We start from the raw sequence: 72,089 nt of genomic DNA, 5'->3' as shown, positions 1-72,089 counted from the left end.
CACATGACATGTAGTATTTTAATATTTTAGTATACGCTTTTCATATTCATTCGAAATCCCTGTTCTTTTTTTGAAGATTTCTCACAAGAACAAGGGTATCTCTGTCAAGTATCAACTGAGCACTGAGCGTATACCAAGCGTTTTATTTGCAAAGACTTTTACATTTTCAGCTCGTGTCATGCAAATTTAGATTTTTGCGACCCAGGGGAAAGAACTTTGAAGACAACGACCACATAATGTAAAACGGTGGGGGCGTGCCAAGATGGAGGTGCGGTGGCTTCAATACAGCGCTCCGTGTCAGTCATCTAGTGTATATACAAATCATTGGGATGGAAATACCTTTGCCTGTAAAATGTCCATATCTTTTTGAGTGAATATTAGACAATTCACTCAAATCTATCTATTGTCTTCATATAGTGAACATTTCAACAACAAAAAGAATCTGAAAATGTGCTTGATCTAGTGCAAACTTGTTACAGGTAGACATTGTTTTTTGGTCAATGATACAACAGTCAGTCATAATGACTGTTTTATAAATATATGAAGTAAAAAATAAACAACTACAATTATTGAGTTTGTTTATTGGACAAATACACATATTGCTAGCATTCCATCTAGCAAGTTTCTTCAAGGGGTAAATGTTTAAACAGGCTTTAAAACACTATCATACAAAAAACTAAGAAAACAAATAATCATCATTATAAGTTATTTCCAAATATCACTCAAAATCACAAGTACACTTCCAAATCAGGACAATAACTTTATAAACCTTGTTAAAGGCCCTGTCCAGTTAAACTCATGATTTTCATGTTCTTTAACAACCTCAGACGAAATCAACCAGGTGTAAGAAATATGGTCAATGTTTTCAGGAAAGAAATATGACCTACAAATGCAGAAGTTCTGCAAATTGCAACAAATATTGCATTCAGAAGGTAGACTCAAAAGCAGCTGAGAGAAATTGCAAAGCAATTATACTGAACAAAAATATAAACACAACATGCAACAATTTCATAGGTTTTACTGAGTTACAGTTAATATAAGGAAATCAGTCAATTGAAATAAAATCCTTATGCCCTAATCTATGGATTTCACATGACTGGGAATACAGATATGCATCTGTTGGTCACAGATACTGTACCTTAAAAAAAGGTAGGGGCGTGGATCAGAAAACCAGTCAATATCTAGTGTGACCACCATTTGCCTCATGCAGCGCGACACATCTTTTTCGCATAGAGTTGATCAGGCTGTTGATTGTGGCCTGTGGAATGTTGTCCCACTCCTCTTCAATGACTGTGCGAAGTTGCTGGATATTGGCGGGATCTGGAACGCACTGTCGTACACATCAATCCAGAGCATCCCAAACATGCTCTATGGGTGACATGTCTGGTGAGTATGTAGGCAATGGAAGAGCTGGGACATTTTCAGCTTCCAGGAATTGTGTACAGATCCTTGCGACATGGGGCTGTGCATTATCATGCTTAAACATGAGGTGATGGCGGTGGAGGAATGGCACGACAATGGGCCTCAGGATCTCGTCACGGTATCTTTTTGCATTCAAATTGTGAGGCCGGTTGGACATACGAACAAATTCTCTAAAATGAAGTTGGAGAGGTTTTATGATAGAGAAATTAACATTAACTTCTCTCGCAACCGCTCTGATGGACATTCCTTAAGTCAGCATGCCAATTGCACGCTCCATCAAAATTTGAGACATCTGTGGCATTGTGTTGTGTGACAAAACGGCATATTTTAGTGGCCTTTTATTATCCCCAGCACAAGGTGCACCTGTGTAATTATCATGATGTTTAATCAGCTTCTTGATATGCCACACCTGTCAGGTGGATGGATTATTTTAGCAAAGGAGAAATGCTCACTAACAGGGATGTAAACAAATTTGTTTACAAAAGTTGAGAAATAAGATTTTTGTGCATATGGAACATTTCCGGGATCTTTTATTTCAGCTCATGAAACATGGGAACAACACTTTACATGTTGTGTTTATATTTTTGTTCAGTGTACATTTTCATAATAAAATAAGATGCTTTCTTCCATGTGACTAATCTAGATACAGTGCCTTTAGAAAGTATTCACACCCCTTGACTTCTCCCACATTTTTTTTTGTTACAGCTTGAATTTAAAATGAACTAAATGTAGATTTTATTTTGTCACTGGCCCACACACAATACCCTATAATATCAAAGTGGAATTGTCTTTTTTGAAATGTTTACAAATTAATAAAAAATGAAAAGCTGAAATGTCTTGAGTCAATCAGTATTCAACCCCTTTGTTATAGCAAGGCTAAATAACTTCAGGAGTAAAAATGTGCTTAACAAGTCACATAATAAATAGCATGGACTCACTGTGTGCAATAGTAGTGAGAAGATATGTGAGAAAAAAAATCTATTGAATTCAGGATGTAACAACAAAATCTGGAATAAGTCAAAGGGTATGAATACTTTCTGAAGGCACTGTATCATGATTTTGTTGTCTGGTTCATTAAAATATGCAGTATTTATTATTGTCCATGACACCATCTACACTTGGTATTAATAAGATTTAAAATCAAAAATACAGTCAATATGATCACTTAGCATCTATTAAAATGTTTATAGTATATTATGAGATTATGATCTATTTCAAAATGTGTCCAGCATGCCTGCAGGATTTCACACTCACTGAAATGACTAATAGACAATACTTGTACACACCAATTCAACCCATTCTCTAGCCTGTCTTCCCTACACCTACAGCTAAATGTACTACTTCACCTGTTGAAGGCATTTTGTGCTGGGTATTGGTATTTCAAAAGATTTTAACCCACATCCTCATTGCCCTTGTACAATACATAGCACTTACAGTACCCTTTAAAAATGTTTCACAAGGACTCTGTGGTTTTGGTAGGTCCCACAAAGAAATCCATCAACCGTAATGGCTACACACAAGCTGTTCAATATGAAGATAATTAAGCCTTGTTGGTGGAGTAAATAAAGATGAGTATCAAGCTCACAAAAAAACTAACATAAATCAAGGCTACATGTACACAATTACTTCTGGTGATGAGGCACTTCTCTGCAAAGAGGTTCCATTTAGACTTACTCTGTACAACATAATGAAGTAATGGCCTCTTCTTGTTACATGGTGTATCAGGACTACATTTCCAACGATACTGCACATGATACCAACGTTCAGTAGGCAAACGTTGCAGAACATTGCAGATAGAAATGTCATGAAGAGTTGACATAACTCCCAAGAATTGGAAAGAGATCTCCAAAAATAAAAATAAATTCATGAAGTGTACTTTTTGGAGGATTTTCCATGATGCCTACCTTATTTTACATGTCAGAGGCATGTTTGTTCTACATAATATACACTGAACAAAAATATAAACGCAACTTGCAACAGTTTCAAAGATTTTACTGAGTTACAGTTCATATAAGGAAATCAGTCATTTGAAAGGAATTCATTAGGCCCTAAATCTATGGATTTCACATGACTGGGAATACAGATACGCATCTGTTGGTCACAAATACCTTTTTAAAAAAAGGTAGGGGCGTGGATCAGTAAACCAGTCAGTATCTGGTGTGACCACCATTTTCCTCATGCAGTACATCTTCTTCGCATAGAGTTGATCAAGCTGTTGATTGTGGCCTGTGGAATGTTGTCCCACTCCTGTTCAATGGCTGTGCGACGTGGCGGGACCTGGAACACGATGTCATACACATCGATCCAGAGCATCCCAAACATGCTCAATGGGTGACATGTCTGGTGAGTATGCAGGCCATGGGAGAACTGGGACATTTTCAGCTTCCAGAAATTGTGTACAGATCCTTGCGACATGCATTTTCATGCTGAAACATGAGGGGATGGCGACGGATGAATGGCACGACAATGGGTCTCAAGATCTCACCACGGTATCTCTGTGCATTCAAATTGCTTATGCCTGTCCATACCATAATCCTAATACCACCATGGGGCACTCTGTTCACAACGATGACCCACACGACGCCATATGTCTGAGGTTGTTAGGCCGGTTGGACATACAGCCAAATTCTCTAAAACAATGTTGGAGGCGACTTATGGTAGAGAAATTCAAATTAAATTATCTGGCAACAGATCTGGTGGACATTCCTGCAGTCAGCATGCCAATTGGAGGCTCCCTTCAAAACTTGAGACATCTGTGGCATTGTGTTGTAACAAAAGTGCGCATTTTTGAGTGGCCTTTTATTTTCCCCAGCACAAGGTGTACCTTTGTAATGATCATACTGTTTAATCAGCTTCTTGATATGCCACACCTGTCAGGTGGATGGATTATCTTTGCAAAGTTGAAATGCTCATTAACAGGGATGTAAACAAATTTGTGCACAACATTTGAGAGAAATAAGCTTTTTGTGCATACATACAATTTCTGGAATCTTTTATTTCAGCTCATGAAACATGTGACCAACAGTTTACATGTTGCGTTTATATTTTTGTTGAGTATATTTCTACCTGGATGTTCCACAACGTTCTGTCCTGCTGAAAGTGGCCCATATAATTCACAGTGGAATGTTTTGCTTCAGAGTAAAACCTTGACCAATCAATCGAATATCTTACAGGAAAAGAGAATTCTCCAGACATACAGTTCGACAAATATATTGGCACTCTTGCACTTTTCTTTAAATCCCTATTTCTTCTAAAATAAGTTGAAATTGAAAAAAAAGCTTTAGGTCTCCACACCTGGTTATTGGATTGCCAACATTGCAGAACCAATTGATTTTTGTAAACTTTATTTTCTAAATTAAAATTGTAAACTTAAGACAAATGGCATGGACAACATTATTGTCACCCCGGAGCTATAGTACTTGGTTGCACAGACTTTTGTAAGACACAGTGCCTTTGGAAAGTATTCAGACCCCTTGACGTTTCCACATTTTGTTATTCTAAAATTGATTCAATTGTTCCCCCCCCCAAATCTACACACAATCCCCCATAATGACAAAGCATTTTCACAAATCTATACAAAAAAAAATAATATTACATTTACATAAGTATTCAGACTCTACTCAGTAATTTGTTGAAGCACCTTTGGCAATGATTACAGCCTCAAGTCTTTTTAGGTATGACGCAACAAGCTTGGCACACCTGTATTTGGGGAGTTTCTCCCATTCCTCTCTGCAGATCCTCTCAAGCTATGTCAGGTTGGATGGGGAGCGTCGCTGCACAGCTATTTTCAGGTCTCTCCAGAGATATTCGATCGGGTTCAAGTCCGGGCTCTGGCTGGGCCACTCAAGGACATTCACAGACTTGTCCCGAAGCCACTCCTGCGTTGTTTTTGCTGTGTGCTTAGGGTCGTTGTCCTGTTGGAAGGTGAACCTTCACCCCAGTCTGAGGTCCTGAGCGCTCTGGAGCAGGTTTTCATCAAGGGTCTCTCTGTACTTTGCTCCGTTCATCTTTCCCTCGATCCTGACTAGTCTCTCAGTCCCTCCCGCTGAAAAACAACCCCACAGCATGATGCTGCCACCACCATGCTTCATCGTAGGGAGGGTGCCAGGTTTCCTCCAGGTGTGATGCTTGGCATTCAGGCCAAAGAGTTCAATCTTGGTTTCATCAGATCAGAGAATTGTGTTTCTCATGGTCTGAGAGCCCTTTAGGTGCCTTTTGGAAAACTCCAAGCGGGCTGTCATGTGCCTTTTAATGAGGAGTGGCTTCCCCCTGATTGGTGGAGTGCTGCAGAGATGCGAGAACCTTACAGAAGGACAACCATCTCCACAGAGGAACACTGGAGGTCTGTCAGAGTGACCATCGACTTCTTGGTCACCACTCTGACCAAGGCCCTTCTCCCCCGATTGCTCAGTTTGGCCTGGCGTACAGCTCTAGGAAGAGTCTTGGTGGTTCCAAACTTGTTCCCTTTAAGAATGATGGAGGACACTGTGTTTTTGGGGACCTTCAATGAAAGCAGAAATGCTTTGGTAACCTTCCCCAGATCTGTGACGACACAATCCTGTCTTGGAGCTCTACGGACAATTCCTTCGACCTCATGGCTTGGTTTTTGCTATGACATCCACTGTCAACCTTTGGACCTTGTGTAGACAGGTGTGTGCCTTTCAAAATCATATCCAATCAATTGAATTTACCACAGGTGGACTCCAATCAAGTTTTAGAATTGTCTCAAGGACGATCAATGGAAACAGGATGCACCTGAGCTCAATTTTGAGTCTCATAGCAAAGGGTCTGAATAGTTATGTAAATAAGGCATTTATGTTTTACATTTTAAAGTTTTCGCTCTGTGTGTAGAATAAGTTAATCCGTTTTAGAATAAGGCTGTAACATAAAATGTGGAAAAAGTGAAGGGGTCTGAATATTTTCAGAATGCACTGTAACTGCCAACAAATGCTTCTTGTAGCCATCAATGAGCTTGCTGCTCCTTTCTACTGTCAATTTGTCCCACTCTTCAGCAGCAAACTGCTCTAATTTTTCAATATTTGAGTGGTGCCAACTGCTGTTTTCAGCTCTCGCCATTGGTTATAGATGTGATTCAGATCTGGACTCTTTGCTGGCCACTCCAGAGTTTCTTCTTGAACCATTCCAGCGTGCTTCTGATGTGTGTTTGGGGTTGTTGACCTGCTGGAAGACCCACAACATTTAACATAGACAATTTTTGTACACTGGGTTGAACATTGCACTCCAAACCACCTTGATAATCTGCTGAGTTCATTATGTATTGTACACATTCAAGCCCAGTACCAGTGGTAGCAAACCTCCCCCATGTTTTATTGTGGAGAGGGTGTTATTTTCTTTGAATGCTTAATTTGTCCGTTGGTTGAAAATCCAATAAGGTGTGGTGACCAAAAGTACATTTTTTTATTCAACTTATTAGAGAAGAAATAGGGAATTATTTAAGAAAAGTTCAGGGGTGACCATATATGGCCAGAACTGTGCAATATAACATTAATTTACACATTTATAACCATTCTCATAAAGCCATGATGAATCCTATACCTTATGAAATCTTTTAGCACCATATAGTAGCTATGTGCACATTGTGCAATGTACCCGTCACCTACGGCCATACATGATCTAGGGCAAATGCATAATTTGTGCATCCATTTTTTGTTATCGATTGAATGATCCATTGAACCCCCGAATAGCAAAACATTCCCATTTAATACAGTATATTGTTCAGATCATAGTGGGTATGTGCGATTCAAAAGCAAACAATAGTCAATTGTGAGCGCAAATGCAGAAACTGGCCATGAAACTGCAGTACTGAAACCCATTCATTTCTTATAAGGCCTCTCCCAATATACTGTAACTTTTCTTTGCTGTTCAGATTCCTATGGGGCACACCATGCTTCATAGTATTTCTAAAGAAAATAACTTCATCTCACCTTGATATTTAAAATGTGACCTTGCAACACCAAAATGATACAGTATTGAAATGATTTTGATAGAAAATGTAATAATACACAATGCAAATACTGAGTCATGAATATAACCTTTACAAAGCTCAGTTGCTGTTGTTAGTGTCCTCATAATCACTATGCTGGCATGTGTGCAGTCAAATACAGGCATATTTGATATATTCTCAACAGGGCATTTTTAAGGGGAATCGCATGACTCATTCATACTGTTCATATTTCTCCATAGTTCCAATGGTCAGCGCCCACTGCTCACTCCAACTGTAGCCAAGTCAGGGAACAGAGGGGGCAGAACCAGCAACCATACACACTGCCGTTATGCTAAAGAGTCCAGACTAGCAATGTGCCAGTGTTGGTTCTTAGCAGTGTGATCACACAACTAGAGCTCTTTGGTCAAGAAGACACAGTTGTGGCTTATCCAATGAGGTTCTTATCTATGTTAACCGTGGCCAACACAATGTGTCCAGCCCTGGGCCTTCATATAAAGGTAAAAGGTATTTGAAACATTATTATTATCCCTGTAACTAAAAGTTTGAAACAGTAAAAACTCAATGGATGAGTGCATAGCAAGGCAAGAGTAAGCATGAGGACTTGTCAATTAGAGGAAATGGAGAGAAGAGCAATACTGACAGCATAGACATGAAAAAGTAACAGTAGTAACCTAGTCAAGTCTGGTATGGGTGGAGAGCTAAATAAGATGAGCAACGATAAAGGGACAAACAGCTGGACTAGGCAACCATTAGTCATTGTACTGTAAATGTGTTGGGGATGGGGATATAGTGACAGAAGTCAAGAGGAGGGAGAGAGGGAGACAGGTGAAGAAGGGGAAGGTATAGTGTCAGCCAGGTTATAGGTGGAGTTTGGAGAGGATGACAAAGGGGTAAAAAGAGGCCTGGTGGCAGAGGGGGGCGGGGAGTGGAAAGCAGCAGTGACTGTGGTGGGTGAGTCCGAGCTGACCTCATCTCCTTCCTCCGAATCCCACACCTCACTCTGCAGGTAGTCTGCAAACAAGGCCTTGGCGCGCTGCAGCACCCTGCCCAGATTGTGTCGCCGAACAAGGCGGTCAAAGTGCATGGCCAGCTCGTTGTAATCAAAGCTGTTCTTTATAATGTGGTCTCGATGCTCCAACAGGATTGACAGGCACAGGAACAACATGAAAGGATTCCCTTTGCCAAACTCTTGAGGCGGTGGCAGGGAACAAGGTTTGATGGTGGTATTCTCTGGTTTGGTTGAATTTGGAGTGTTGGGCGCAGTGCTGGAGGCTTTGCTGCAAGGAGAAGGGAGGTTACTGGGAAAGGACTTGTTCACTGTGCTGACCGGCAGCGAAGGAAGAGCTCTCCCGAAGGACAAAATAGGGGAGGAGAGCAATGATCTAGTCAGTAGGGGAGAGGAAACCAAGGACCTCCCTGTGGGGGTAGCGGGAGAGTTAGCTCCGGTTCCGTTCGGCACCGAGGCAAAGGAAGCAAATCCTCTTGTGGCTTTCTCTGGCGACTCAACCCTTCCGTTGGGTAAAATGGGGGAGGTGTACCTTGGTGATGGGGTGTCCGGGGAGGCACCTCTCCAACTTGAGGGGGAGGGAGTGGAGCCTGGAGACAGAGAGGAACCATTCTTCCAGCTTGGTAGACCATGAGGAAATGGGGAGACCGGAGAGGCTGTTTGTCCATTAGGGGAGCTCCTCTCCTCCGTCTCTGGACTGGAGGACTTGTCATCATCCGTTATAAGAGGTGCTCTCTCCCCTGGATCCTCCTCGCTGTCCTCGGTGCCCTGCCGGGCTGGTGGATTTGATACAGGGTGCAAGGAGGCTTCCATCTCAACAGGACGCTCTAGTGGGTCTCTCTCCACGAAATCAAAGCTGTCCTTGTTCCGTGCATTGTAGTATTTGAACTCACCAAAACTATTCTGCTTCTCGAAGGGAGGAACAGGCGCATTGTTGTGCACCTTCTCCTTTCCTACGTAAGGCATGTCGAAGTTCCCCTCACCCTCTCTTCTGGCTCCTCTGTCCTCCCGCTCTCCTTCCTCCATGTCGATCTTTCTCCCGCCGTCTGCCTCCTCTCTTGAAGGCCTCAACATGTGTCGTCTCCGCTGCTTCTCTTTCTGCTCCCCTTCTTCTTCACCTGCGAAAGCAGGCCTCTTTTCAACACCACTCTCAGATGTCATTCTGGTCTGGTCTGTCTCTAGGGGCGGCCCAAAAAGCTCCACTTCCGTTTCGGGAGGATCAGGAGGCAGGGAACTCCAGGTGACCTCCAGCATCCTCAGAGCATCGTCGAAGGCAAACTCCCGTTTGAGTTCCAAGAGCAGCCAGCGGTAACAGAAGAACAGGTCATCAGCTCCGCGGGACACCAAATAACAGTAGAACTCGGGGTCTGAGTACTGCAGTAGCAGCTTCAGATGCTGGAACTTGACGGACATGAGTTGGCCATCCTGGCGGAAATTTCCCTCTAGGCGTTTCATGATGCCACAGAAACAGATGAATGCATGTGCCTCATTGTCCATGACGGCAAGTATCGGAGAAGCGATGTCACTCATGCCTTGGCAGTACGACACCTACAAAACAGAGTTGAAATGAATTAAAACACAGCAAAAACTAGGATTACATACACTACATGACCAAAAGTATGTGGACAACTGCTTGTCAAACATTTCATTCCAAAATCTTGGGCATTAATATGGAATTGGTTCCATTCAGCCACAAGAGCATTAGTGAGGTTGGGCACTGATGTTGGGCGTTTAGGCATGGCTCGCAGTCAGTGTTTCAATTCATCTCAAAGTTGTTTGATGGGGTTGAGGTCAGGCCTCTGTGCAGGCCAGTGAAGTTCTTCCACACCAATCTCGAACAAACCATTTCTGTATGGACCTCGCTGTGTGCACAGGGGCATTGTCATGCTGAAACAGGAAAGGCTCTTTCCTCAAACTGTTGCCACAGAGTTGGAAGCACTTAATCGTCTGGAATGTCATTGTTAACTGTAACGTTAAGATTTCCCTAGCCCGAAACATGAAAAACAGCCCCAGACCATTATTCCTCCTCCACCAAACTTTACAGTTGGCACTATGCATTCGGGAAGGTAGCGTTCTCCTGGCATCCGCCAAACCCAAAATCGTCAGTCGGACTGTCAGATGGTAAAGCGTGATTCATCACTCCAGAGAACGTGTTTCCACTGATCCAGAGTCCAATGGCGGCGACCTTTACGCCACTCCAGCCAACGCTTGGCATTGCAATCTTAGGCTTGTGTGCGGCTGCTCGGCCATGGAAACCCATTTCATAAAGCTTGCGACAAACTGTTATTGTGCAGATGTTGCTTCCAGAGGCAGTTTGGAACTTGGTAGTGAGTGTTGCAACCGAAGACGGACAATTATTTTATGAGCTGCGCGCTTCAGCACTCGGCTATCCCGTTCTGTGAGCTTGTGTGATCTACCACTTCGTGGCTGAGCCATTGTTGCTCCTAGATGTTTCCACTTCACAATAACAGCCCTTACAGTTGACCAGGGCAGAAATTTGAGAAACTGACTTGTTGGAAAGGTGGCATCCTATGACGGAGCCATATTGAAAGTTACTGAGTTCTTCAGTCAGGCCATTCTACTGCCAATGTTTGTCTATGGAGCACACACATGGCTGTGTGCTCCATTTTATACACCTGTCAGCAATGGGTGTGGCTGAAATAGACAAATCCACTAATTTGAAGGGGTGTCCATATATGTTTGTCTATATACTGTATCACTGCAAGCAGACAGAGTTTACTAATCATAACTCAAAAGCAAATAGACAGAATTGAAGATGCCAAACACCAGCGTTGAGCATATATTTGTTCTCACTGAGCTAATAACACCACACCCCTTAGCATGTCTGCATGTCAAGGAATGTAAAAGGAATGCAAACATGTCCGTATAACGCCACCATCAGGCTACCAAAGAGGACAGAGAAGAAAATTGATTCCAACACCTGTGGATGTGTAATGGCAAAGGTGGTAAGCAGGTCGGTGAGAGCGGTGAGATGGGGGCTGTCCTCGGAGCCGGCGTAATAGGGATGGGCCCGGTCGGTCCTCAGGACGTCCTTCAGTACGTTGCCCCTGATGAACTCCAGGTCCTCTGGACTGACCCTAGCTGACCACTCCCCCTTCAGCTGGTCGTACTCCCTAGTCTTTCTCTTCATGTAGTCCATCCTCTCCTGACCGGTCAGCCCATCGGGGTACACGTTCAGGAGGTAACGCCACACAACCTGGACACAGAGGAAATGACAAACCTGAAATTATTTTTACCACAACATGTCCGTTGGAGAAGGGGTTTTGACATGTAGGATATACACCAGCATTTTGTAGGCTCTATACTCCAGTATTTTGGCTTTTAGATCAAATGTTTCATATGAGGCGAAGGTAAAGAACACTTCTACATTAATGTGGATGCTACCATGATTACAGATAATCATGAATTAATTGTGAATAATGATGAGTGAGAAAGTTAAAGGCACAAAGATCATACCCCCAAGAGATGCTAACCTATCACCATTACCAATAACAGTGGAGGGTAGCATTTTTTTCATCATTATCCACGATTCATTCATGATTATCCGTAATCATGGTAGCATCCACATTAATGTAAAGTGTTCAAAAACATATTCTATTCTTATTTACAATGACAATACATTATTTACCATTCCCTTCAATTGGGCACAACATCATCTGAAAAACAATCAAAACAAATGTTGCAAGGTTGTTGTAGTCTTGGCATGCTACAAATATGGGACCAAATAATAAACTTTTGACTACTTTAATACACATAAGAGAATTTGTCCAAATACTTATGATACCTTCAAAATGGGGGGACAAGATACATAAAGTGCTTTCATTTCTAAATGTTAAAACAGATATGTATGGAAATACCCTCAAATAAAAGGTAACATTCTGTACTGCCACATCACAGCCAAATTAAATGTTTTAGCTTCACTATCTAAAATATCTATGTTCATACAATACAGTGAGTGTATAGTCATTTAACAATATAGCTCTTCTACATCCAAATGGCATTTCTTTATGCTCATTTTCTCATACATTCATGTTCCACATTGAATGACCTACATAGATACTCTGTTTACACTCCGAAGTGAAACATGCATACACCCAAATGCTTTAGTCCTACATCTAATTCACACTTCGGGAAATTATTAATATCCAAAGACCATAAGTATACAATTCCCGTCAAAGTTTTGGAGACCATGGGCCCTTCTCAAACTCAAATGTCTGCGTAAATCTCCCATTGACACCAATGCATGGTTACGAGAAAGTCTAAGTTAAACACAGAAGTTAAGGTTCGGCCCTATGGGATTTTATTTGATATTCTAGTACTTTCAATTATGTTTGTGAAATGCTTTGGTATCGAGGGTTAAAAGAGCTGTCTGTTAGCACACTTATTGTTGGAATCTCTGTGAATGCGCTGTTACCTTGCGTAGTGAAGGCTCTACCCCGCCATGATAGATGCGTAGCCTCAGTTCCTCTGGTCGGGAAAGCTGGCCCTGGCCGTTGAGGTAACTGTGGAACTCTGCATCGCTCAAAGGGGGCTTGAAAGGCTTCACTTCCTCCCCGTAAGACCAGCTCAAGGCCTGTTGTACTCTGGACAGTGTTCGACCCATCATCTGAACAGAGACAGACAGCAAGAGATTAAACCGCAGGTGGGTCATTGGGAGCAACACTAACCTAAGAACTGGAGTTATTTAGCATTAGCAGAAGGACCTGACTCAAGGCAGCAGTGACTGGCTGGTAAAAAAGATGGCTGACAGGGTGAAGAGCGAGAGCGTTGTCAGTAACCTGGGACAGTAGGGACTGGGTGAAGGGGAGGGCCGCAGCCGCCAAGGACCTTCTATCCCCGGGAAGCTGGTCAGAACAAATCACTTCTTTGGGGCTTATTATGTCCCAGTCCTCCATAACGGGACCTAAAAGGAAGAAAGTGGAAACACGAGATGGTCGATAAAATAGGACTGTATGAAGGAGGCCAACAAATACATTACAAAAAAAAAGTTTCAATAGGAAAGAGATACTTGACAAAGTAATTTAACACATATCCCAAAAACATATACTGAATGAAAGCGTGCACACACACACAAGCTCTTCAGGTGGTGACCCATAGGAACACATCATTAGAACGTTTGACAGGTCTGCTTACTGTCTTCGGCAGGCTTAATGTCCATCTTGAGCTGTAGATAAGGTTTAGCTGCACTGACAAATGCAGCATCTAAATCCCAGTCAGACAGGAGCGAAAGATACACTTCCAAACCTCCACGGTCCCGGGATAGGTAACTTATTCCAAAGTTGCGTTTGCTAATTAAGAAACAAGAAAATAGCTGATAGCAATATTTAAAAGGCTGATATCAATTCTAGAAAGCATGGCAATCCAAGTCATTTCATATCCATAATCTTTTCAAACTTTATTGTAGGCAAAGCTTTCTCCCAAAACAATACTTTCTAATATTGTCTGCAGAATGGTGAAAGTGCAAAATAATGGTGGAATTCAGATATGCTGTCAATGTTTAGCACTATCCATGGAGTTCTTAAACTATGGCGCACGACATGGTTGAATGCGCCAACAAATCAGCACAATCTACTTTTTCAAACTGCAGCCATCTTGGAGCTAAGATTGGGATCATGTATACTGTGCTAATGCCAATACCAAAAAAGAGTAACGAAGAGCAATGTACAAAAGGGCAAACTTAGTAAAGTGCATGGAGGCTGCCATTTTTATGCACCTCCACAATTCTGCTTGCCATGTCAATCAACAGCACTGTAGACATTATTATGTTGATGCTCCTCCTCACCCATTTAACTCAAAGGCTCGGATGAGGATGTGCTGTAGCACCTCAAGTGATGTTATCTGAGGATCCACAGCAAATGAGCGAAACTCCACTGGCAGCAGCCCCTCACACTTCTGAGGAAGGTGAGAAACAATAATGTAAACATTCATTGAGGTACATTGAAGGCCTATTTCATATCATCACTGTAAATCATGTGTGACTGAATCAATGTCATTCTTCAGTTCCAATAAAAAGGCTAGCCCGGGTTCAAGAATTACGTTTTGAAATTCAGTTAACCCAGGCTACCAAAAGCCAACAACAAAGGTGAATGTCATAAATAGCAGACTGACCTTCTACAATGGAAGACTAAACTTTTTTTTGTAATGATTGGGTCGTACATCAAAAATGGTGTAGGCTATATTTGTCACAAGAGAGCAGAAATGCTTACTTTTATATCACTAAATGACGTGTCACCTGTTCTCAGTCAAGAGCTCAGAGCTGATCTGGTGTTGACGGCGATGTTAACTAAATGACTCACTACTATTACTAAAGCGTCAAGACAACGTTATAACAACCTGCCACGTCACTGTGGGGTTCTGTCTGTGAATAACTGAGTTCATTACTTGGTATAACACAATAAACCAATCTAACTAGCTGTCAAGATTCGCGGGTTTAGTTGACTCTCAATATTGCTTTAAAATTGTTTCCCCGGTGCACGATCACATATCAACACCAGCAGCAGGTAGCTAGTTAGACCTATTGTCAATAATCGAATGTTCCTAATCCGTTATTTTTCATAGTTACATTATTTACTTTTTGTAGTCAGAAGATCCAAGAGGGTTACGTTCTGAATAACTGTCCACTATTGCTCATTAGATGTTAGCAGGATCAATGCTAAAAAAAACAACAAAGCACTGTTCTGGGTAGAAGAAAAGGATAGCACTTCAAACTGCTACTAGCTAACGCAAAAGTCACCAAAATGTAACGAAAAATGGCCAAAATACGTCAACCACTGTGATAACAATAAAGCTAGCTACCTGGAAATGTGATACATGTCAAAGGGTACCCCAAGCTAGCTGCAGCTATTCCATCGTTCACATATTCCTCACCTTGACTTTGACACGCACTACGCCCCTCTCCTCATCAGTTGCCATGTTGATGAGGAGTCCACTGGACCCACGATGGTTGTATTCAATTAGATTTTTCTTACATAGGCATTTCTCAAATTGGAAGAGAACGGTTGCGGCGACTCATGTTTTTCAGTCACCGCTTTGTCCAGACTTGTACATCAGCGACAATAAGAGAAATCTGTTTCCTGTTTGACGGGAATTTGTTTTAAAATAAAAGCTTATTCACACATTTGCAGTACTTCACTGAAGCTAATTTGTCAAAGGTTATTTACGTGATTATGTTCTGTAACAAGAAAAATAAAATATAATTTACTACAGAATTTGAGAATAATCCGATGTTAACATTCCAGCTCAAAATGAGAAAAATACCCAAAATGCCTTTCTTGCTAACAAATGAGGACTTTTAATATCTCCAAAAAATATTGAAGTTTCAGCTTTCACGACTGGAACTCAGGATATGACGCCCGTATACATTACATCATTTAGTGCTGCTGATGGTGCGTTTAAGAAACCTCGGAACTCGGTAATTTCCAACATGGAAACTCTTCGTAGAAAGATCACGCCCTAGTTTTTATATGGAGGTCAATGAGAGAGTGTTGAATATGGTCAACAAATTGAATTGCAAAATGTGCTACTTGAGGCTTATTTGATCGAAATAGAAGTTTGGTAATGTTTAGCTTGTTATGAATGTACTGATATAAGTAACCAATACACACAGTCAGGTGGGAAAATAAAGGCTAGCATTTTCAAACAGAAATTTACATCCTGCAGCACTAATTCCAAACATTTTGGGACAGTGTAAAGTCCATGGAGAATAAGAGCACCTCCTCCCAGCTGCCCACTGCACCCCCCGCTTCTCCTTCACCCAAATCCAGACAGCTGATGTTCTGAAAAAGCTGCAAAATATGGATCCCTACAAATCAGCTGGGCTAGACAATCTGGACCCTCTCTTCCTAACATTATCCGCCGCCATTGTTGCAACCCCTATTACTAGTCTATTCAACCTATCGTTCATATCGTCTGAGATTCCTAAAGATTGGAAAGCTGCCGCGGTCATCCCCCTCTTCAAAGGGGGAGACACTCTAGACCCAAACTGTTACAGACTTATATCCATCCTGCCCTGCCTTTCTAAAGTCTTCAAAAACCAAGTTAACAAAGATCACCAACCATTTCGAATCCCACCGCACCTTCTCCGCTATGCAATCTGGTTTCAGAGCTGGTCACGGGTGCACCTCAGCCACGCTCAAGGTCCTAAACGATATCATAACCGCCATCAATAAAAGACAGGAATGTGCAGCCGTCTTCATCGACCTGGCCAAGGCTTTCGACTCTGTCAATCACCGTATTCTTATCGGCAGACTCAATAGCCTTGGTTTCTCTAATGACTGCCTCGCCTGGTTCACTAACTACTTCTCAGATAGAGATCAGTGTGTCAAATCGGAGGGCCTGTTGTCTGGACCTCTGGCAATCTCTATGGGGGTGCCACAGGGTTCAATTCCCAGGGCGACTCTTTTATCTGTATATATCAATGATGTAGCTTTTGCTGCGGGTGATTTTTTAATCCACCTCTACGCAGACGACACCATTCTGTATACATCTGGGCCTTCTTTGGACACTGTGTTGTTAAACCTCCAAACAAGCTTCAACGCCATAAATCACTCCTTCAGTGGCCTCCAACTGCTCTTAAATGCTAGTAAAACTAAATGCATGCTCTTCAACCGATCGCTGCCCGCACCCGCCCGCCCGACTAGCATCACTACTCTGGACGGTTCTGACCTAGAATATGGACAACTATAAATACCTAGGTGTCTGGCTAGACTGTAAACTCTCCTTCCAGACTCACATTAAGCATCTCCAATCCAAAGTTAAATCTAGAATCGGCTTCCTATTTCACAACAAAGCCTCCTTCACTCATGCTGCCAAACTTACCCTTGTAAAACTGACCATCCTACCGATCCTCGACTTCGGCGATGTCATTTACAAAATAGCCTCCAACACTCTACTCAGCAAATTGGATGCAGTCTATCACAGTGCCATCTGTTTTGTCACCAAAGCCCCATATACTACCCATCACTGCGACCCGTATGCTCTCGTTGGCTGGTCCTCGCTACATATTCGTCGCCAAACCCACTGGCTCCAGGTCATCTATAAGTCTTTGCTAGGTAAAGCTCCACCTTATCTCAGCTCACTGGTCAACATAGCAACACCCACCCGTAGCACGAGCTCCAGCAGGTATATTTCACTGGTCATCCCCAAAGCCAACACCTCCTTTGGCCGCCTTTCCTTCCAATTCTCTGCTGCCAATGACTGGAACGAATTGCAAAAATCACTGAAGTTGGAGACTTATATCTCCCTCACTAGCTTTAAGCGTCAGCTGTCAGAGCAGCTTACCGATCGCTGCAGCTGTACACAGCCCGTCTGTAAATAGCCAGTCCAACCAACTACCTATTTCATCCCCATATTGATATTTATCTTCTTGATCTTTGCACCCCAGTATCTCTACTTGCACATCATCTGCACATCTATCACTCCAGTGTTAATGCTAAATTGTAATTATTTCACCTCTATGGCCTATTTATTCCCTTACCTCCCTAAGCTTACTACATTTGCACACACTGTACATAGATTTTTCTATTGTGTTATTGACTGTACATTTCTTTATCTCATGTGTAACTCTGTGTTGTTGTTTTTGTCGCACTGCTTGCTTTATCTTGGCCAGGTCGCAGTTGTAAATGAGAACTTGTTCTCAACTGGCCTACCTGGTTAAATAAAGGTGAAATAAAATAAATAAAAATAAATAGCGTGGCATTCTGGCAAATTTGAGAAAACCAATTTTGTATTGGAGTTGTGCCTGTTGTTTTTGTTTACATGTGTATCTGCCCTCTCATTGGCTAGAATGTTCTCACCTGATCCCACCTCCTCCTGTCTGCCTTCTGCTTTTGCGGACATTCATTCCCATTTTTCAGCGTTCACTCCACTATCTTGTCAGTTTACAATCTTTTTTTATGATAATTTTGACGTGGAGGTTCCGAGTTTCTGACTTGTCCTGAATGCACCATCAATCCCTCTTTTTACATGCAGAGGAAAACCATATCCCAGGTATTTTACACTGAACAAAAATATAAACGCAGCATGCAACAATTTCAAAGATTTTACTGAGTTACAGTTCATATAAGTAAATCCGTTAATTGAAATAGATAAATTAAGCCCTTACCTATGGATGACTAGGAATACAGACATGCATCTGTTGGTCACAGATACCTTTAAAAAATGGTAGGGGCGTGGATCAGAAAACCAGTCAGTATCTGGTGTGACCACCATTTGCCTCATGCAGCACAACACATCTTCGCATAGAGTTGATCAGGCTGTTGATTTTGGCCTGTGGAATGTTGTCCCACTCCTCTTCAATGGCTGTGCGAAGTTGCAGGATATTGGCTAGAACTGGAATGCGCTGTCCTACATGTTGATCCAGAGCATCCCAAACATGCTCAATTGGTGACATGTCTGGTGAGTATGCAGGCAATGGAAGAACTGTGACATTTTCATCTTCCAGGAATTATCATGCTGAAACATGAGGTGATGGCGGCAGATGAATGGCACGTCAGTGGGCCTCAGAATCTCGTCACAGTAGCTCTGTGCATTCAAATTGCAAAATGTTCGTAGCTTATACCTGCCCGTACCATAACCCCACCGCCACCACGGGGCACTCTGTTCAGCAAACCACTCACCCACACGACGCCATACACACTGTCTGCCATTTGCCCGGTACAGTTGAAACTGAGATTAATCTGTGAAGAGCACACTTCTCCAGCATGTCAGTGGCCATTGAAGGTGAGCATTTACCCACAGAAGTCGGTTATGATGCCAAACTTGTAGTCAGCTTAAAACCCTGGTGAGGACGACGAGCATGCAGATGAGCTTCCCTGAGAGGGTTTCTGGCAGTTTGTGCAGAAATTCTTCGGTTGTGCAAACCCAGCTTCGTCAGCTGTCCGGGTGGCTGGTCTCAGATGATCCCGCAGGTGAAGAAGCACGATGTGGAGGTCCTGGGCAGGCGTGGTTACATGTGGTCTGCGGTTGTGAGGCCGATTTGGACATACTGCCAAATTCTCTAAAACGACATTGGAAGCGACTTATGGTAGAGAAATTAACATTCAATTCTCTGGCAACAGCTCTGGTGGAAATTCCTGCAGTCAGCATGCCAACTGCACGCTCCCTCAAAACGTGAGACGTCTGTGGCATTGTGCAATAAAACTGCACATTTTAGAGTGACCTTTATTGTCCCCAGCACAAGGCGCTCCTGTGTAATGATCATGCTGTTTAATCAGTTTTTGATACGTCACACATGTCAAGTGGATGGATTATCCTGGAAATGCTCACCAACAGTGATGTAAACAAATGTGTGCACAACATTATTGAGAAATAAGCTTTTTGTGCGTATAGAATATTTCTGGTATCTTTTATTTCAACTCATGAAACATGGGCCTTACATGTTACAACCTTACATGTTGTGTTTATATTTTTGTTCAGTGTACAATGTATATGATATACAGCTGGAACCCACAAATAATCATTAATATATGGTCACAGTTAGGGTGACATGGTTGGGGCCAATTCCATTTTAATTTAGTAGGCAAAACAAAAATCTCATTCAAGAATTAAAAAGTGCCATTTCTTTTTCAAGAGGATTTTCCAATTCTTGAATTCACCTTCCGACCATACTTCCCTCCCTTGGTGGAGTGTACTGTTCAGAAACTGACATGAAAGCTCAGTCACTACAAAAACAACACATTTTGTTAAAAAGGTAATTCTTTGATTTGGGGTGGCATTTAAGTATTGCATTTTGTAACAAATTAACTTAATTTTTGTAGATTTGTATTTCATTGATATGTATTTGGGTACATCTTCCCATTATAAAGAAACTAATATGGTAGCTTAATAACTTTTTAATACATTTGGACTATTATGATAACATTGTGCCACCAGTAGGAGCAGTAACACCAATGCCAACTTTTAGGTAATTGAGGATTTTCATAAAATGGAGGCCACAGAAACGCAAATCTATGGTCAATAACCCTTTAACAATAATTTACAAAAGTGATATGATTAATAATTTTTCACAATGCAACACCAATGACACTTTATTTAAACACAAAATTCTCAATCCTCACATTTATGACATAGTAAAAGGGTTTGATTAACTAATCCTTTCCTTTAATATAGGCCCCTCCCCAATAACAGTTTTTCACTGAAGAGAATTCTCAAGGTCCTTTGTAATGAGTGATTTTCAAGGCGGTAACACCAATGACTTAAAACATACTTGTAAAAAATTCTAATAATCAAGATCCATTACTCAAAACTCAAACTGATGCAGTCATAAGATACTGTATGTCATTATATGACATCAGTCCATTACAGGCTAAATGGTTAAAATGAGATTAAAAAAGTCATGTGACAGATATCAAAAGCATACGTTTGTACATGGTGTGGATAACAAGTTACAACCTTAACTAACCTAAAAAGTAAAACTAATGGCTAAACCCATCAAATGTCCTGGTCAACCAAGTGATATTGGGTGAGTTGAATAGGCAGATATTTTGATATGCTACTACTGTAGGCCTACTGGCATACAATAACCCAGCAGGTGGCACTCATGATCCGTGCAGACCTTTAACCTGTTCTGTGTTGTCCACCATGCCTCCTTACTCTCAGCTTAGCCTCAGTTCCTGCATCTTCATATTCAGTTTGCGGTTTGTGAGATCTTGGATTGCCCCTCTCAGCGGATGTGAGCCATCTCCTCCAGAAAGGGAGTCTTCATGCAGCCAGTGCAAAGCTGGTCCATCCACAGGGGCGCCTCGTGCTGCAGGGGGGTGCGACGAGGGTAAAAGGTGTAGGAGAGGTCATAGTTCAGCAGACAGCTGATGGATGCCATGTAGACGTCAGAGAAGCGGCACAGGCGACGGGAGAAGTAGGTGGGGTTATGGCAGGTGCGGAAAATGCTACCAAAGTGAGGGTTGAACAGGTTCTTGGTCACAGCTCTGTGAGGGGGAAAATGAAAGAAAGGGTCGAAGGAAGTTCATAGGTCTGTACGAAGCTTGTTAAGTCACAATTACACTGAATCCTTTAGGTCTGACTTGCTGTCCGACGGTCTTGAAAAATTAAATATTTATTTAGAATATTATGACATACACTACATGACCAAAAGTATGTGGACACCTGCTCGTCGAATATCTCATTCCAAAATCATGGGCATTAATATGGAGTTGGTCCCCCCTTTGTTGCTATAACAATGGTGACGAGTTTTACACCACTCCAGCTGACGCTTGGCATTGCGCATGGTGATCTTAGGCTTGTGTGCGGCTGCTCGGCCATGGAGTCCAATTTATGAAGCTCTCGATGAACAGTTCTTGTGCTGATGTTGCTTCCAGAGGCAGTTTGGAACTCGGTAGTGAGTGTTGCAACCGAGGACAGACAATTTTCTTGCGCGCTACAGCACTCGGTGTTCCCGTTCTGTGAGCTTGTGTGGCCTACCACTTCACAGCTGAGCCGTTGTCGCTCCTAGACGTTTCCACTTCACAATAACAGCACTTACAGTTGACCAGGGCAGCTCTAGCAGGGCAGAAATTTGATGAACTGACTTGTTGAAAGGTGGCATCCTGTGATGGTGTGCCACATTGAAAGTCACTGAGATCTTCAGTAAGGCCATTCTACTGCCACTGTTCTATGGAGTTTGCATGGCTGTGTGCTCGATTTTAATACACCTGTCAGCAACAGGTGTGGCTGAAATAGCCGAAAGCACTAATTTCAAGGGGTGTCCACATACTTTTGTATATTTAGTGTATAATATCTACTAACACTAGACTCACCGAAGCTCTTCTCTCTCCTTCAGCCAATCCTGCAGAACTTTCTTTGACTCTGGATCTCGATGCATCTGCACAAGTGCAATAAAAATGTTTTTACTTGAACACTTTCATCTTAACATAAAAAACATGGCATGGCTGATGGGTAAAAAAAATATCATAATAATAGCTTGTAAAAGTAGTGCTTATTGTGGGGGTACAATTGATTGGGACCAGAGTATGTGCAGCGGAGCTTGAGCGGAGCATGACCAATTTGACTGGAGCACTGAGCGAGATTCCCAAAGGCTGGAGCCCGCTCCAATTTCGCTCCAGTAGCGCTCACTTCACAAGCTCAGGGCATGCCTGGCCCAGCATGCATTTGTAGTCTACTTGAGTGCTACTATAGCCCCTTTCTTTAACTACTGTTATGGAGTTCACAAAATATTTGAATAAAGAAACTGATAAAACACAGTTGCAAAATCAAAATGACTTACAAAGATGAGGACCAAGAGAGGGAGTGCGGTGATGTAGTGTCCACAACTAAAGAATCATTGTGGAATCTGAAAAGAGGCGTATCCATGATGGTATACTTCATGTACATGCTAAAAGAAAGGAACGAGGTGGGTAGATAACTAAGTGTGTCACTGTAGCAAAAGTATTTATAAAAAAGTTAAAAATCAGACCTCTTAAAAGTTTAGTTCATTTTTGTTCTATTATCTATACAATAGGCCATAATTGATTTTGGCCAATAGGCCTGGCATATTCCCACTTTTAAGGAGCTTTCTGGTTATTTTGCCTAAAAACCTTTAGGCCTACATATCTTACCTATAGAAAAAAACAACTCTGCATCTCTGCCCAGCCTGACCAGAGTGGCCAAAAGGGTGTTTAGCATCCCCAGTGGCTCTGCAAGCTCAGAGAGGATATTCTCCACTGCTGGCCTGTTTCTAAAAATGAATTCAAAAGGCACAGTAGACTGAGCCTAATAAGGCATTTTTCATTTAATTCTAAGTCACAGCCTATATGCTCAATTTATAGACTATAATGATACAATGAAATGTTGTTTAAATGCTGAGCGCTTTATGTCCCTACCAGCCTATTCTGTCACACTTGCAAATGCTTCACAATGTATTCCTTTGTAGGCTATAGCCTTGAAATAATACAGCATAAATAATTCATGTTCGTTCCTTCTTAGGCTCCCTGTCTGGCTCCTGACCTATTTAGAGTGTTTAAATGTTGTATAATATTTCATGTAGCCTATTTGAAATGAGCGCTTCTTACATTACCCTTTTCATGTTTATTAAAATACTTTTCATTCATATCATATGGTTTGGTTTTAATACTTCAAAACCATATGGTAGGTCTAGGCAGTCACAAAAATAGATGGGTGTTGGTTAAATTGTGATTTTAATGAATGGAGCGAATTTTGAGCAGCATTTTTTCCCCCACTGTGAGTGTGGAGCGGTGCTGCTCCATGAGCGATGAGTGGGATTTCCGACCGCTCAACTCCACTCACATACTCTGATTGGCACTACATTCCATATAGGCAAGAGACCCATCATGGTAAATGCAACATTGCTTTGACCTCACAGTTTGCCGATTTCTATGTTGTAGAACACCCTATAGCTCTATAAGTGTACCTGCATGCGTTCCAGTAGACCGGTGAGTGCCTGCAGCCAGGTGAGGCCCTGGGCATACTGCTCCGTGTTCACAACCCTGGTCTCCACCTCCAGCTCCGGTACTATGGCTCCCGTCCGCCAGCCGTGACGCAGCATCAGGTCCTGCAGAAGAGCATGAGTAGTCAGCCCAGTACAATGACTAGCCACAACATTACACAGGTTATTACAGTAAGCACAATGTGAGACACACAGTCCTTAAAACAAAGTAAATGTCTGTTCGCAATTTCCTGTGTTGAGAAATCACATCCACACTGCCTGCATCAGTCACCAAAATATTTAGACATGCAGTACCAGTCAAAAGTTTAGACACACCTACTCATTCAAAGGTTTTTTCTTAATTTTTTATCATTTTCTAAATTGTACATTTTACTTTTTTTTATTATTTTTTTTATTTTTAACATTTTAGTCATTTAGCAGACACTCTTATCCAGAGCGACTTACAGTAGTGAATGCATACATTTCATACTTTTTTTTGTGTGTGTACTGGTCCCCCGTGGGAATCGAACCCACAAACCTGGCGTTGCATACACCATGCTGGCGTTGCAAACACCATGCTCTACCAACTGAGCCACAGGGAAGTAGAATAGTGAAGACATCAAAACTATGAAATATCACATATGGAATCATGTAGTAATCAAAAAAGTGTTACATTTTTCTATTTCAGATTCTTCAAAGCAGCCACCCTTTGCCTTGATGACAGCTTTGAAAACTCTTGGCATTCTTTCAATCACCTAGAATGCTTTCCCAACCGTCTTGAAGGAGTTCCCACATATGCTGAGCACTTGTTGGCTGCTTTTCCTTCACTCTGCAGTCCAACTCATCCCAAACCATCTCAATTGGGTTGAGGTCAGAGGATTGTGGAGGCCAGGTCATCTGATGCAGCACTCCACTTTCCTTCTTGGTCAAATAGCCGTTACACAGCCTGGAGGTGTGTTGGGTCATTGTCCTGTTGAAAACAAATGATAGGCCAAAACCAGATGGGATGAAGTATCGCTGCAGAATGCTGTGGTAGCCATGCTGGTTGTGTGCCTTGAATTCTAAATAAATCACAGTGTCACCAGCAAAGCACCACCACACCTCCATGCTTGACGGTGGGAACCACACATGCAGAGATCATCCGTTCATCTACTCTGTATCTCACAAAGACACGGTGGTTGGAACCAAAAATCTCAAATTTGGACTCATCAGACCAAACCAGACAAATTTCCACTGGTCGAATGTCCATTGCTCGTGTTTCTTGGCCCAAGCAAGTCTCTTCTTCTTATTGGTGTCCTTTAGTAGTAGTTTCTTTGCAGCAATTCGACCATGAAGGCCTGATTCACTTAGTCCCCTCTGAACAGTTGATGTTGAGATGTGTCTGTTACTTGAACTCTGTGAAGTATTTATTTGGGCTAACATTTCTGAGACTGGTAACTCTAATGAACTACCTCTCTGCAGCAGAGGTAACTCTGGGTCTTCCTTTCCTGTGGCGGTCCTCATGAGAGCCAGTTTCATCATAGCGCTTGATGGTTTTTGCGCCTGCACTTGAAGAAACCTTACAAGTTCTTGAAATGTTCCGGATTGACTGACCTTCATGTCTTAAAGTAATGATTGACTGTCGTTTCTCTTTGCTTATTTGAGCTGTTCTTGCCATAATATGGACTTGGTCTTTTACCAAATAGGGCCATCTTCTGTATACCACCCCTACCTTGTAAAAACACAACTGATTGGCTCAAAGGCATTAAGGAAAGAAATTCCACAAACTAACTTTTAACAAGGCACATCAGGTGACTACCTCATGAAGCTGGTTGAGAGAATGCCAAGAGTGTGCAAAGCTGTCAAGGCAAAGGGTGGCTACTTATAATTAATATATTAACATATTTTAATTTGTTTAACACTTTTTTGGTTAATACATGATTCTATATGTGTTATTTCATAGTTTTGATGTCTTCAATATTATTCTACAATGTAGAAAATAGCAAAAATAAAGAAAAACCCTGGAATGAGTCGATGTGTCCAAACTTGTGACTGGTACTGTAAATATAGTATGACTCACTGCCAAGTCACTGTACAGATGATCTCCAAAGTACAGCACCTTGGATCCTCTCCATCCTGTGAGCCTGAGAAAGTCAAACAGGTTGCCCTACAACAAGGAGACAGCGTAATGAATGTCACAAGGAATTATTATTAAGTTAAATCAGGCAATGGTTGAAGTTAACAGAGGAGGAAATATGGCAAACAAAGGACCGTGGATTGGTAAAACTACAACATGACTAATGACAGTAATTATGTGGTCATGGATGTGGTCTTCCATCAAATTCTGCTGAGGCCTTAGCAACAGACAATTATTGGCCTTGAGGGTCAGTCTGGCAATGATATTGGCAGTGTTCTTAGAGGAAAAGTACTGCATGGTTAACATGTCCAACTGTGAGGCAACAATACATGTCATTTCATCAAAATAGTATCCATTTATCACCAAGCCTGATCGATTGTCCCCAAATCTTATCCAGATAACAGAGAACGAGGTGGCCTCATGCTTGTCACATATTAAGCCACAGAAAGCACCGGGCCCAGATGGACTACGGGGCAAAGTACTGAAGGTCTGCGCCGACCAGCTCAAGGGAGTCTTCACACGACTGTTTCAACTCCTTCTGAGCACCTCTACAGTGCAAAACTCCTGGAAGGTGTCGAACATTGTACCAGAGGCCAAATCACAAATGACTTTCGCCTCTTCTGGCCCAATGCATGGAAAGGGTTGTTAGTAAACACCTTACCCTGTCCATAGCAGATCAACTGGACCCATTACAGTTTGCCTATTAGTCACAGAGGGGACTGAGGATGCTATCCTGACCTTGGTGAACATGGTGGCTTGTCACCTTCAACATGTTATTTATTGATTTTAGTTCAGCTTTCAATACAATGCAAATACACATACTGCTGAAACGACTACTGGACCTGAATGTCAACGGAGGTCTCGCAGGTTGGATCAAGGACTTTTAACTGACCGCCCACAGAGGGTCCACATGAATGGGGCCCTTTCTGATGAACTGACACTGAACACAGGGGCACCCCAGGGGTGTGTCCTTTCACTGTTGTTGTTCTCGATCTACACTAACGACATGAAGATCCAACGAAACAATGTGAGCCAATGTGAGCCTTTCAAGTATGCGGATGACATGGCTCTAGTAGGACTCTCTTTTTTAAAGATGCTACGTCAGATGGGTAAAACTATTTTAAACAGACCAACAACCTTCAAGAATGGTGCCGGTCAAGTGCCCTCCACATCAATGTGAAACAGACAAATGAGCTGATCATCAATGGCAACAACTTGCCAATGTCCCAACCACTCTCTCTGAACGACCAACCAGTGGAGGTGGATGAGTGTTTTAAATACCTAGGGACACAAATTGATAACAAGCTGAGTTTTACAGAGAACGCAGACTACTTGTTTTAAAGCAAGCCAGCGCCTGTTTTTAATCATGAAATTGAAGGGGTTTGGGGTCAGCCAAGATGCTCTGGAGAGGGCGTATAGCAGCTTGGTGGAGAGCATCCTCACGTTCAATATGACAGTCTGGTATGGTAATCTGAGAGTGAGGAGCAAAAGCAAACTGACCAGAATAGTAAACACAGCCAGCAAAGTAATTGGTCGACCACAGGCACATTTGAGCAGTCAACCATAAAGAAGGCACTGGCTGTCGTTGGCAACCCCTCCCACCCTCAGTTCGAGAGACATCCCTCTGGCCGTCGCTTCAGAATGCCCATGGCCAAGAAGAACGTGTTCAAACATGAATTCATTCCTTGTGCTGTTGGACTACTAAATGCAACATAAATGTGATCCGTATATGTACTTACCTATCCAGTGCAGTTGGGACAGCAGTCAGTTGTGAACGTATCAATGTCCTATGTTTTTAGTATGATCAACTGACTGGTTTAAGTGTGTATGATGTGAGAATGTATGTGATCCTTTTAATGGAAGGTGATGTCCATCCTGGATGGACAATAAAGTTTTAGTCTATTCTATTCTGACCTAAATTCAAGAACAAGACTAACATCTTTGCACAGGCTTCAAAGGCCAACTTTGTAATACCAGCCTAACTTAGACTTTGGACATTTGATTCAGGTTGATTAAAGAGTTAACTTAACATGCCAGTCCAATCATGCGACATTCACTTCCCACAATAAAAGGAGCAAATGCGGTTTTGACATTGTGGTAATTTGTGAGATTCACAATCTGTTACGCAAGTAGTCAATGCTGGTAAATCCTGCAACTGAGTTGGTCATATATTTTCCAAGTTGGAAAAGACAGTACCAGCCAACGTGCCACTTTAGCTCCATATACTGTATACAGTAATACTGCTGGTTAATGTCTACGCTCTTACCTGTTTGTAGACCTGGCCCTTATCCAAGCTCTTGATCTTGTCCCACTGAAGGTCCCCGTTGCTATCCAAACGTCTGAAAGGTCTGCAAGTGGCAAATATGGTCACAGAATGACCTGAACAGTATGCATTTTCTGTGAATTTATGTGAAGACCAAAGTTGCGGAATTTGGACACGTCTTGATTGGGAATATAAAGATATGCAGAGTACCAGACTTACTTGCCACAGCTGTTGAAGAAGTGTGGTTTGTCAGCTTGAACAATGACAATGTCAAACAAGTCCCTCCAGTCCTTTCCTACCATGTATTTCATCCCTTTGTCTCTAAATAATGAAGAAAAAAAGCTGGTTAGTCAACAACCACGAAAGGTACAGATAATGTGCAGAGCTGAAAGTGCCCAGAGACCAAATCAATAACCTGCATGTATATCTCTGATTAACTCAGTTAGTTTGGTGGATGGTGGCACTCACACAAAGCTAAATGGGCTGTTGGTTATAAGGAAGAGCTTCTTGCCATGGCTTGCCAGACGGTGTAGAACTGCATATGTCTCATCTCCTCTGAGGATATATTTCTCTGTGGGAGGGAGATGAGAAGAGGGGGGTCAATTCTGACTGGAATATCCCCTGACTTCAAGCAGACTGAGCTTCCCTAGAGCATTTCGAAAGTATGTAAATATTCCACTTCCATCAGAATGTATTGTTCCTTGGAAGAAACTGGCAGATTTTCCCATTTGGAAACAGTCCTGTAGCATTTAAGCAAAAGATGAAGGCATTTAAAGTAATTTTCTCGAGACTGTGAGAGAGCAGAGTATAAAGAGATAGATATGTCCTAAAATGTTCTTCTCTCAATTCCTGCCAAACCTGAACTCCGTAAACACATATTTAAACAAAAACTAGGGATTAAGATTATAAATTGTTAAGTGTACTGTCATTTTTATATTCACTTAAAAGTATGGTAATATTTTTGCAATTTAATGTATGTTAGTAACATTTTATAAATGATCTTGACTTCCACTTAGCCATGGTTTTCTGGCCTAAATAAAATATGCTTTTTTACCTAAATCATAACCCGAAAACTATTATCTTCAGGGCTGTTAAATTGCTACACTGTTTAGGTTTTCAAATACAGAGAATGAAGAGTGAATCAAGACCACAATGCTTTTTATATAGGGGATTTTTGCACTGTTCAGTTTGAGAGAACCTGCAAACTGGGTGTGGGTGACATAGGAAGCATCCGATACAAACATATTTGAGATTTATGTCTAGAAGCAAATATTTTAAAAACATAATAGTATATCTCACCCAAGTCTTGCATTATCCACTTGTACATGTAGCCTTTGATATGCACCATTCCAATGGCATCCTGTGGAAAATAAACACAGTGGATAAGCAGTTGAGCTGACTGTTTTCTTTCACTGAGTATTCTTATATACAGTCGTCTTGCTCAAGGTTTAAATACATCCTTGTCTCGACTTCTGTATTTACACTTCTGATGGCTTTCTACACCTATCTAACAGGAAATTTAACCAGACACGTTTTTTCAACATGGTTCTCTTCTCTCTCTTGGGAGAGAACATTCATTGAATGTTGCATAGTGTGCTATAAACAGCTAGCATCCCTAGAATCTTGCCACTCACATACTGTACTTCTGTAACTGGTAAGTACAGTTTGTTCAGAACCAATCATAGACATTCTGAATCAGCAATTTTACAAAACAAGGCATGCATAGCCTTCTCAAACAAACCACAAAAAAGGAACCAAAGGGAGTGACATATATAGGGCAGGTAATCAAGGAGGTGATGGAGTCCAGGTGAGTGTCATAATGTGAGTAACGATGGTGACAGGTGTGCGCCATAACAAGCAACCTGGTGACCTAGACGCCGGAGAGCGAGCATACTTGACAGTACCCCCTCCCTGGTGCGTTCGGCTCCAGCCGCAGGACGCCAACCACAGGGACAATCCCGGGGATCAGGAGCGGACTGGTCACCTCCACCGAGGCGCAGAAACCTGACGAACCGGCTGAGGCGTGAGAGCCTGGCGATCCGGTCGAGGCGTGAGAGCCTGGCGATCCGGTCGAGGCGTGAGAGCCTGGCGATCCGGTCGAGGCGTGAGAGCCTGGCGATCCGGTCGAGGCGTGAGAGCCTGGCGATCCGGTCGAGGCGTGAGAGCCTGGCGATCCGGTCGAGGCGTGAGAGCCTGGCGATCCGGTCGAGGCGTGAGAGCCTGGCGATCCGGTCGAGGCGTGAGAGCCTGGCGATCCGGTCGAGGCGTGAGAGCCTGGCAAGCCGGTGGAGGCAGCGAAGCCTGGCGATCTGGCTGAGGCATGAAAGCCACTCTTATCCAGAGCAACTTACAAGAGCAAATACCGTAATTTCTGGACTATAAGCCGCAACTTTTTTCCCACGCTTTGAACCTTGACGCTTAAACAATGACGCGGCTAATATATGGATTTTTCCCGCTTTCAATTTTTTTTCCTCCAAAAAACACATTCTGTGACGTGCTCAGTTTTTTGGCGGCATGAAGCTTTCACTAGACCAATGAAATTGCCGAACGGGTTAAGGTCAAACAACTTTTTTGTTTACTGTTTAGATTAAATCGAGCGCTCTCAAACTTCCCATCATTCTGATTACGGTAGTCATTTTGTCACCCTCATCATGGCAAAGACACGGAGAAATGCATATGATGCAGCTTTCAAGTTGAAGGCGATTGATCTGGCTGTTGGAAAAGGAAATAGAGCTGCTGCACGGGAGCTTGGTCTTAATGAGTCGATGATAAGACGTTGCAAACAGCAGCGTGAGGAATTGACTCAGTGCAAAAAGACAAAGCTTACTGCTAATTTTTCATTTTTTTGTTACAAGCCGTGTTTCGTTAAAGCCTATTTTTTTTTGTTACAAGCCGTGTTTCGTTAAAGCCTATTTATTTTTGTTACAAGTCGTGTTTCGTTAAAGCCTGTGTAAAGTTCATTTGTTTCAATGTACCGGTAGGCACCTGCGGCTTATACATTTACATTTGCATTTACATTTGAGTCATTTAGCAGACGCTCTTATCCAGAGCGACTTACAGTAGTGAATGCATACATTTCATTTCATGCATTTTTTTCTTTTTTTCTTATAGACATGTACGGCTTATTTATGTTCAAAATAATATATATTTTTTTAAATTCAGTGGGTGCAGCTTATATTCAGGTGCGCTCAATAGTCTGGAAATTACGGTAGTGTTAAGTGCCTCAAATCAAATCAAATGATATTGGTCACATATACATGGTCAGCAGATGTTATTGCGAGTGTAGCGAAATGCTTGTGCTTCTAGCTCCGACAGTGCAGTAATATCTAACAAGTAATCTAATAATTCCACAACAACTACCTAACACACACAAATCTAAGTAAAGGGATGGAATAAGAATATATACATAGAAATATATGGATGAGCGATGACCGAGCGGCATAGGCCAAGATGCAATAGATGGTATAAAATAAAGTATATACATGTGATATGAGTAATGTAAGATATGTAAACATTATTAAAGTGGCATTGTTTAAAGTGACTAGGGATCCATTTATTAAAGTGTCCAGTGATTGGATCTCAATGTAGGCAGCAGCCTCTCTGAGTTAGTGATTGCTGTTTAGCAGTGTGATGGCCTTGAGATAGAAGCTGGTTTTCAATCTCTCGGTCCCAGCTTTGATGCACCTGTACTGACCTCGCCTTCTGGATGGTAGCGGGGTGAACAGGCAGTGGTTCGGGTGGTTGTTGTCCTTGATGAGCATTTGGCCTTCCAGTGACATTGGGTACTGTAGGTGTCCTGGAGGGCAGGTAGTTTGCCCTCGGTGATGCCGACAGGATGCTCTCAATTGTGCATCTATAAAAGTTTGTGAGGGTTTTAGGTGACAAGCCACATTTCTTCAGCCTCCTGAGGTTGAAGAGACGCTGTTGAGCCTTCTTCACCACACTGTCTGTGTGGGTGGACCATTTCAGTTTGTTCGTGATGTGTACACTGAGGAACTTAAAACTTTCCTCCTTCTCCACTGCTGTTCTGTCAATGTGGATATGGGGAGCTCCCTCTGCTGTTTCCTGAAGTCCATGATCATCTCCTTTGTTTTGTTGACATTGAGTGAGAGGTTGTTTTCCTGACACCACACTCCCTCCCGAGTGCCCTCACCTCCTCCCTGTAGGCTGTCTCGTCATTGTTGGTAATCAAGCCCACTACTGTTGTGTCATCTGCAAACTTGATGATTGAGTTGGAGGCATGCATGGCTACGCAGTCATGGCTGAACAGGGAGTATAGGAGGGGGCTGAGCACACACCCTTGTGGGGACCTTGCTCAAGGGCACAGACAGATTTACCTAATCGGCTCTGGGATTTGAACCAGCAACATTTTGGTTACTGGCCCAACGCTCTTAACCACTAGGCTACCTTCCGGCCCAAATCATCTTATCAAGTCACTGGCGAGTGGCAAAGTGCTTCGGTGCCGTAACAGCTTCCCTAAATTTTGCAAATGTCAGTTTTAGAAGATAATGACTTAATGACCAAAATGTTGCTATATACACTAGACTAATATTGATGCAACATTGGCCATTTTCAACCAGAGAAGTTGGTTTTTGAGTTCAACTGCCCGTTAAACGGAATGAGAAGATCAAATAGTATGCATCTTTTTCATTAAGGGGGAATGAAAGAACTTTTGGCTCACTGACCGACCGGCACAGCATAACAAACAATGTTAAAATCACATTCCCAACTGCCTTGCACACTGGTAGACAAAAGGACCATTCACAAATATTGACTTTGGTGCAACTACTTATGAGCTAGGATGCAGCAATCAACTAAGTTAGTTACATTATTTAAGTCAAAAAGCATTTTTGTTAAAAGCCTCTATTTCTAGAACCAGTTATTTGCCCACATTTTGAAAGCTGGTTTCAGTTTGAATGTCTCAATTAAAATACAGTATTATCTTTGGATTGAAGTTTGTCAGAATGTGGGAATGCACTCACTGAAACGTCTTTGTAGAGATGACCAGGGTCATATTCAATGTCATTGGAGTTGAAGTAGTCATTGGCAGCAGCCAGGAGAGTCATCTCTGGGATGGAGAAAACATCCATGAACTGCTTCATCACAGGACCCTGTAAGATAACGTTAGCTCAACGGGATAAAAGACAAAGCTGAGCCTCAGCAAGAAAACAAACAACAAATCTGACGATTAAAAATGATTACAAATGATTTAGCCTATAACAGGTCTTAATACAGATCTAATCCTTGTGTGAAATTAGTGGGATGACAATCTAACACAAATACCATCTTATTCCAAACCAAGTGAGACATATCCAGTCAGTTAATTGCTTTTTATTACAATTACAATTACAATTTAGTCATTTAGCAGACGCTCTTATCCAGAGCGACTTACAGTAGTGAATGCATACATTTCATGCATTTTTTGTATTTTTTTGTATTACCGTAATACAGTAGGAGCCGAACACTGACCATTAGGTTAGTAGGCAATTTTATGAAGTGGGCAAATAAACTCAACTTCACCCAAAGCTCTGAGGTAACAAGATTTACAGAGCAATAATGGAGTGGGACCATGTATGTTTCTACAGTAGCTGGCCTTAAGTCTCCATAGGACTGATTAAAATAAAATTTGGTGAAGAGCAGGTCATGGACATGCTTGACACGGTAAAACTTGATATATACAGTGCATTCGGAAAGTATTCAGACCCCTTCACTTTTTCCACATTTTGTTATGTTACAGCCTTATTCTAAAATGGATTGAAAATAAAATATTCCTCATCAAGCTACACACAATACCCCACAATGACAAAGAGCAAACAGGTTTATAGATATGTTTGGACATTTATTAAAAATAAAAAACAGAAATACCTTATTTACATAAGCATTCAGACCCTTTGCTATGAGACTCGAAATTGAGTCCATGTCCCATGGATTCGGTGCAATCGAAAATATCTTCCCAACTATTTTTCAATCTATATGGCACAGCTGTCAATTATTTGGGCCTTAAATGAAACTCTTTTATTTATCACAATTTTCTTTATCCAATTTTGGTCTTTAATGCAAGGCCAACAGACAAGTTCCTTACTTTCCCCCCCTTCTGCTTGTCTCTTCCATTTTTGCAGTAATTCTGCAATTAGTTTGGTTGTAATTTTGGTAGAGCAGACATTTCCATATATTTTTGTTAGCTGCATGTGTGACATATCCCCACCAGTCCTATTCATGATATAATAAAACAATTTTAAGTATGTTTTTTTTAATCAATTAGTATATTTGAGTTTAACCACAATATTTGCTGTATTATTTGTTCTGTCTTTTCTGGTGGATTAAACTGAAATTACAATCAACTTTCTATGGCTTGTTTTAAAAATAGCGATATTTTGGAGAATAGCGATATTCATATTTTCAAATAAACGAAAGTGAGAGATTGTAATCTGAATAAAGGGGAAAAGGCCGTTCTTGAACATGGGGTGAGACATTCTTACTAATCTGCTAGAGAACCAGTTTGGATTTAAATATAACTTTTGTATGACTGATGCCTTTCGTGAGAGGTCTATTGCTTAAATATTAAATCATTTCTGCCCTCCAAAATCATATTCATCATATAAATAGGCCCGTTTAATTTTGTCTGGCTTGCCTTTCCAAATAAAATTGTATATTTTCTGCTCATATAATTAAAAAAACATGATGCTAGGTGTAGGGAAGACCATAAACAAATAGGTAAACTGTGATATGACTAAAGAGTTAATCAGGGTGATTTTTCCACAAATAGACAGGTATTTTCCCTTCCATGGTAGCAAAATCATATCAATTTTGGTAACTTTCCATTAACTTTTATTGTAGTAAGACAATTTCTTTCTTTCGGGACATGTACAGTCGTGGCCAAAGGTTTTGAGAATGACACAAATATACATTTTCACAAAGTCTGCTGCCTCAGTGTCTTTAGATATTTTTGTCAGATGTTACTATGGAATACTGAAGTATAATTACAAGCATTTCATAAGTCTCAAAAGGCTTTTATTGACAATTACATGAAGTTGATGCAAAGAGTCAATATTTGCAGTGTTGACCCTTCTTTTTCAAGACCTCTGCAATCCGCCCTGGCATGCTGTCAATTAACTTCTGGGCTACATCCTGCCTGATGGCAGCCCATTCTTGCATAATCAATGCTTGGAGTTTGTCAGAATTTTTAGGTTTTTGTTTGTCCACCCGCCTCTTGAGGATTGACCACAAGTTCTTAATGGGATTAAGGTCTGGGGAGTTTCCTGGCCATGGACCCAAAATATCAATGTTTTGTTCCCCAAGCCACTTAGTTATCACTTTTGCCTTATGGCAAGGTGCTCCATCATGCTGGAAAAGGCATTGTTCATCACCAAACTGTTACTAGATGGTTGGGAGAAGTTGCTCTCTGAGGATGTGTTGGTACCATTCTTTATTCATGGCTGTGTTCTTAGGCAATATTGTGAGCGAGCCCACTCCCTTGGCTGAGAAGCAACCCCACACATGAATGGTCTCAGGATGCTTTACTGTTGGCATGATACAGGACTGATGGTAGCGCTCACCTTGTCTTCTCCGGACAAGCTTTTTTCCAGATGCCCCAAACAATTGGAAAGGGGGTTCATCAGAGAAAATGACTTTACCCCAGTCCTCAGCAGTCCAATCCCTGTACCTTTTGCAGAATATCAGTCTGTCCCTGATGTTTTTCCTGGAGAGAAGTGGCTTCATTGCTGCCCTTCTTGACACCAGGCCATCCTCCAAAAGTCTTTGCCTCACTGTGCGTGCAGATGCACTCACACCTGCCTGCTGCCATTCCTGAGCAAGCTCTGTACTGGTGGTGCCCCGATCCCACAGCTGAATCAACTTTAGGAGACGGTCCTGGCGCTTGCTGGACTTTCTTGGGCGCCCTGAAGCCTTCTTCACAAAAATTGAACCGCTCTCCTTGAAGTTCTTGATGATCTGATAAATGGTTGATTTAGGTGCAATCTTACTGGCAGCAATATCTTTGCCTGTGAAGCCCTTTTTGTGCAAAGCAATGATGACGGCACGTGTTTCCTTGCAGGTAACCATGGCTGACAGAGGAAGAACAATGATTCCAAGCACCACCCTCCTTTTGAAGCTTCCAGTCTGTTCTTTGATCTCAATCAGCATGACAAAGTGATCTCCAGCCTTGTCCTCGTCAACACTCACACCTGTGTTAACTAGAGAATCACTGACATGTCAGCTGGTCCTTTTGTGGCAGGGCTGAAATGCAGTGGAAATGGGTTTTTCAGTTCATTTGCATGGCAAAGAGGGACTTTGCAATTAATTGCAATTCATCTGATCACTCTTCATAACATTCTGGAGTATATGCAAATTGCCTTCATACAAACTGAGGCAGGAGACTGTGAAAATTAATATTTGTGTCATTCTCAAAACTTTTGGCCACAACTGTATACCGAGTATGTCCACATCACCATCAGACCATTTTATTAGTAAACTACAAGGTAATATTAAAGTTGACTTTTTTAATGATCCAATACGTAAAATATAAAAAAAAAGTATCATAATTTGGGTGCAATCCATAGAGGTTTTGAGGCTGTGGAGGGATCAAAATTGTGGATTTAAAAGAAAGCATGAATCATCAACGTACAATGACACCTTTGTTTTTAAGCCCCTGATTTCTAACCCCTTGATATTATTGTTGGATCTGATTTTAATAGCTAACATTTCGATGGCCATAATAAATAGATATGTCACCTCCTGACCAGTAGAGGGAGTATTTGTTTTTTAATTTTGGTCAGGACGTGGCAGAGGGTATTTGTTTTATGTGGTTTGGGGTGTGTGTGCGTTGTATTTAAAGGGGGTTTGATTTGTTAGTTCCGGGTTTTGGGTTATGTTCTATGTTCTTTCTAGTTCTTTGTATTTCTATGTCTAGGTTTGGCTGTTGGACTCTCAATTGGAGGCAGGTTTTTTTAGTTGCCTCTGATTGAGAGTCCTATATATAGGTATGTGTTTTGTTTTGTAGTTTGTGGGAGATTGTTCCATGTATAGCTTATGGCCTTACAGGACTGTTTATTCGTCGTTGTGTTTCTTTTGGTGTATGTGTTTATTTTGTTTTTTCCTTCTTTCCTTAATAAAAGAAGATGAGTACACATATACCCGCTGCGTTTTGGTCTCAATCCGACGACAACCGTGACAGAATCTCCCACCAAATAAGGACCAAGCAGCGGAGGAAGGAGCAACGGAGGGACTATCGTGAGACATGGGCAGAGTTGAGGATAGGCATTTCCAGGGCTGTGGAGGAGTTAAGGGAGCCCGAGAGGCAGCCCCAATAAAAAAAAAATGGGGGGGGCACACGGGTAGTTTGGCTGGGAAAGGATTGAGCCCCATGCCAAATCCCCGTACCTTTTTTGGGCAACATAAGACTGGACAGGTCCCGTGCTTAGGGGTGATGGGTGCTGTGGCGAGGCCGGGTATTTTCAGGCCGGTATGCGCAGTACCAGCGCCCCGCATTTGCCAGGGGGGGAAGTGGCATCCAGCCAGTACGGTGATGCCAGTCCTGCGCTCGAGACCGCCAGTACACCTCTACGGTCCAGTGTTTCCTGCTCCACGCACTAGCCCTGAGGTGCGTGTCCCCAGACTGGCATATCCTAAGTCAGCACCACGCACCAGGCTTCCAGTGTGTCAACCCAGTCCAACCCGTCCTATTCCTGCTCCCCGCACTGGCCCTGAGGTGCGTGTGCATAAACTGTCACTTCCAGTACCAGCACCACGCATCAGGCTTCCAGTGCGTCAGCCCAGTCCAACTCGTCCTGTTCCCGCTCCCCGCACTAGCCCTGAGGTGCGTGTCCCCAGACTGGCACATCCAGTACCAGTACCACGCATCAGGCTTCCAGTGCGTCAGCTCAGTCTCGAGCATCCGGCAACAGTGTCCAGTCCAGAGTATCCGGCAACAGTGTCCAGTCCAGAGTATCCGGCAACAGTGTCCAGTCCAGAGTATCCGGCAACAGTGCCCCGTCCAGAGTATCCGACAACAGTACCCCGTCATGAGTATCCGGTAAGAGTAGTAAGCCCGGAACCGAGTGAGACGGCCTACAGTTCGGAGAGGGGTGAATGGGCCTGCGACCCGGAACCGAGTGAGTCTGCCTACGACCCGGAACCGAGTGAGTCTGCCTACGGTCCGGAGCCGAGGGAGTCTGCCTACAGTCTGGAGGGCAGTAGGCCAGAACCGGAGCCACCTCCAGTATAGGTGGGTTGGGGAGGGGGGGTGTAGCACAGGTGCCATCGTTGACGGCAGCCACCCTCCCTTCCCTTCCTTTAGTTTAAGGTTGTTTTTTTTTTTTTTGGTTTTTTTTGGTTGTGTTTTTGTTTAGGTGCATTCGGGGTATGCACCTTTGGGGGGGGGGTGTAATGTCATGTCCTGACCAGTAGAGGGAGTATTTGTTTTTTTAATTTTGGTCAGGACGTGGCAGAGGGTATTTGTTTTATGTGGTTTGGGGTGTGTGTGCGTTGTATTTAAAGGGGGTTTGATTTGTTAGTTCCGGGTTATGTTCTTTCTAGTTCTTTGTATTTCTATGTCTAGGTTTGGCTGTTGGACTCTCAATTGGAGGCAGGTTTTTTTAGTTGCCTCTGATTGAGAGTCCTATATATAGGTATGTGTTTTGTTTTGTAGTTTGTGGGAGATTGTTCCATGTATAGCTTATGGCCTTACAGGACTGTTTATTCGTCGTTGTGTTTCTTTTGGTGTATGTGTTTATTTTGGTTTTTCCTTCTTTCCTTAATAAAAGAAGATGAGTACACATATACCCGCTGCGTTTTGGTCTCAATCCGACGACAACCGTGACAATATGCCAATAGTGGACAACCTTGTTTTACTCCTCTTGACAGTTTAATACTTTCTGAGAAGTAACCATTATTTGCTATTTTACACCTAGGGTTACTATACATAACTTTAACCCATTTTATAAGACATTATCCAAAATTGAAAGTCCCATAGGGCGGTGCACAATTGGCCCAGTGTCGCCCGGGTTAGGCCGTCATTGTAAATAAGAATTTGTTCTTAACCGACTTGCCTAGTTAAATAAATAAAAAATATACAGTAGACCCATAAAACAGATAAGGACTTCTCCTTAGTGTATGGGTCACTCAGGTGGGTGTCAAGGGTTGAGGACCGTTCCATCATGATAGAACAATAAATAACTAAACTATATTTATAAATTATTCTAAAATGTATATCCAATATCTGCAAAAAATTGAAAGCTCTCTTTCACAACCCCTGCTCGCAGACACACATGGGCTCTGAAATTTCGCAACCATTTTCCTTTTTAACTCACCTAACTCAACACTTTTCCTAACACACATAACACCTTCAATCACAATACACCAGGACTTACCCAGAATACTATGCCTTCTATGTCCTCTGTTTGCTGTGTTTTTATCCCTACCATGTTGATTCTGAATACTTCTGTGCTCCAGTTCCTTGTATTTGAATATTTGTTTTCATACATCTTTTTTTTTCTCATTTTTTTTTTTTTTACAATCCCTACCATGGATAGTATTGGGTGTTTCATTATTCGACTCCTCTATGGAAACTTTGTAATATTTAGAATAGCCATAGACTAGTCTTGGTGTCTCGGAACATTTGGTTATCAATATACAGTTTATCGACTACGAGAGCTACACGTTTCCCTTTTAAGAGTGGGTACAGAACTTTACGCCATTCTGCAATTTCCTTCGGGAACTGATCATTAATGCAAGTCTTTTACGCAGGCTTTTAACCATTATTTTATCTTTAAAGAATGCAAATTTGGCAACAATTGCAGAAAAATCCACGTATTTTCAAACATACCGTGCATTCAGAAAGTATTCAGACCCCTTGACTTTTTTCATATTTTGTTGCATCACAACCATATTCTAAAATTGATTAAATTGACGTTTTCCCTCTTCAATCTACACACAATACCCCATAATGACAAAGCAAAACTTCTTTATATAAATGTTTGCAAAATGAACAACAAAAATACCTTATTTACATTAGTATTTAGACCCTTTGCTATGAGACTTGACATTGAGCTCAGGTGCATCCTGTTTCCATTGATCATCTTTGAGATGTTTCTACAACTTGATTGGAGTCCACCTGTGGTAAATTCAATTGATTGGACATGATTTGGAAAGGCAAACACCTGTCTATATTAAGTCCCACAGTTGACAGTGCATGTCAGTGAAAAAACCAAGCCATGAGGTCTGTAGAGCTCCGAGACAGGATTGTGTTGAGGCACAGATCTGGGGAAGGGTACCAAAACATTTATGCAGCATTGAAGGTCCCCAAGAACACATTGGCCTCCATCATTCTTAAATGATGGCTGCTCTGCCAAACTGAGCAATCAGGGGAGAAGGGCCTTGGTCAGGAAGGTGACCAAGAACTCGATGGTCACTCTGACAGAGCTCAAGAGTTCCTCTGTGGAGATGGGAGAACCTTCCAGAAGGACAACCATCTCTGCAGCACTCCACCAATCAGGCCTTTATGGTAGAGTGGCAAGACGGAAGCCACTCCTCAGTAAAAGGCACATGACAGCCCGCTTCTAGTTTACCAAAAGGCACCTTAAGACTCTCACACCATGAGAAACAAGATTCTCTAGTCTGATGAAACGAAGATTGAACTCTTTGGCCTGAATGCCAAGCCTCACGTCTGGAGGAAACCTGGCATCATCCCTACGGTGAAGCATGATGGTGGCTGCATCATGCTGTGGGGATGTTTTTCAGCGGCAGGGACTGGGAGACTAGTCAGGATCGAGGGAAAGATGAACGGAGCAAAGTACAGAGAGATCCTTGATGAAAACCTGCTCCAGAGTGCTCAGGACCTCAGACTGGGGCAAAGATTCACCTTCCAACAGGACAACGACACTAAGCACACAGCCAAGACAACGCAGTAGTGGCTTCGGGACAAGTCTCTGAATGCCTTTGAGTGGCTCAGCCAGAGCCCAGACTTGAACCCAATCAAAAATCTCTAGAGAGACCTGGAAATAGCTGTGCAGTGACACTCCCATCCAACCTGACAGAGCTTGAGAGGATCTGCAGAGAAAAACGGGAGAAACTCCCCAAATACAGGTGTGCCAAGCTTGTAGCGTCATACCCAAGAAGACTCAAGGCTGTAATCGCTGCCAATGGTGCTTAAACAAAGTACTGAGTAAATGGTCTGAATACTTATGTACATTTGATATTTCCATTTTTTATTTTTAATACATTTGCAAAAATGTTTAAATACCTGTTTTTGCTTTGTAATTATGTGGTATTGTGGTAAAATTGATGAGGGGGAAACAAACAATTTAATCAATTTTATAATAAGCCTGTAATGTAATAAAATGTGTAAAATGTGAAGGGGTCTGAATACACTCTATATTCTATTTTAGTGTCTCCGGTCCTTATTTTTCAGTTAACCTTTTCATACAAGTTTAAAATATCTCTAACGGTCGCCCCCAGTGTGAGTTGTTTTATGCACGTGATGTCAGAATGCACTCACTGTTCCAAAATATGATTATTACGCAACAGGACAGTTAACACGCGCTTCCTGCTAATTATCTATAGACTATGTTTCAACTTGTCAATTTCAAATAATTTTCTAACAAGCTGTATTTTCTAACAACAGTTTGAATTGAGGTGTGTTCCGCCTCCTCATTAATTCACATAGAAGTAGCCCATTTCAGCGTTGCGGACAATTTATGTATGAGGCTTTACTGAGACGGACAAACTTCTCTCTTCGAGAGCCCACGCACTTCACCAATGTTTGCGCAGATCAAGTATGCAGACATTTGCGCAGTCTTGCACAAATTGGAACATTTTGGTTTTCCTTACAAATAATAACTTTGGACATGCGTTCCTATGAAAGTAAGCTCCTTATTTTCTGTATATCATGTTGTCGTTTCTACTGTAGGCGCATACAATATGTATGCATGTATGTATGTATGTATGTATCTATGTATGGGGCATAATGTACTTACAGTTTTATTCACAGTACCGGTGACAAATAATGCATTCCGATTATTGCATTGATCGTAATGGACACCTATAATGTGTGTAAAATACCTTTTTGAAGGTCGTACTGTTTATACTGAGCTAATGCTAAGCTATTTGCCAGCTATGTGTGGCGCCATGTTTGTTGACATTATACAATGCATTCTGGGTGTCACCTAAACGTCTGTCAGACCAAAGATGTTATAATGAGGTGAAGGAATGGTTCACTCATCTTTCGGGTAAACTTCCGGAAGTGAATGAAGGGAAGTGAATGATCGTAGAAAATACACCCCCTTCAACATGCATACTATAAACAGACCAAACTCATCTTGTCTCCTTGTATTATCTTTGGTTGACGTGAAAAATCAAACATGCCGGTGCGCACAAACTACCCATCGTCGGATTACTTTTGATTTCTACAAAGTGTTTCACTCAATTATTTTGATCAATGGTGACCTCACCCGTGATGTGATTGCTATTAGCTAATTCATATTGTAGTTTCTGTCAGCCGAGAGTTATAAAAATATGACCCCTTGTGTTACGTCAATCTTTCCTCACTTAGCGCTAGAAAAATGCAGCCTACATTTTCCAGTTTGGATGATTGTGTTATGCTGTAGCTACTTCTGTGAATTTGTTAACATTGCATCCAAAAATAAACTGGTCACATTCTGGACATAAATTTGTATGGACAGTGTTTGTGCAAAATGTTTCTGTGAAAAACAGTGTGGCCAGCTCAAATGCTGATTGTTGCGTCAATCGAAACTAGACGTTATAAATAAGCATTCTAATCACACTGGTTTGAGCGTACGCTCCAGGGACCACTGTAGAATAATCACACCCGTTTGTTGGTACGTGTGAAAAGGTTAAGGTAGAAGAATGTAAGAAATTACCTTTCCATAGAAGCCACTGACTTCCTCAAGAGGGACATGGTTAGTTCCACCGTAGAGCTCCAAAACCTCCTCATCTGGGACAGGATTCAGACCCCTGTGGGAATCAACATCTCTCATTATGGTCTCTCTATTACAGAATTGAATCCATGACATACCAATAGGAAAGAGTATTGTTATTAGAAAAGACGTTGTGGACAAAACTCAACAGAAGCGGGAGGGCGGGACGAGCAGAGCGGTAAAATCAATAGACAGTGTGAACATCGTCCTGATTCTAGTTTGGCTGGTGGTGCACTCGGTAGCTAGCCAGATTTGATAGGTCTCTGGTACTTCAAATGAATGAGTCTCCGTCAGTTATGTTTAGTATCTGCATAGTTAATACCATCAGTAGCAAGCTACTGTTGCTAGCAACTTCGAGAATAATAAATATACACTTTTGCGCACCCTCCAAAAAGTTATACTTTCAACAGCTTACCTTGAAATAAAATGTAAATTCACCTCCAATGACAGTTCTGGCTTTTGCATTGACTGTATGCTATCAGGATAGTCCATACCTCCAATCATTTTTGCTGATAGCGATGTTTCCAGAAGCGGATAAATTGGTCTAATTTAGCATGTATGGTAAAGCCTCAACCCTTAGCTAACTCTTCATATTCAAATGAGCTCGAAAATGTTGTGTGTGACTACAGCGCCAGCCATAAAAAGCAAAAATAGACACGTTGTAATTGAGCGGAGAGTCAAAGACGACAGAGCGTTCACTGCCCGCCCGGCATCAGTTGGGTCATTATCATTCAAAACAAAGCATTCTAAATTGCACGCACGCCTAAAGTTATTCTTATTTCATTGTGTTACTATTTTTTCTTAAGTTTAATCAGCAATTTTTTCTTACTTACTTTTAAAAACTCTGCATTGTTGGTTAAGGGCTCATAAGTAAGCATTTCACGGTAAGGTCTACTACACCTGTTGTAGTCGGCGCATGTGACTAATAACATTTGATTTGGTGAGTTTAGGCCTTTAGTTTTCCATATATTCCCCCAGCAAGTGCCTCACCTGTATACAGTCCCCAGCTGAATGTAATGGAAGGCATCAATTTTCATCAACAGTCCCTGCATGAAAAATTTGAATTTTATTGCCTGAACTACCATTTCACTCTAATTTCACTCTCAAACTTTGAATGTTTATAAGCTTTTATACACCCATAAAAGCACTTACCTTCTGAATGTCATAGTGGAGACCACGAGCAGCGAAGTTGGGAATATAGTCATACTTGCTAATGCCCTCTGGATACTGTTAGGGGAATTAAAAGTAACAATTTAAATTCAATCAAACAATAAACAACGTGCACCATGACCATTTGTATGAGGATATGAGGCAAACAGCATCACATTTCCATCAAACTAACCTTGTAGTGTTTGACAAGGAAGTCTCGAGCTGTATTGTAGATCATTGTATCAAGAGTGTTGGAGTACAAAGCGAGCGTGTAGTCATAATCAAAGCCATAGATTTCCACTTCGTCCAAGTCAACCTCATTGTTGGCATAGATGGTGGAGGGGTTCAGTAAGTTACATACACCTGGAGGAATCAAATCTGCAGAAAAGGAGGTGGAGACATTACAAAAAAATGTAAAATCTAACATGATTCAACTTCATGATTCATCTTCAATGCATTGTGTGGATAATCTAAAGAGCCTGGGCTTACAATTTTGGGCAGTAAGTGGTCTATTGTTCAAAATGGCCAAAGATGTACAGTTGAAGTCAGAAGTTTACATACACCTTAGCCAATTACATTTAAACTCAGTTTTTCACAATTCCTGACATTTAATCCTAGTAAAAATTCCCTGTCTTAGGTCAGTTAGGATCACCACTTTATTTTAGAATGTGAAATGTCAAATCAAATGTATTTGTCACATACACATGGTTAGCAGGTGTTAATGCAAGTGTAGCGAAATGCTTGTGCTTCTAGTTCCGACCATGCAGTAATATCTAACAAGTAATCTACCAATTCCACAACAACTACCTTGTACACACAAGTGTAAAGGAATGAATACGAATATGTACATAAAAATATATAAATGAGTGATGGCTGAACGGCATAGGCAAGATGTAATAGATGGTATGGAGTACAGTATATACATATGAGATGAGTATTGTAGGGTACGAAAACATATAAAGCAGCATTGTTTAAGGTGGCAAGTGATATATTACATCAGGATGGCAAGATGCAGTAGATGGTATAGAGTACAGTATATACATATGAGATGAGTAATGTAGGTTATGAAAACATTATATAAAGTGGCATTGTTTAAAGTGGCTAGTGATACATCTAATTACATCAAGATGGCAAGATGCAGTAGATGGTATGGCGTACAGTATATACATATGAGATGAATAATGTAGGTTATGTAAACATTATCTAATATAAATAATATAAACTGGCAAGTGATAAATTGATTACATCAATTCTCCCATTATTAAAGTGGCTTGAGTTGAGTCAGTATGTTGGCAGCAGCCACTCAATGTTAGTGATGGCTGTTTAACAGTCTGATGGCATTGAGATAGAAGCTGTTTTTCAGTCTCTCGGTTCCAGCTTTGATGCACCTGTACTGACCTCGCCTTCTGGATGTTAGCGGGGTGAATAGGCAGTGGCTTGGGTGGTTGCTGTCCTTGATGATCTTTTTGGCCTTCCTGTGACATCGGGTGGTGTAGGTGTCCTGGAGGGCAGGTAGTTTGCACCCGGTGATGCGTTGTGCAGACCTCACTACTCTCTGGAGAGCCTTCCGGTTATGGGCGGAGCAGCTGCCGTACCAGGCAGTGAAACAGCCCGACAGGATGCTCTCGATTGTGCATCTGTAAAAGTTTTTTTTCCGTGTTTTTGGTGACAAGCCAAATTTCTTCAGCCTCCTGAGGTTGAAGAGGCGCTGCTGCGCCTTCTTCACCACGCTGTCTGTGTGGGTGGGTGGACCATTTCAGTTTGTCCGTGATGTGTACGCCGAGGAACTTAAAACTCTCCACCCTCTCCACTACTGTCCCATCAATGTAGATAGGGGGCTGCTCCCTCTGCTGTTTCCTGAAGTCCACGATCATCTCTTTTGTTTTGTTGCATGGCCACGCAGTCGTGGGTGAACAGGTAGTACAGAAGAGGGCTGAGAACGCACCCTTGTGGGGACCCAGTGTTGAGGATCAGTGGGGTGGAGGTGTTGTTACCTACCCTCACCACCTGGGGGCGGCCCGTCAGGAAGTCCAGGACCCAGTTGCACAGGGCGGGGTCGAGACCCAGGGTCTCGAGCTTAACCTCTCTAGGATAGGTGGCACCAAATCGTCCCACCTACGTAACAGCCAGTGTAATCCCGTGGCGCGTTATTCAAAAACCTTAGAAATGCAAAAACTTCAATTTTTCAAACATATGACTATTTTACACCATTTTAAAGACAAGACTCTCGTTAATCTAACCACACTGTCCGATTTCAAAAAGGCTTTACAACGAAAGCAAAATATTAGATTATGTCAGCAGAGTACCCAGCCAGAAATAATCAGACACCCATTTTTCAAGCTAGCATATAATGTCACATAAACCCAAACCACAGCTAAATGCAGCACTAACCTTTGATGATCTTCATCAGATGACAACCCTGGGACATTATGTTATACAATACATGCATGTTTTGTTCAATCAAGTTCATATTTATATCAAAAACCAGCTTTTTACATTAGCATGTGACTAGCATGTGACTAGCATTCCCACCGAACACTGCCGGTGAATTTACTAAATTACTCACGATAAACGTTCACAAAAAGCATAACAATTATTTTAAGAATTATAGATACAGAACTCCTCTATGCACTCGATATGTCCGATTTTAAAATAGCTTTTCGGTGAAAGCACATTTTGCAATATTCTCAGTAGATAGCCCGGCATCACAGGGCTAGCTATTTAGACACCCAGCAAGTTTAGCACTCAGAAAAGTCACATTTACTATAAGAAAAATGTTATTACCTTTGCTGTATTCGTCAGAATGCACTCCCAGGACTTCTACTTCAATAACAAATGTTGGTTTGGTTCAAAATAATCCATAGTTATATCCAAACAGCGGCGTTTTGTTTGTGCGTTCAAGACACTATCCGAAAGGGTAAATAAGGGTGACGAGCATGGCGCATTTCGTGACAAAAAAATTCGAAATATTCCATTACCGTACTTCGAAGCATGTCAACCGCTGTTTAAAATCCATTTTTATGCCATTTTTCATGTAAAAAAGCGATAATATTCCGACCGGGAATCTGCATTTAGGTAAACAGAGGAAAGAAAATAAAGCAGTAGAGACAATGACTTATTTCAGCTTTTATTTCTTTCATCACATTCCCAGTGGGTCAGAAATGTAAATACACTCAATTAGTATTTGGTAGCATTGCCTTTAAATTGTTTAATTTGGGTCAAACATTTTAGGTAGCCTTCCACAAGCTTCCCACAATAAGTTGGGTGAATTTTGGCCCATTCCTCCTGACAGAGCTGGTGTAACTGAGTCAGGTTTGTAGGCCTCCTTGCTCGCACACATTTTTTCAGTTCTGCCCACAAATTTTCTATAGGTTTGAGGTCAGGGCTTTGTGATGGCCACTCCAATACCTTGACTTTGTTGTCCTTAAGCCATTTTTCCACAACTTTGGAAGTATGCTTGGGGTCATTGTCCATTTGGAAGACCCATTTGTGACCAAGCTTTAACTTCCTGACTGATGTCTTGAGATGTTGCTTCAACCTAATTTTCCTTCGTCATGATGCCATCTATTTTGTGAAGTGCACCAGTCCCTCCTGCAGCAAAGCACCGCCACAACATGATGCTGCCACCCCCGTGCTTCACGGTTGGGATGGTGTTCTTCGGCTTGCAAGCCTCCCCCTTTTTCCTCCAAACATAATTAATTGATGGTCATTATGGCCAAACAGTTCTATTTTTGTTTCATCAAAAAGTACGAACTAAAAAGCCAGACGGCTTTTTTATGGCGGTTTTGGAGCAGTGGCTTCTTCCTTGCTGAGTGTCCTTTTAGGTTATGTCGATATAGGACTCATTTTACTGTGGATATAGATACTTTTGCACCCGTTTCCTCCAGCATCTTCACAACGTCCTTTGCTGTTGTTCTGGGATTGATTTGCACTTTTCGTACCAAAGTACATTCATCTCTAGGAGACAGAACGCGTCTCCTTCCTCAGCGGTATGACGGCTGCGTTGTCCCATGGTGTTTATACTTGCGTACTATTGCTTGTACAGATGAACGTGGTACCTTCAGGCGTTTGGAAACTGCTCCACAGGATGAACCAGACTTGTGGAGGTCTACAATTATTTTTCTGAGGTCTGTCTCCCAGGCTGTGTGCCGGTCTTGACAGCCAATCGCATACAAGGAACAAAACAGCTAATTTGGCTAGTCTTGTGAGCTAGCTAGTTAGCTCGGTAGTCTTGTTAGGTAGTAAGCTAGCTTGTTACGGCAGGTAGCCTAGTGGTTAGAGAGTTGGACTAGTAACCAAAAGGTTGCAAAATCAAATCCCGAGCTGACAAGGTAAAAAGCTGTCGTTCTGCCCCTGAACAAGGCAGTTAACCCATTGTTCCTAGGCTGTCATTGAAAATAAGAATTTGTTTTTAACTGACTTGCCTAGTTAAATAAAGATCAAATATTTTCTGGTTGTTAGCTTGCATAACTGATATGTGTATAATTATAAAGGGACAGTTCATGTTTTATGGATAATATTTACATTTACAGGGGGTGAGCTCAATTCCTGAGAGACTGATCAGATTCAATAGCATCCATAAAACATGAAGTGTCCCTTACAATTATAAACATCAGTTATGCAAGCGAACAACCAGCATAGATAACAAGCTATCTATCTAACTACCAAGACTACCTAGCTAGCTCACTCACAAGACTAGCCAAATTAGCTGTGTTGTTGCTTACATGTGATTGGCTTTGGTCTTGGGGGTGGCACACAGCCTGGGAAACAGTGCTGCCTGGGAGACAGTTCTGTCTGTCAGGCATCGTTCAGAGGCATCGTTCAGAACTTAAATGCCCGAGAGCTCTTAGCTCAAAGTAAGGGACATTTAGCTTGCTAACATTCCAACTTATAAACTCATAATGAGCTCCAAACACAAATGAAAGCATGTTGTTGGCATGAAATGTACCATCCCTTAGTGTAGCAATCAATAAAAACGTATGCTCTGACCCAGCATGGGCTCTGCCGCCTCAGCCAATCTATCATCAGGTCAATCTATCATCAAAACGTCCACTCCTATTTATACAGTTTATCTCGTGATCTTCGACGAAACAACTATTTTTATATCGTGATCATGAACAAAAATTCATTGTGATTGACATAACGAGGGAATTATTTTTTTAATCAAATGTCCTCTCTGGACTACCATAGGTAGCAGCTCTATTTAAAAGGGGGAGAGAAAGCTGATCCTAACTGTTATAGGCCAATTTCTATTTTGCCCTGTTTGTCAAAAGTGTTGGAAAAACTTGTCAATAATCAACTGCAATCGGGTTTCTGCTCAGGTTATGGTTGTGTGACAGCAACCTCAAAGGTCTGAAATAATGTCACCATTGCGCTTGATTCTAAGCAATGTTGTGCTGCTATTTATATTGACTTGGCCAAAGCTTTTGATACAGTAGGCCATTCCATTCTAGTGGGCCGGCTAAGGAGTATTGGTGTCTCTGAGGGGTCTTTGGCCTGGTCTGCTAACTGCCTCTCTCAAAGAGTGCAGTGTATAAAGTCAGAACATCCGCTGTCTTTGCCACTGCCTGTCACCAAGGGAGTACCCAAAGGCTCGATCCTAGGCCCCACGCTCTTACCAATTTACATCAACAACATAGCTCAAGCAGTAGGAAGCTCTCTCATCCATTTATATGCAGATGATACAGTCTTATACTCAGCTGACCCCTCCCTGGATTTTGTTAAAAGCTCTACAACAAAGCTTTCTTAGTGTCCAGCAAGTTTTCTCTGCCCTTAACCTTGTTCTGAACATCTCCAAAACAAAGGTAATGTGGTTTGGTAAGAAGAATGCCCCTCTCCCCGCCGGTGTGATTACTACCTCTGAAGGTTTAGATCTCATACAAGTACTTGGGAGTATGGCTAGACGGTACACTGTCCTTCTCTCAGCACATATCAAAGCTGCAGGCTAACACTAGGGGTCGACCGATTAATCGGAATGGCCGATTAATTAGGGCCGATTTCAAGTTTTCATAACAATCGGTAATCTGTATTTTTGGCCACCGATTTGCCGATTTTTTTATTTTATTTTTTACACCTTTATTTAACTAGGCAAGTCAGATTAAGAACACATTCTTATTTTCAATTACGCCCTAGGAACGGGGGTTAACTGCCTTGTTCAGGGGGGGTTCGTTTTTGCAACCTTCCGGTTACTAGTCCAACGCTCTAACCACCTGCCTTACATTGCACTCCACGAGGAGCCTGCATGGCAGGCTGACTACCTGTTACGTGAGGGCAGCAAGAAGCCAAGGTAAGTTGCTAGCTAGCATTAAAGTTATCTTATAAAAAACGATCAATCTTAACATAATCACTAGTTAACTACACATGGTTGATGATATTACTAGTTTGTTTATCTAACATGTCCTGCGTTGCATATAATCGATGTGGTGCCTGTTAATTTATCATTGAATCATAGCCTACATCGCCAAACGGCTGTTGATTTAACAAGCGCATTTGCGAAAAAAGCACAATCGTTGCACCAATGTACCTAACCATAAACATCAATGCCTTTCTTTAAAATTAATAAACAAGTATATATTTTTAAACCTGCATATTTAGTTAATATTGCCTGCTAACATGAAATTGTGTCACATCTCTAGCGTTCATTGCACGCAGAGTCAGGGTATATGCAACAGTTTGGGCTGCCTGGCTCGTTGCGAACTAATTTGCCAGAATTTTACGTAATTATGACATAATTATGAAGGTTGGGCAATGTAACAGGAATATTTAGACTTAGGCATGCCACTGGTTAGATAAAATACGGAACGGTTCTGTATTTTCCTGACTGGAAAAACGTTGTTTTCGAGATGATAGTTTCCGGATTCGACCATATTAATGACCTAAGGCTCGTATTTCTGTGTGTTATTATGTTATAATTAAGTCTATGATTTGATAGAGAAGTCTGACTGAGCGGTGGTAGGCACCAGCAGGCTCGTAAGCATTCATTCAAAACAGCACTTTTGTGCGTTTTGCCAGCAGCCCTTCGCAATGCATTGCGCTGTTTATGACTTCAAGCCTGTCAACTCCCAAGATGAGGCTGGTGCGCGCTAATAGCGTTTCAAATGTAACTCGCTCTGAGACTTGGAGTGGTTGTTCCCCTTGCTCTGCATGGGTAACGCTGCTTCGAGGGTGGCTGTTGTCGATGTGTTCAGGTAGGAGCCTAGGTAGGAGCGAGGAGAGGGACGGAAGCTATACTGTTACACTGACAATACTAAAGTGCCTATAAGAACATCCAGTAGTCAAAGGTATATGAAATACAAATCGTATAGAGAGAAATAGTCCTATAATTCCTATAATAACTACCACCTAAAACTTCTTAACTGGGAATATTGAAGACTCATGTTAAAAGGAACCACCAGCTTTCATATGTTCTCATGTTCTGAGCAAGGAACTTAAACGTTAGCTTTCTTACACGGCACATATTGCACTTTTACTTTCTTCTCCAACACTTTGTTTTTGCATTATTTAAACCAAATGGAATACGTTTCATTATTTATTTGAGGCTAAATTGATTTTATTGATGTATTATATTAAGTTAAAATAAGTGTTCATTCAGTATTGTTGTAATTGTCATTATTACAAATAAATACATGTAAAAACGGCCGATTAATCGGCATCGGCTTTTTTTGGGTCCTCCAATAATCGGTATCGGCGTTGAAAAATCATAATCTGTCAACCTCTAGCTAACACCGTACCCAAACCGGACATGCGCATGCGCCATCGTGCGCAAATTGATTTTGGCCCCGACACCAAACACGACACGCAGGTTGAAATATCAAAACTCTGAACCAATTATATTAATTTGGGGACAGGTCGAAAAGCATTAAACATTTATGGCAATTTAGCTAGCTAGCTTGCAGTTCCTAGCTAATTTGTCCTATTTAGCTAGCTTCCTGTTGCTAGCTAATTTGTCCTGGGATATAAACGTTGATTTGTTATTTTACCTGAAACGCACAAGGTCCTCTACTCTGACAATTAATCCACACATAAAACGGTCAACTGAATCGTTTCTAGTCATCTCTCCTTCCAGGCCTTTTCTTCTTTTGACTTTATATGGCGATTGGCATCTAACTTTCATAGTTACACGACGAACGAACAAACTCAGTTCATCTTTCAATGGGGTGGCAGGTAGCCTAGTGGTTAGAGTGTTGGTCTAGTAACCGAAAGGTTGCCAGATCAAATCCCTGAACTGACAAGGTAAAAGATCTGTCGTTCTGAACAAGGCAGTTAACCAGCTGTCATTGAAAATAATAATTTGTTCTCAACTGACTTACCTGGTTAAGTAAAGGTTAAAAAAAATCACCCATGTGGGTATAACCAATGAGGAGATGGCATGCATCTGCTTCTATAAACCAATGGGAGAGGCAGGACTTGCACTGCGTTCAGCGTCACAAATAGAACTGACTTCTATTTTAGCGCTTGGCAACGCAGACGCTCGTTGGCACACGCGAGCAGTGTGGGTGCAATAATTGAATAACATGCATGTTGACATTTATTTTGCAATGCACGCGACGCGAGTGGTGTGGTCAGCATTTTAGGTTAAATCTAGATTTGGTCATTCCTGAATTATGAATTATTTAAAAGGTGCAATATGGAAAAATCGATCCGCCATTTCCTGGTTGCTGAAATTCTAATAGTTAGCCTAATTTCAGTTTGTGAAAACAAGCACTTAAGAGTGTAGAAAATCATTGTAGCATGTAAACCGCTGTGAAATATATTTGTAACAACCAAAAATATTGTATTTTCAGCTGTTTGAAGCTGGTGTTTAAAACCAAAAGTAAAAGACGCAAAAACTAAACTTAAGAACGGTAAGCATAGAAATAGCAAATATAGAACAGATCTACAGCTTTTTAGACTTACTTTCAATTGTGTTTTTTTAGTTAACCTTTATCTAATTAGGAAAATCAGTTAACCTGTTATGGATAGGGGGCAGTATTTTCACGGCCGGATAAAAAACGTACCCGATTTAATCTGATTATTACTCCTGCCCAGAAACTAGAATATGCATATAATTATTAGCTTTGGATAGAAAACACTCCAAAGTTTCTAAAACTGTTTGAATGGTGTCTGTGAGTATAACAGAACTCATTTGGCAGGCCAAAACCTGAGAAGATTCTGTACAGGAAGTACCCTGTCTGACCATTTCTTAGCCTTCTTGATCATCTCTATCCAAAACAGGGGATCTCTGCTGTTACGTGACACTTCCTACGGCTCCCATAGGCTCTCAGAAGGCGGCAAAAAGCTGAATGGTGGCTTTGCAGGCCCTGGCTGAAAAACATTAGCGCATTTTGATAGTGGTCGATCAGAGAACAGAGACTGGAGGCGCGTGCACGAGGCGACCCCATGTTTTTATTCATTCGTCTTTGAACGAAAACAACGACTCCCGGTCGGAATATTATCGCTTTTTACGAGAAAAATAGCATAAAAATTGATTTTAAACAGCGGTTGACATGCTTCGAAGTACGGTAATAGAATATTTAGAAATGTTTTGTCACGAAACGCGTCGGGCACGTAACCCTTCGTCACCCTTGGATAGTGTCTTGAACGCACGAACAAAACGCCGCTATTTGGATATAACTATGGATTATTTTGAACCAAACCAACATTTGTTATTGAAGTAGAAGTCCTGGGAGTGCATTCTGACAAAGAACAGGAAAGGTAATCAAACTTTTCTAATAGTAAATCAGAGTTTGGTGAGGGTCAAACTTGGTGGGTGTCAAAATAGCTAGCCTGTGATGGCGTGCTATCTACTCAGAATATTGCAAAATGTGCTTTCACCGAAAAGCTATTTTAAAATCGGACATAGCGAGTGCATAAAGGAGTTCTGTATCTATAATTCTTAAAATAATTATGTTTTTTGTGAACGTTTATCGTGAGTAATTTAGTAAATTCACCGGAAGTGTTCGGTGGGAATGCTAGTTCTGAACGTCACATGCTAATGTAAAAAGCTGGGTTTTGATATAAATATGAACTTGATTGAACAAAACATGCATGTATTGTATAACATAATGTCCTAGGCGTGTCATCTGATGAAGATCATCAAAGGTTAGTGCTGCATTTAGCTGTGGTTTTGTTTTTTGTGACATTATATGCTAGCTTGAAAAATGGGTGTCTGATTATTTCTGTCTGGGTACTCTGCTGACATAATCTAATGTTTTGCTTTCGCTGTAAAACCTTTTTGAAATCGGACAGTGTGGTTAGATAAAGGAGACTCTTGTCTTTAAAATGGTGTAAAATAGTCATATGTTTGAAAAATTGAAGTTTTGGGATTTTTGAGGAATTTGTAATTCGCGCCACGCCTATCATTGGATATTGGAGCAGGTTTTCCGCTAGCGGAACGTCTAGATGTAAGAGGTTTAAGAACAAATTATTATTTACAATGACGGCCTACCAGAATGCAAAAGGCCTCCTGCGGGGACGGGGGCTGGGATTAAAAATACATTTAAAATATAGGACAAAACACGCATCACGATAAGAGAGACATCACAACATTAGAACACACAGGGGCAGACCTGTTTTTAATTCTCATTTTCTTTATGGGTGTGTAGTTGTTAACGATACCACTGAAAATATAAAAAAGAAGGTCCAAGCATCTTCGACAGAGGAGATCAAGCTGATTCTATACCAATTGAGAGAGGCCAGATCATGAAGGAAGGTTTGCTCATTCAAGTTTTTTAATGAGCATGTCTATGACAAGTCAGGACAGGTCGTTTCACAGAGCAGCCATTAGGAACACAGGCTGTAAAATAGTGATCACTAAGGTCATTACACAAAACACCAGACTGATACCTATCAGGATTATTTGTAAGGATAACATCGAGTAGCCTTTTCTGGGTGTTTGAAGTCATACCTTGTGGGATTGGTAATAATCTGAAAAACATTTTAGGGAGTCCCATTGCTTTAGGACTTGGTCAGGTGGTTTAAGCATGTACCAGTTTAGGTCACCTAGCAGGACAAATTCAGACTTAGTGTCAAGGGCCAGGTACAGGCCGGTGCCCGATAACACCCAGCAACAGTCAACAAAGAGTTATTTGAAAGTTTAATGCGTAAAACCAGCAAATCAAATTGTTTGGGGACAGACTTGGTGGAGACAACTGAGAACTGAAGGTGTTCCTTGGTAAAGATTGCCACTCCACCAACTTTGGAAGATCTGTCTTGCCGAAAAAGGTTATATGAGGATGACAGATCTATAACTCAAATGTCTATGTACATTTGGTCGGGTTGCCCAAAAAGTTACATATTGCAGCTTTAATGTAACAAATCGTACATTAAAATAATGTTATAGAAGTTAAAGTAAAAAAATGTAACTGGTCGGTCAATGCATAGCCTAGGCTATATATTTCTTTATGTTTATCGCGCAGCCCTAATTTCTAGTCAAAATGACAAATGAGTAATGCCAAATTATCTAAAACAATTGGAGGTGGCTTATGGTAGAGAAATGAACATTCAATTCTCTGGCAACAGCTCTTGTGGACATTCCTGCAGTCAGCATGCCAATTTCACACTCCCTCAAAACTTGAGACATCTGTGGCATTGTGTTGTGACAAAACTACACACTTTAGAGTGGTTGTTTATTGTCCCCAGCACAAGGTGCACCTGTATAATGAGCATGCTCTTTAATCAGCTTCTTGATATGCCACACCTGTCAAGCAGATTAATTATCTTGGCAAAGGAAAAATGCTCACTAACAGGGATGTAAAGTAATTTGTGCACAAAATTTGAGAAATACGTTTTTTGTGCATATGGAACATTTATGGGATCTTTTATTTTAGCTCATGAAACATGGGACCAACACTACATGTCATGTTTATATTTTTGTTCAGTATGGTTTACATGTTGGCAACAATCCTTTGATTCTACGCAAACCCCGCCTGTTCTGCTCTAAGGTTGCACACGCATCAGTTTTGTTGCTTAACAACCCACCCACCAATACACATTCAGTTGGCAAAAAAACATACATATTTTAGGCAAGTAGCCTAGAAGAAATAAGGAAGGAAAGTGCTGCTAGGTTACACAATAGGTCTTTGGAAGTAGAAGGTGCTCTTTGGTAAAAGGGGATAATTGTATTTTAAAAAGCAAGGAGGCCAAGACACTTCATATTTGTATGACATTTTCAATGGAACAAATGTTTTTTTTTTATGACACATTTGGCAGCATGGCCTTCTTCAGGAAGTACAAAGATACAGTGATGTCTTTTGAACAAACGATGTTCAAATCAACCCTGATTTTATTTCTTTATATACTGCTCAAAAAAAAGGGAACACAAACAACACAATGTAACTCCAAGTCAATCACACTTCTGTGAAATCAAACTGTCCACTTAGGAAGCAACACTGATTGACAATAAATTATTTCACATGCTGTTGTGCAAATGGAATAGACAACAGATGGAAATGATAGGCAATTAGCAAGACACCCCCAATAAAGGACTGGTTCTGCAGGTGGGGACCACAAACCACTTCTCAGTTCCTATGCTTCCTGGCTGATGTTTTGGTCACTTTTGAATGCTGGCGGTGCTTTCACTCTAGTGGTAGCATGAGACGGAGTCTACAACCCACACAAGTGGCTCAGGTAGTGCAGCTCATCCAGCTGTGGCAAGAAGGTTTGCTGTGTCTGTCAGCGTAGTGTCCAGAGCATGGAGGCACTACCAGGACACAGGCCAGTACATCAGGAGACGTGGAGGAGGCCGTAGGAGGGCAACAACCCAGCAGCAGGACTGCTACTTCCGCCTTTGTGCAAGGAGGAGCAGGAGGAGCACTGCCAGAGCCCTGCAAAATGACCTCCAGCAGGCCACAAATGTGCATGTGTCTGCTCAAACGGTCAGAAACAGACTCCATGAGGGTGGTATGAGGGCCCGACGTCCACAGGTGGGGGTTGTGCTTACAGCCCAACACCGTGCAGGACGTTTGGCATTTGCCAGAGAACACCAAGATTGGCAAATTCGTCACTGGCGCCCTGTGCTCTTCACAGATGAAAGCAGGTTCACATTGAGCACATGTGACAGACGTGACAGAGTCTGGAGACGCCGTGGAGAACGTTCTGCCGCCTGCAACATCCTCCAGCATGACCGGTTTGGCGGTGGGTCAGTCATGGTGTGGGGTGGCATTTCTTTGGGGGCCACACAGCCCTCCATGTGCTCGCCAGAGGTAGCCTGACTGCCATTAGGTACCGAGATGAGATCCTCGACCCCTTGTGAGACCATATGCTGGTGCGGTTGGCCCTGGGTTCCTCCTAATGCAAGACAATGCTAGATCTCATGTGGCTGGAGTGTGTCAGCACTTCCTGCAAGAGAAAGGCATTGATGTTATGGACTGGCCCGCCCGTTCCCCAGACCTGAATCCAATTGAGCACATCTGGGACATCATGTCTCGCTCCATCCACCAACGCCACGTTGCACCACAGACTGTCCAGGAGTTGGCGGATGCTTTAGTCCAGGTCTGGGAGGAGATCCCTCAGGAGACCATCTGCCACCTCATCAGGAGCATGCCCAGGCGTTGTAGGGAGGACATACAGGCACGTGGAGGCCACACACACTACTGAGCCTCATTTTGACTTGTTTTAAGGACATTACATCAAAGTTGGATCAGCCTGTAGTGTGGTTTTCCACTTTAACTTTGAGTGTGACTCCAAATCCAGACTTCCATGGGTTGATAAATTGGATTTCCATTGATTCATTTTGTGTGATTTTGTTGTCAGCACATTCAACTATGTAAAGAAAAAAGTATTTAATAAGATTATTTCATTCATTCAGATCTAGGATGTGTTATTTTAGTGTTCCCTTTATTTTTTTGAGCAGTGTATATAAGCCACCAGATCCGACCCTCTTGCTTACAGCTGCAAACATTTCTAAAAAACTGTTTTTGCTTTGTCAGTATGGGGCATAGTGTGTAGATTGATGAAGGAAAAAAATAGAAGATTGAAAACTGGAAGAAACCATCTAAATTTCAACAACAAAAAAGCAATGGACTATTCTCCATCCTCCCCTGAATTGGGATATATAATTTTCATAGTCATGGCACACTTTGTTTAATTAAGAGCTATTGATGAGAGAAAACCGAATATCCAATATAAAACTATTTTTAATTCTGTCTAAAATTAATTACTTAACAAACCAACAACTGTAACAATGTATTTGAGACAAAAAGTGCTCATTGTGCACATATCTTTATGTCTACCATTAAAGATTTGGAAAGGAAATATACACTGAACAAAATATAAACACAACAATTTCATAGATTTTACTGAGTTATAGTTAATTTAAGGAAATCAGTTCATTTAAATAAATGAATTGGCCCTAATCTATGGATTTCACATGACTGGGAATACAGATATGCATCTGTCGGTCACAGTGCCTCTTTGCTTGACATCATGGGAAAATCAAAAAGAATCAGCCAAGACCTCAGAAAAGAATAGGAGACCTCCACAAGTCTGGTTCATCCTTGGAAGCAATTTCCAAACGCCCGAAGGTACCACGTTCATCTGTACAAACAATGGTACACAAGTATAAACACCATGGGACCACGCAGCCGTCATACCGCTGAGGAAGGAGACGCGTTCTGTCTCCTAGAGATGAACGTACTTTGGTGCGAAAAGTGCAAATCAATCCCAGAACAACAGCAAAGGACCTTGTGAAGATGCTGGAGGAAACAGGTACAAAAGTATCTATGTCCACAGTAAAACGAATCCTATAATCGACATGACCTGAAAGGACGCTCAGCAAGGAAGAAGCCACTGCTCTAAAACCGCCATAAAAAAAGCCAGACTACGGTTTGCAACTGCACATGGGGACAAAGATTGTACTCTTTGGAGAAATGTCCTCTGGTCTGATGAATCAAAAATAGAACTGTTTGGCCATAATGTCCATCGTTATGTTTGGAGAAAAAAGGGGGAGGCTTGCAACCCGAAGAACACCATCCCAACCGTGAAGCACGCAGACGAGCACGCAGATGAGATTCCCCTCAGACTGTTTCTGACAGTTTGTACAGAAATTCTTTGGTTGTGCAAACCCACAGTATCATCAGCTGTCGTGTTGGCTCGTTCCAGACCATCCCGCAGGTGAAGAAGCCAGATGTGGTGGTCCTGGGCTGGTGTGGTTATATGTGGTCTGCAGTTGTGAGGCCGGTTGGACATAATACAAAATTCTCTAAAACAACGTTTTGGTAGAGAAATTAACATTCAATTCTCTAGCAACAGCTCTGGTGGACATTCCTGCAATCAGCATGCCAATTTCACGCTCCCTCAAAACTTGAGACATCTGTGGCATTGTGTCGTGACAAAACTTCACATTTTAAGAGTGGCCGTTTATTGTCCCCAGCACAAGGTGCACCTGTGTAATGATCATGCTTTTTAATCAGCTTCTTGATATGCCACACCTGTCAAGCAGATTAATTATCTTGGCAACGGAAAAATGCTCACCAACAAAAATGTAAACAAATTTGTGCACAACTGTGCGTATGGAACATTTATGGGATCTTTTATTTTAGGTCATGAAACATGGGATCAACACTTTACATGTTGTGTTTAAATTTTTGTTCAGTGTGGTTTACATGTTGGCAACAATCCTTTGATTCCACGCAAACCCCGCCTGTTCTGCTCTAAGGTTGCACACGCATCAGTTTGTTGCTAAACAACCCATCCACCAATACACATTCAGTTGGCAAAAAAACATACATGTTTTAGGCAAGTAGCCTAGAAAAGAGAAGGAAGGAAAGTGCTGGTAGGTTACACAATAGCTCTTTGTAAATAGAAGGTGATCTTTGGTAAAAGGGGATAATTGGATTTTAAAAAGCAAGAAGGATCAAAACACTGCATATTTGTATGACATTTTCAATGGAACAAATGTTTTTTTTTAAATGACACATTTGGCAGCATGGCCTTCTTCAGGAAGCACAAAGACACAGTGATGTCTTTTGAACAAATTATGTTCCAATCAACCCTGATTTTATGTATTTATTAGCCACCAGATCCGACCCTCTTGCTTACAGCTGCAATAGGGTCAGACAGCATTCCTGTGTATATTAAGACACCGCAAAGCCGGCGCGTGGTATGACTCGGAAAATGTACCTCAATCCAGGGATGAGAAATGTGTTGTGCTCCAAATTGTCCCATTATATCAACTGTTAGACCAAAATGAATGAACAACTGCTCGTTTAAGTAAACTACTGTTTTTGTCCTCATGCTAACTAGCAGTAGCAACAGCAACCATTATGGAATGGCACATCTTGTTGAACAACAAGAGCCAGGGTTGCCATGTCTGCTGTTTTCCTGAAAAATTGGGCTACTTAACAAAATTATGTCAGGGGTGAAAATGTATTGGTCGCGGGTTTTTGGGCTACTTCTAAATTGCATGGCAATGTTTTAAATATATATATTTCACTGTGACCTGCTGCTGCAGACTATCAGGCAGTGAGGCAGCCTGTTTCTGAGTGAGTGAGTGACAGAGTGAGAGAGTGGGGGGGGGCCTGATGAGGGGTGTGTATGTATTGAGACTGAGCGCTGAAGCAGGCAGCTGAGTCAAGGGAGTGAGAGGAGATAGAAGAGCACATGCGCACATCCTGAAAACTTTTTACCAGTTATAGGTAGGCTATTTAGATTGTCATTACGGAGACACCTATTTCCAACCCTTTTTCCATATTAACGCGCTATAACTGATTGCGCATCAATAAATAACAGTGACAAAGCACAAGAAATGCCTTTAGACGCTCTAGAGCGCATTAGATAAATGTACTTGGAGGTGGTTTAAACTGCATTCTAATGTTGACTTTGCTCATGCATGCTCAGTTCTTGGGTTTCGAGCACTGCGCGAGTTGAAATTTGAAATGGCAGTTATGGAACTCCCTTGCGTGCGTCTGTTATGGGGAAAAGTCCACAACGAAACTGACATTAAATGTGGATAATGATACATTTGCATCTGTTGGCTATCAATTTCTATGCCTATGTAGGCTACTGTAGCCTACCATTTTATAAAATAAATATACTGAAATGACGATATCACTGGAGCCATTGCAAATCAATTTGTGCCACTTGTGTTGCCTACCTGGAGTTGGAAAACGCATTTAATAAATTGCCTATAACTTCAGTTTACTGCTGTTGTAGCCTTGTGTTATTATGCAATTGTTAATGGGCAGTTAAGTTAATGAAATTGGAAGTTATCAATTGTGATCATGGTCACAGTTCTATCGCAATTGCCGTTCAGCTGTTTTTAGAATGCATTAGATTGAAGGTAAAAGCCAGTCAGATCAGTTAATATCCATATTATGAATATTTTATTAAGTGATTGAAATTACAAACCCATCTTCAGTAGCCTATTCCAGCAGGCCATTGGGCAAGCACTTCTTACCACTAAATCTCCTCGCTATTCATGTTGAATAAATGAGTTTGTCAATTTGAACTAAGCAAGCTGTTAAATCATTAAATCATGAATCTTACATCTTGCCTAGGCTACTGTGTAGGCTATGTGAAATGAGAAGTAGGCCTATCAGGAGCTATAGGCTACCTGCATCTAGCTAACCAAACCATGGCAAAGTTGAATTACATTATCTTTTCTCTTGCAATATATTTAAATTATTTTATTAGTCACATTAGCTACCAATATTAATTATTTTGATGGAAAACCTAATTTTATTTCTTATGGTCTTTAGAAGTTATGTCGAGATTCCTTCTCAATTTGCTCAATAACGTTATGGAGAAAGTGTTTATTGGCAAAATATGGCAACTCCCCTCTTGCTGCAGTAAAATACATTTGGGCTAGTTTAAGCCTTGTGGTTAGGTTTTGGGTAGTCATTGGGCTACACATTTTTACTAGACCTGGCAACCCTGCCAGGCTGTTCGGGCAAACACTACCATTTCAAAATGGCTGCTGTGCCTTCTGCTACCTAGCGTTATGACAAAAAGGACAGGTTTCAGGGCAAAACAGAAGTTGTTCAATCTTCGAAGTGTAACAGTTGGGATAATGGGATAACGGGACAATTCGGAGTACAACACATTTCTTATCCCTGGAATGAAGCTCATTTTCTGAGCCTTATCTTACACCAGCTCTGTGGTGTTTTAATAGGCTATAAACAGTAATGCTGTCTAACCCTAGTGCAGCTGTAAGCAAGCAGGTCAGATCTGCTCGCTAATATTCGATACATTAGGCACGCTTTAACATTACATAAAAACATCTTACCGTGCACAAGTCGTTTCATCTCATTATACCTTGACCAAAGGTAAATCTTGGAGTCAATCTTGGGTGCTGTAGTGAATGCCCTTTCAGAAAACGTCGGCGACACCTCCTTAAAGTTCTTGCCCGCGACTTGTCTGTGATTTGCGGGTGATGGAGAAGTTGGGGTGGCTGGGGATCCTGTAGCCTGGATACCTGAATTTGATCCACAACTTTGACCATTTTCGCAGCATTTTACTATTTGGTTGGTCGGACCTCTAGATGCCACGTTACCATAAGACGCAACAGATGTTTTTAAAACCTTGCAAAGCGAAGCTGCCTTACTTTTCTGCAATAACGCATGGCTAAACTTTCTTATTTTTTGACAGGACATTACTACCTGGCATTTATCAGAGTATCTCCAGAACGTTATCTAATTCAAACCTACAGTTGATACAGTAGCAACTGAGTCAGCTGCACAAGGAAGACAGTGTATCATCAACAAAGACTAGGCTATGTATGTACTGAGACGGGTCTCAATGTTCTAACAAAGAACAAATATCCGCAAAGGAGGCGGGAACAGGCGGGAATATTCTAGCCAATGAGAGGGCAGATTCGCATGTAAACAACTTCACCAACGTAGCCAGGGACACATTCATTTGAAAAACGTTCTTGATGTTTCAGATAGAAATTACATCAAGATAGCCTACGTTATTCCTTATGTCAGATAGGCATGTTTGTTCAATATAGAATATTTCTATCTGAACTTTCCAAAATGTTGTTTCCTGCTGAACATGCCCCAGGCATAAAATAAACCCTGAAACTAGATTCCTCACATTCTGGTATGGGGATGTTCTCTTCTGCACTGTTCAACCAATCCAGTAAATGTGAAGGAGGAGTTAAGATAGAGTGTTGCCACAGAGTTTCTAAACCCAGAGGCAAGGCATTGTGAGACATCAAGAATCACTTGCGAAACAGACCAAGCAGACCAGGCAGGGATTTGAGAAGTCAATGAGAGAAGTGAACAAGTAAATCAAATCAAATTGTATTTGTCAAATGCACCGAATACAACAGGTGTAGACCTTACCGTGAAATGCTTACTTACAAGCTCTTAAACAACAATGCAGTTTTAAGAAAATAAGAGTTAAGAAATTATTTACTAAAGTTAAAAAAAATAACAACAAAATAACAATAACGAGGCTATATACAGGGGGTACCAGTACCGAGTCAATGTGCGGGTTAGTCAAGGTAATTGAGGTAATATGTACATGTAGGTAGGGGTAAAGTGACTATGCATAGATAATAAACAGTGAGAAGCGGGGGGTGGTCAATGCAAATAGTCCGGGTAGCAATTTGATTAATTGTTCAGCAGTCTTGGGGGTAGAAGCTGTTAAGGAGACTTTTGGACCTAGACTTGGCACTCTGGTCGCGCTTGCCATGCGGTAGCAGAGAGAACAGTCTATGACTAGGGTAGCTGGAGTTATTTTGGGCCTTCCTCTGACACCGCCTAGTATAGAGGTCCTGGATGGCAGGAAGCTTGGTCCAGTGATGTACTGGGCCGTATGTACTGCTCTCTGTAGCGTTTTATGGTCAGATGAAGAGCAGTTGCAATACCAGGCAGTGATGCAACCGGTCAGGAGGCTCTCGATGGTGCAGCTGTAGAGTTTTTGAGGATCTGGCGCCCCATGCCAAATCTTTTCAGTCTCCTGAGAGGAATAGGCATTGTCGTGCCCCCTTCACGACTGTCTTGGTGTGTTTGGACCCGCTCCACTACAGCCCCATCAATGTGAATGGGGCATGTTCGGCCCTCCTTTTCCTCAAGTTCCCGATCAGCTTGTTTGTCTTGCTCACATTGAGGGAGAGGTTGTTGTCCTGGCACCACACTGCCCGGTCTCTGACCTCCTCCCTATAGGCTGCCTCATCATTGTCGGTGATCAGGCCTACCAACAACTTTATATCAAAGGAGGGCCTTTGATTTGACGGACTGTACATGAGCAGTTCGGAATGAGACGACCATTAGACCCAATGATGTGTTTCTGCACACGAGCTTAGCTAGCCAATGTCGCCATGACATCGCCTACAAGTGTGATTGCCGTAGCCTCAAAACAGTCTGAATTAATCTAAAATAACTCAAGAAATCTGTCATTAATTTAGATGTTTTTGCTATGGAGATCTTAGGGCATCAGACTAGGGTGTTTGGTGCAGTATTTCTCAAGTGAAAGAATGTGCATGAGGACAGGCACTTCATCGAAGAATCCCTACTGTTGACCTATCGCTGACGAGGGGGCGTAGACTTCGGCTACCGACTTCGGCTACCGACTTCGGCTACCGACTTCGGCTTGCCTCGAGAAAAATGTAATGTGCCAGAACAGACAAAAAAAAACCTTGCCGAAGTTACAATGACATCATAATAAATGCACAAACTGTGCCGAAATGTTTCGGTTAGGAAGCACGTGGACTCCTTTAGTCCTTCCAGATCATTCACACCTTGCCCAGTGGGGAATCAACAAGCAATTGTCTGGACTTCACATAGCCTTGGGAGTTGCAGGTTTGGTGCAATTTTTACAAGTCTGTGGAACATTTTCACAACTCTAAGCACAGAAATCAAATCAGCTCATCAAAACTTTAAGCACATTTTCAATTGACTGAGTACAACAAAAAAATGTAAATGTAAATGTAAACAAAACAAATTCCCAAAGTCACATGTTCACTGCACCAAATCACTCTTTTCAATTTGGATACATATTCAGTCTAAGTATCAGCTTTTCAAAATTCAATATTCTCTTGACTTTTTAATTAAGTATTAATCAAACTACCCAAACGTACAGTGAGCTCCAAACATACAGTGAGCTCCTAAAGTATTGGAACAGAGACATATTCATAATTCTTTGGGGCTCTGTACTCCAGCACTTTGGATTTGAAATGATACAATGACCATGCGGTTAAAGTGCAGACTGTCAGCTTTAATTTTTAGGTATTTTCATCCATATCGGGTGAAACGTTTAGAAATTACAGCACTTTTTGTACATAGTCCCCACATTTTAGGGGACCAAAAGTATTAGGACAATTCACTTATGCGCATTAAAGTAGCAAATTACATATGTCTATGAAAGTAGTCAAAAGTTAAGTATTTGGTCTCATATTCCTAGCACACAATGACTACATCAAGCTTGTGACTCTACATATTTGTTGGATGCATTTGCTGTTTGTTTTGGTTGTGTTTCAGATTATTTTGTGCCCAATGGCAATTAAGGGTAAATAATATATTGTGTCATTTTGGAATCACTTTTATTGTAAATAAGAATAGAATATGTTTCTAAACACTTCTACATTCATCTGGATGCTACCATGATTACGGACAATCCTGCATGAGCCGTGAGTAATGATGAGTGAGAAAGTTACAGAAGAACAAATATGACCCCCCCAACCCCACAAAAATGCTAACCGCTCACCATTACAATAACAGGGCAGGTTAGCATTTTGGGTGGTATGATATTTGTGCGTCTAACTTTTTCTTTCATCATCACTCACGATTCATTCAGGATGATCCCTAATCATGGTAGCAATGTTTTCACTTTGTCATTATGAGGTATTGTGTGTAGATGGGTGCAACACATTTTTTAACCAATTTTTAATTCAGACTGTCATGTGGAATAAGTCAAGGGGTATGAATACTTTCTGAAGGCACTGTATATACTTGATAATAAAACTGTAAAACTGCCATGTTATAAAAATGTGTGCATGTCAAGTTAGTGAAATATTGTATGGAAAATTATATTTACCATTTACTGTTCTTCCTATTCAGCACTTCAAAAATAACTGTTTTGAAATGTGTGTCTGCGTTAGTTTGCTATTGGATTAAATGGTAGTTAAAAAGACTAAATGGTGAGCCTGTCATCTGATTTACAGATGTGAGGGGTGCGCGCTGGTGGCAGGGAAGTCAGGCACAGGAGAGTGAACTTGGTATAAACGGAGCAGTTTAATGAATATACAAAAACTCAGAAAACCAAAATATACAAAATAAAATAAGTGGGTGCAAAACCCGTCGCACACCAGAACATAACTTGCACAAATACATACAACAAACAATCACCGACAAGGAAATGACTGGAAACATAGGGTTAAATACACAACATGTAATTGATGGGATTGGAACCAGGTGTGATGGAAGACAAGACAAAACTGAAAATGAAAAATGGATCAGCGATGGCTAGAAGGTTGGTGACGTCGACCGCCAAACACCGCCCGAACAAGGAGAGGGACCGACTTCGGCGGAAGTCGTGACAGTCCCCCCCCCGACGTGCAGCTCCAAGTCGACACCGACCTCGGGGACGACCCGGAGGGCGAGGCGCAGGGTGATCCGGATGGAGACGGTGGAACTCTCGCAGCATTGAAGGATCCAACACGTCCTCCACCGGAACCCAGCATCTCTCCTCCGGACCATACCCCTCCCAGTCCACGAGGTACTGAAGGCCCCTCGCCCGACGTCTCAAATCCAGTATGGAATGAACGGAGTACGCCGGGGCCCCCTCGATGTCCAGAGGGGGTGGAGGAACCTCCCGCACCTCAGACTCCTGGAGTGGGCCAGCCACCGCCGGCCTGAGGAGAGACACATGGAACGATGGGTTAATGCGGTAATCGGGGGGAAGCTGTAACCTGTAACAAACCTCGTTCACTCTCCTCAGGACTTTAAATGGCCCCACAAACCGCGTACCCAGCTTCCGACAGGGCAGGCGGAGGGGCAGGTTTCGGGTCGAGAGCCAGAACACCGGGGCCTCACTGCGGTGACAGTCTGCATCAACTTTCTGGCGCAGCACAGTGCGCTGAAGGTGGACATGGGCGGCGTCCCATGTCTCCTCAGTGCGCTGGAACCAGTCGTCCACCGCAGGAGCCTCGGACCGACTCTGATGCCAAGGAGCCAGAACCGGCTGATACCCCAATACACACTGGAAGGGAGAGAGGTTAGTGGAGGAGTGGCGGAGCGAGTTCTGGGCCATCTCTGCCCAGGGCACGAACGCTGCCCACTCCCCCGGCCAGTCCTGGCAATAAGACCTCAGAAACCTACCCACATCCTGGTTCACTCTCTCCACCTCTACCTACACGTGACTCCTGGGAAGTGCAGCGTCTTCCAGGAGATCTATCGCACAATCGCCCCGTCGATGAGGTGGTAATTGAGTCGCCTTCTTTTTGGAGAAGGCGGGAGCCAAATCGGCATATTCGTCAGGAATGCGCATGGTGGAGACCTGGTCTGGACTCTCCACCGTAGTAGCACCAACGGAAACCCCTAAACACCTACCTGAGCCCTCTTGCGACCACCCCGTGAGAGCCCTCTGTGGCCAAGAAACAGTGGGGTTATGACAAGCTAACCAGGGTAGGCCCAGCACCATGGGAAACGCAGAAGAGTCAATAAGGAAGAGACTAATTCTCTCCGTATCACCCTCCTGTGTCACCATGCCCAAAGGCGCGGTGACCTCCCTAATCAACCATGACCCTAATGGTCGACTAAAGGTGTGAACGGGGAAGGGCACATCCACGGGAACGATGGGGATCCTAAACTATGGGCTAAAGCTCTATCAATAAAATTCCCAGCTGCGCCTGAATCGATGAGCGCCTTATGCTGGGAATGCGGGGAAAACTCAGGGATCGAGGACGTCGTCCCCACAGTGACTGTACGTACATACCCCAACCAGAAGCCATGGATTACAGGAAACATTCACACTGAGCTAAAGGGTAGAGCTGCCGCTTTAGGGTTAGGTGCAGGACTCTAACCCGGAAGCTTACAAGAAATGGCCTGCAACGAACCATCAAACAGGCAAAGCGTCAATACAGGGCTAAGATTGAATCATACTACACCGGCTCCGATGCTCATCTTATGTGGCAGGGCTTGCAAACTATTACAGACTACAAAGGGAAGCACAGCCGCGAGCTGCACTGTGTGACGAGAGTCTACCAGATGAGCTAAATCACTTCTATGCTCGCTTCGAGGCAAGCAACACTGAGGCATGCATGAGAGCATCAGCTGTTTCATGACGACTGTGTGATCACGCTTTCCGTAGTAAGTGAGTAAGACCTTTAAACAGGTCAACATACACAAGGCTGCGGGGCCAGACGGATTACCAGGACGTGTGCTCTGGGCATGTGCTGACCAACTGGCAAGTGTCTTCACTGACATTTTCAACCTCTCTCTGTCTGAGTCTGTAATACCAACATGTTTCAAGCAGTCCACTATAGTCACTGTGCCCAAGAACACTAAGGTAACCTGCCTAAATGACTACCGACCCGTAGCACTCACGTCCGTAGCCATGAAGTGCTTTGAAAGGTTGGTAATGGCTCACATCAACACCATTATCCAAGAAACCCTAGACCCACTCCAATTTGCATACCGCCCAAACAGATCCACAGATGATGCAATCTCTATTGCACTCCACACTGCCCTTCCCCACCTGGACAAAAGGAACACTTATGTGAGAATGCTATTTATAGATTACAGTTCAGCATTCAACACCATAGTACCCTCAAAGCTCATCACTAAGCTAAGGATCCTGGGACTAAACACCTCCCTCTGCAACTGGATCCTGGACTTCCTGACGGGCCTGACTACAGGAATGTTCACCAAAGCTGTTTCCAGAGAATTGAATGTTCAATTCTCTACCATAAGCTTCCTCCAACGTTGTTCTAGAGCAGTGGTTCCCAAACTTTGTATAGTCCCGTACCCCTTCAAACATTCAACCTCCAGCTGCATACCCCCTCTAGCACCAGGGTCACACTATACAATACACACTATACAATACATTTATTAAACATAAGAATGAGTGTGAGTGTGTCACAACCCGGCTCGTGGGAAGTGACAAAGAGCTCTTATAGGACCAGGGCACAAATAATAATAATCAATAATTTTGCTCTCCATCTTACATATAAAACCGTATTTTTTCATCAAATGAATTACTCACCACAGGTTATTGAGAAGGGTGTGCTTGAAAGGATGCACATAAATCATTTTCCACACAGTCTGTGCCTGTACTTTTCATGCTAGTGAGGCCTGAGAATCCACTCTCACATAGGTAAGTGGTTGCAAAGAGCATCAGTGTCTTAACAGCGAGATTTGCCAAGGCAGGATACTCTGAGCGCAGCCCAATCCGAAAATCTGGCAGTGGCTTCTGATTAAATAACATTTTCTGTCACGCCCTGGCCATAGAGAGGGTGTTGTTCTCTATTTTAGTTAGGCCAGGGTGTGACTAGGGTGGGTGTTCTATGTTCCTTTTTCTATGTTTTTGTATTTCTTTGTTTTGGGACCGAGTATGGTTCCTAATCAGAGGCAACTGTCTATCGTTGTCTCTGATTAGGAATCATACTTAGGCAGCCTTTTCCCACCTGTGCTTTGTGGGATCTTGTGTTTGTGTAGCTGCATGTGAGCAGCCCAGAACGTCACGCTTTGTTTTCGTCTGTATTGTTTTGGTGAGTTTCATATTTATTAAACATGTGGAACTCTAAGTACGCTGCGCCTTGGTCTACTCCTTTAGACGATCGTGACATTTTCACAGAACCGCTTGTTGCAATTTCGAGGAGGCTCTCTTGTTCAGATATCGGTAAGTGGACTGGATGAAGGGCATGAAAGGAACAACGAATCCAGTTGTTTGTGTCGTCCGTTTCTGGAAAGTACCTGCGGAATTGCGCACCCAGCTCACTCAAGTGCTTCGCTATTGTCAGAGTCTAGGTGATGTGGGTAAGACGGAGTCAGGCGCAGGACACAGAAATGAGTAATAATAGTAACTTTACTCAAAAATAATCCTCCAACAAGGAGAACGAAAATCCAGAATCACATAAACGAGACAACTGACAACAATAAACACGCACAAAACCATGATGGCTCCAGAGGGTTAAATAGGGAAATAATTAAAACGAAATGGGAACCAGGTGTGTACAATACAGACAAACAAATGGAAAAAGAAATGTAGATCGGTGGAGGCTAGAAAGCCGGTGACGTCGACCGCCGAACGCCGCCCGAACGAGGAGAGGCACCAACTTTGGCGGAAGTCGTGACAGCTATATAACATTTGACATTGTCCGTAAGCTTGAGTTCATTTGCACACAAAAAAATCATACACATTTGACATTGGCCGTAAGCTTAAGTTAATTTGCACACAAAAAATCATACAATGATGGAAAGACCTGTTTGTTGTCCTTGTTAATGCAGACACAGAAGAGCTCCAACTTCTTAATCATAGCCTCAATTTTGTTCCGCACATTGAATATAGTTGCGGAGAGTCCCTGTAATCCTAGACTCAGGTCATTCAGGTGAGGAAAAAACATCACCCAGATAGGCCAGTCATCTGAGAAACTCGTAATCATGCGAGCGATCAGGCAAATGAAAATTATGGTCAATAAAGAGAACTTTTTAAGCTCGTCTCTCAATTAAAAAGAAATGTGTCATACTTTGCCCCTTGATTACCAGAGCACTTTTGTATGTTGTAAAAGTGTTACACGGTCGCTGCCCATATCATTGCATAATGCAGCAAATACACAATAGTTCAGGGGCCTTGCATTTAACAAAGTTAGCCATTTTCACTGTAGTGTCCAAAATGTCTTTCAAACTGTCAGGCATTCCCTTGGCAGCAAGAGCCTCTCGGTGGATGCTGCAGTGTACCCAAGTGGCATCGGGAGCAACTGCTTGCACGCGCATTACCACTCAACTATGTCTCCCTGTCATGGCTTTTGCACCATCAGTACAGATATCAACACATCTTGACCACCAAAGTCCATTTGATGTCACAAAGCTGTCCAGCACTTTAAAAAATATCCTCTCCTGATGTCCTGGTTTCCAGTGGTTTGCAGAAGAGGTCTTCCTTAATTGACCCCGATAAACGTAACGAAATATACCAGGAGCTATGCCAGGCCCGCGATGTCTGTTGACTCATCCAGCTGTAACACATAGAATTCACTGGCTTGTATGCGAAGCAGTAATTGTTTCTAAACATCTCCTGCCATATCACTAATGCTTTGTGAAACAGTGTTTAATGAAGGAATTGTCTGTATAGTATTTTTGGCTTTTTCCCCCAGCATTGTCCCAGCCACATCTGCGGCTGCAGGAAGAATGAAGTCCTCCACAATAGTATGGGGCTTGCCTGTCCTAGCCACTTGGTAGCTCACCACATAAGATGCTTCTAGCCCCTTCTTATTAATGGTATCTGTTGCTTTTATACGTCTTACTACTCGAAAGTCATCTTAATTCTCGCTCCAAAAACTCCTGTGGCTTATTTTTCAAATTGGCATGTTTCGTTTCTCAATGTCTGCCCAAGCGTGAATGTTTCCCGCGAGAGAGTAACAGTTAATGTGATTGGATGGTAATAATTTGACTAGGCTACCTGTATTTGACATTGTGTTGTTATTTCGCTGAACACTAGATGGTTTAATTGTATTTTTGGCAGTGAAATGAGGCTACTCAGGCAAGAAAAAAAACATCACCCAAATATATAGCCCCGTTGGAAAATGGAAATGGACCGTTTGAAAATGGGAACCACATTTTTATTTGGCGTACCTCGAAGCCTTTGTGCGTACCGCACTATGGGAATAGCCATTTTAGAGAATTTGGCAGTACGTCCAACCGCCCTCACAACCGTTGTCCACGTGTAGCTATGCCAGCCCAGGACCTGCACATCCGGCTTCTTC

The 72,089-nt window shown here is 42.1% G+C and overlaps 2 protein-coding genes across 6 annotated transcripts; both read right to left on the bottom strand.

Moving 5' to 3' along the window:
- Window positions 1-6,826: 6,826 nt before the first annotated feature.
- On the bottom strand, window positions 6,827-16,006 carry tbc1d25 (TBC1 domain family, member 25). Of its 4 annotated transcripts, none has more exons than XM_014135285.2 (7): window positions 15,282-16,006; window positions 14,197-14,306; window positions 13,548-13,702; window positions 13,118-13,317; window positions 12,829-13,020; window positions 11,335-11,610; window positions 6,827-9,941 (listed from the first exon to the last, which is right to left on the bottom strand). In XM_014135285.2, exons 1-7 carry the CDS (start codon window positions 15,324-15,326, stop codon window positions 8,187-8,189), a joined length of 2,733 nt encoding a protein of 910 aa, XP_013990760.1. In that variant the 5' UTR covers window positions 15,327-16,006; the 3' UTR covers window positions 6,827-8,186. The 4 variants fall into 4 exon arrangements, with proteins under 4 accessions (XP_013990760.1, XP_013990761.1, XP_013990762.1 ...); XM_014135286.2 differs by having other exon boundaries at window positions 13,193-13,317; window positions 15,282-15,734; XM_014135287.2 differs by lacking the exons at window positions 13,548-13,702; window positions 15,282-16,006.
- Window positions 16,007-20,424: 4,418 nt separating this feature from the next.
- On the bottom strand, window positions 20,425-62,971 carry nt5dc2 (5'-nucleotidase domain containing 2). Of its 2 annotated transcripts, XR_006758546.1 has the most exons (15): window positions 62,451-62,971; window positions 44,442-44,626; window positions 44,252-44,326; window positions 44,090-44,145; window positions 43,043-43,136; window positions 33,152-33,280; window positions 29,469-29,529; window positions 28,638-28,740; window positions 28,389-28,490; window positions 28,173-28,254; window positions 25,850-25,936; window positions 23,776-23,916; window positions 22,633-22,740; window positions 22,166-22,230; window positions 21,143-21,337 (listed from the first exon to the last, which is right to left on the bottom strand). XR_006758546.1 is itself a non-coding variant. In XM_014135284.2 (14 exons), exons 1-14 carry the CDS (start codon window positions 62,815-62,817, stop codon window positions 21,076-21,078), a joined length of 1,809 nt encoding a protein of 602 aa, XP_013990759.2. In that variant the 5' UTR covers window positions 62,818-62,968; the 3' UTR covers window positions 20,425-21,075. The 2 variants fall into 2 exon arrangements, 1 of the variants encoding a protein (XP_013990759.2); XM_014135284.2 differs by lacking the exon at window positions 22,633-22,740 and having other exon boundaries at window positions 20,425-21,337; window positions 62,451-62,968.
- Window positions 62,972-72,089: the final 9,118 nt, after the last annotated feature.

Source organism: Salmo salar, chromosome ssa13 (assembly GCF_905237065.1).
Source record: "Salmo salar chromosome ssa13, Ssal_v3.1, whole genome shotgun sequence".
Classification (NCBI taxonomy): Eukaryota; Metazoa; Chordata; class Actinopteri; order Salmoniformes; family Salmonidae; genus Salmo; species Salmo salar.
Note: the sequence above shows the minus strand (reverse complement) of the source record. Positions and strands in the feature narration are given on the sequence as shown.

What these genes read in the sequence shown, in the direction of transcription:
- tbc1d25 (XM_014135285.2), bottom strand. Translation starts at nt 15,326, where the DNA reads ATGGCAACTGATGAGGAGAGGGGCGTAGTGCGTGTCAAAGTCAAG. An exon ending in TAGAGCCTTCACTACGCAAG is followed by an intron (nt 11,611 to 12,828) that starts GTAACAGCGCAT and finishes CTCTGTGTCCAG; the next exon opens with GTTGTGTGGCGTTACCTCCT. An exon ending in TTGCCATTACACATCCACAG is followed by an intron (nt 9,942 to 11,334) that starts GTGTTGGAATCA and finishes TCTGTTTTGTAG; the next exon opens with GTGTCGTACTGCCAAGGCAT.
- nt5dc2 (XM_014135284.2), bottom strand. Translation starts at nt 62,817, where the DNA reads ATGTCCTGTCAAAAAATAAGAAAGTTTAGCCATGCGTTATTGCAGAAA. An exon ending in AGGGCCAGGTCTACAAACAG is followed by an intron (nt 25,937 to 28,172) that starts GTAAGAGCGTAG and finishes TCCTTGTTGTAG; the next exon opens with GGCAACCTGTTTGACTTTCT. An exon ending in ATCTGTACAGTGACTTGGCA is followed by an intron (nt 23,917 to 25,849) that starts GTGAGTCATACT and finishes GCTCTTCTGCAG; the next exon opens with GACCTGATGCTGCGTCACGG.